The sequence below is a fragment of the Neolamprologus multifasciatus genome, chromosome 22, assembly GCF_963576455.1.
Source record: "Neolamprologus multifasciatus chromosome 22, fNeoMul1.2, whole genome shotgun sequence".
Lineage (NCBI taxonomy): Eukaryota > Metazoa > Chordata > Actinopteri > Cichliformes > Cichlidae > Neolamprologus > Neolamprologus multifasciatus.
In genome coordinates, this window is record NC_140459.1 from 18,113,561 (window position 1) to 18,185,649 (window position 72,089).

A 72,089-nucleotide genomic window follows, 5' to 3' on the forward strand; every position below is an offset into this window, starting at 1 on the left:
CCGCCTCTGCAGTGCGGTCACTTTGCAGACATTTGTACAGCTGAAACTCAATTTCATTTAACAAGTCTTCAATCACTGGTGAAATATTTCACCTCTCTGTAACAGATCCTGAGGGAAATCCTCTCATCTCCTTTCAAGAGTTATCCATACATTTCCGTGTACAGGCCACACACTGAAGCTGTTCATCAGGCAAATCCATCCTACCTAGTTTTCATTCTCAGCAGCAGTAGATGCTAATGCTTTCCATATCTATCAGAGTGACAGGCACAGCACGTTGGTTTGTTTCACTCAACGGGAGAAATTAATCACACACATTTAGAATAACAAGAGAACATTTGAGCTCTGCATTAACTGCACTCATGCTGCTTTTGATGGCCATATTAAGACAATAGTTTCAGGCTTCTTATTGAGGCTATTTGTTAACAGGTCTAACATTTTTGGCAAATATGCATGACTTTATGTATTTACAGCATATGGTCTGAAATCAAAGTACTTGCCTTAGATAGTTCACATAACTTCAGTTTTATTTTTAGAAAAGCATTTTCCATGAACATACATGGAAAATATCCTGTTTCCTCAGCAATATTTCTCCTCATAAAAAGAAAATACCATCACTGACAAATGCCACTCAAACGATTGTTTCTCAATCAAGGGGCAATGTTTAAGTGCTCCCTATGAATGGCAGCTTCATGTGAAGTAAAGCGTAATGCAGACACATTATAGACAGATTACATCTATTAGTTACTGCTGTGCTGCATGCAAATGGCATGCCCATGGGAGAGCAGAAAATAATTTTAAACTTCAATAAGTTACAAGCGGTGGCAAGTCTACCCATAATCTGCACTAAGCCCCAGGCAGCAATGAGGCTGAATGCAATTAGGGGGAAATAAAACTCTACACAGTAAACAAGGAAAAACTGTTAAAAACAAAGACTGATAAAAGAGAAATGAACATGGTGGAGTAAGATTGCCTCATCTTTGATGAGGTTGGCTGTTGCTTCCTTTAATTGTGACAGAACAGAGCTATTGTTTTCCACAATGATCACAATGGCATTGGTAATATTGTGCCAAGGCAAGAATAACTTAAGGACAACAAATTAAATGAACATGACTATTTAATTAACACAGCACATCTCTTTGTTACTTTAAATAACATTTAACTGTTTGGGAGAACCAAGGGTGAACACATCCTTGCATGTGATGTGCAGACAGGTCTGTGTGATCATCTTATTTTGCAGTGATGGAAGATTCTGAACCCTGGCTCCCATTTCTCAGTGTACGTCCTATCAAAACTGATTAGAGCACTATCAGTGACCTTTTTGGTTTGTGAAGTTGTCCACATTTCTTGTATGTAATAATCTGAGTATTTTACGCTCAGTGGCTCCATAGTGTAGTGGTTTACACACTTGTCTAACAGGCAAAAGCTCCCCAGTTCTGTCCCAGAAGGAGAGATAAATCTCTTTGGGAGTATCATAAAAATCTGCTCCTTCTTCATTTAATGTAAAGCATTAAAAGTTGTTTGTGGTTATATTTGTACATTATTACTCATGTTTTAATTAGCAAATAGTTCTCGTAGTTTTTTTACCTGATATTATTGACAGTCTAGTCCATAATAATGTAGCACTGTTATAAAGTCATATACTTGGAATATAAACCACTGGCAAATGCCTGATGGGCTATTTTTGTGTTTTATGCATAGCAGTAACATCTAAACCTGCATTTTTCTGAAACACTGAAGAAATAAATACCATTTTGTTGACCCTGGTTAAAAAGTTTTGAGGAAAAAAGGATACTTTTTTTTTTTGTTCTGTACATTTTTATTGTTTTGTGCACATCCACATCAACACCACCAACCCCCAGTCAGGACCCAGTCCCATATTTAAGATGGTGGGGCATGATTTTTTTTTTCAAACTTTATTGAAATTATAAAGCGAACAGTCAGTCATTCCAGTTCAGTTTGTACAGTAGACATACAAGGCAAATAAGAGTAACAATATACAGTACAATGAAATAAGAAGGGTAAATAAATAAAGGAAAAAAAAGGGGGAATGTGACAGACTTCATAACAACTTTGTACTTGAAAGTTGTGACAGCTCATTCGTTAAACATTTCTGAATGAATTTCAATCAATGATAAACCTTTTTTATTGGAAGTTAATTTAAGAGAGTTTAAGTAATAATAAGTAATTTCAATCAAAAACAAATTAAATGATGGGGTTGAGTTTTGAAATTTACATTTATGTATATGGATTTCCCTAATAAGATATAAAGATTGACAATGGCACATTTTTTTTTCTTTAGTTTCAAAATAAGTGATAATGTTCTTCCCTTCAATTTTGATTTCGTATGTTGTCTTGCACAGTATATAATTTTCAAGCTCTCTCCAAAATGTAGCACTATATGAACAACCATAAAACAAATAAGTAACACTTTCAAGTTCAGTTTTACAAAAGGTTCATTTTCTATCAGTGTCACAGAATCTTGAAATGTACCTGTTGGATGGATATATGTTATGTAATATTTTCAAATGTAATTCTCTAATTTTGTTTGTAATACAAAATCTAAAAGGAACAAGCCACGCTTTATCCCAGTTGATATTATCAAAAATAGAATTCCAAAAAAACGTCCCTCTTGGAGTTATTTTCTTCGCATTATACAAACATTCTCTAATATGTTTATTGGTGCATTTCTTGCTTAAGAAATCAATACCATTTATATAAAGAGTGTTAAGGGATGCATGTGGTGTGTTCTGTTTTTTGTAGCATTTCATGAACTCAGTCAGTCCGCTGGGAACGGACTTTATTACAGAGCTAAAATCTTTAAATTTGATAGGGAATGTTTTTTCTGTAATAAAGTCATTGTAACTAAGTAGCTGGCCTTCAGTCAAATAAGTCTTTTAAATTGATTATATTTTTTATCAATCCAATTCTGCAAATATAGTGATTTGTTCCTCTTAGTAATACATTCGTTATTCCAGATAATAGATCTATGTGGAGAAAAGTTATGTGAATAACATAGTTTCCAAGCCAACAATGCCTGTTGATAAAATGCAGACATTTTAACTGGTAACTTTGATATACTGTAATTACAAGACAATAGGAACTGTAAACCTCCAACATTTCTAAAAAATGTTATGTGGAATGAAATGCCATAATGATCCAGGAGATTTTAAGCATTCTTTTAGCCATTTCACCTTAAATGTATAGTTCAAAAACCACCTTTATCTTTAGGTCCACAAAGCAATGATTTTTTTAGATGATGGTGCTTATTCTTCCATACAAAGTTAGAGGAAAAAAGGATCCGCTTGGGAGTGTCCGACTATCAACCCGTCACATGCTACTCTAGTGTTTTTGTCTTAGCGTCCCACCCGGCGCCCCGCTATTGGTCAAAACGAAAGATACTCTTGTTTCATTGGATGAAAAGGCTGCCTGTCATCGACGTTGCCGAGCAAAACAGGAACTGTCCGCGGAAGAAGTGATGTGTTGGCATTTCGGAGAAATTTAGATCAAAGTCCAATAAATAAAAGGGGTGGAATCGGTCGTCCTGCGAGTTCAAGTAAAGCAGCCGTGCATATCGTAAACTTCTTCTCGTCGACGCGTTCACAGTGTAAGTATCGCCGTCAGTGCAATGAATGAACATTGCTTCTTGCACGTCTCTACTTACTGCGGTGTTTTGGAGCCTTTACACACACATTAAAGGGCTTTCAGAAACATTAAATGGGTGTTCTGTTAATAGTCAAGACTTACTTGTGATTTTGACGTTGTTGAGAAATAGAAGGATATAATAAATGTCAACAAGCATCAAGCATTGTTGCGCAAACTGCATATCATAAATCTGCATTTTTACATTTGACCTTATTTTTGTTTACGCTGTTGATGTCAGTGAGGGGAGAATAAACTGAAGAAACAAAGTTGACCTATCAGTTCCAGCAAACATAAAAACATTCAGACTAAATAACCATGGTTTTGCTTTGTTTGAATGGATATTGGTGGTAAAGCCTTTCAATGATTTCTTTCCAAACACATACAGCTTAGAAAATAGCTGCTAATCTGTGAAAATATTTAACTTAAGCTTAATATTTAAGCTGAATTTTATCAACATTTATTTATTTGTTTTTGTGAGGCACTGGGGCCCTACTTAGCATGACCCTTTGCTAACACTACTTGTGCATTCACGTGCATTTAGAATGGTCACATTTTCCAGATTGGGAAGTTGTTCTTCTGACTTTGCTTCGTTCATGTGCTTGGGAGTCAGACTGTGGCACCAGCATGAATGGTACAAAGAAAATATGTTATTTTGAAGTTTACCGAGAATACATAATTTTTCAGACTAATCTGGGTCACCTGGAGCAATTTGAGCTTAATATGCAATGCTATACTCAGGTATGCCTTGCTAGTATGAGGTTTTTCTTTTGCCTTCAGAGTTGCCTAAATCATCTGAAGCATAGATTCAACAAGTTATTGAAAACATTCCTCAGAGGTTTTGTTATCTTCCTGTTCCACCACATTGCAAAGGCACTTTTTGGAATTGAGATAATTGGAGCACAGTGAAGTCATTATCATATTCAAGGAACCAGTTTGAGATGATGTGAGCTTTGTGACATGGTGTGTTATTCTGCTGGAAGCAGCCATCAGAAGACTGGTGCACTGTAGTCATAAAGGAACGGACAGCAGCAACAACTTAGGAAAGTTTGTGGTGTTTAATTGAGGCTCAGTTGGTACTAAGGCACCCAAAGTGTGTCAAGAAAATATCCTCCACATCATTTCACCATCACTATCAAAGCCTGAGCAAATTGTAGCCTCACTTTCTTAGCTGACAGGAGGGGCACCTGGTGTGGTCCTCTGCGGACGATCTGATATCCTCGTGTTGGTGTTGTTGCAATGTTGAACCTGGAACAACATTTATTATGATGATGTGGGAACAACACCGACACGAGGATATCAGATCATCTGTCTTCTGCTGCTGTTGCCCTTCTGCTTTCACTACATGTTATGTGTCTGGAGACACTCTTCTGCATCTATTGCTTGCAATAAGTAGCTATTTGAATTACGTTGCCTTCCTATCAGCTCACTGGAGTCTAGCCATTCTCCTGTCACCAGAGAGCTGGATATTTCCTTTTTCAGACCTTTATCTGTAAACCCTAAAGAAACCCCTTTTCTTCACATTTGCTGTACCTTTGCACTTGGAAACAATTTCTCCAGATTGACATCACCATATAATTACTCAATGAATCCTACAGCACATTGACATTAATGATTTTCTGGCTCTTTCACAAATTCCTTCACCTGCTAAAGCCTACAGTTGTGAATCATCTTAAATTCTAAATTTACAGACAGGCTGGTATACTTATTTAAACATTATGAGGGCAATGTGAGCAAGATAAAGACAAATCTTTTGTACAGATACTTAATACAACCGTTTGTTTCTTTTGGTTCAGTTCATATGTACTCATTTGTAAGTATTTTCTTGAATGACACTCGCCTAACCTGTGCATGTAGTTTTTACTCTACTGGGGTTGAAGACTGTGTCTTTCAGGGAAATGGCTGTTGTAAAATGCTTTAGTTTTAAAAAAATAAATCAATTTTTAAAAATCCAGATTTACTTCAGGTTTCTAGTAAAGTGAGATTACAGTTAACACTGTTAATGACAGGAATGTATTATTCGCCTTGTCATCTATGACTATAAGGTGAAAAAATGGACAGGGATGTATTATAGTATCAACTCCAACAATGCACCTGTCACTAGCTGCAGCATGCTGCTTTACTATGTTCCACTGATGCAGATGCAAAATATACTCAAATGTATCTGTTCAAACGTTGATGACTCCAATTTAGGTATATTATTGTGATGCTAATGAATAATACTGCATAGCAGTAGCTCTGAGAGCCTCCAACTTTAACATTTTATTTTCATTTGGACAGGTTCCTCTCCTCCTTTTGTCTTTCTCTGACTTGCTTTTATTTGCTGACTCTGGTTTCCAGCTGCTGGAGAACAATAGGTGTACATACATCCTTGTTCTATGCTGCCACTAAGAGTGTTTGAAATGTAGCTGAAAACAGTGTTTTTAATGTAAGGTAAAATTCTGGTTTCCCAAGGCAGCTGCAGTCTCCCCTGAGAAGGTATCAGTCAGCACAGGCAGCCAGCCACGCTCCTTGAACATGCTAATTCAGTCTCTCTCCTCTATTCCCCATCTGCAGCTCTAGATTCTCCACCACTCTTGTTCCTCTTGGATACACATAGATACTTTTTCCTATTCACCTAACTCTTCCCCTTATGTGCACACCTGCATACAAATGTTTATTTTTACCACACTTGAACATTTTCTTTCTTTCTCTCTTTTTTTTTTTTTATTATAATCATTTATTGTTAGAGTAGCAGGATTTGGTAGCTGGTATTATGTGTCTAATGTGGGTAGTTGTAAATCTTTTCACCTCAAATCTTTTGCCCAGAGAACAGGACGGACATTTCTGTATCATCAGCAACCACACGTACGCGTCCCTAGATTCACTCTTACTTTTCCCACTATTTTAAACAAAGGGCTACAATATTGATTGATGCAGTGTGTTGTGAGAGAGTCTGTCTGGAATTTAGAGCAGGAGAAACAAGCGTTTTGGATTGATGCAACAAACAGGCAGTCCTAAGTTTTGTAAAGAAAAGCATTACGTGGGCTTAGATGCTGGCTTCATATTCATTTCTCTTATTTAGATTATCTTTTGGCCATAAGGCATTTTTTAAAAAATCAACAGTTATGGTAGATCAAAGACATTATAATGGTATTTTTTATATAGGATAAAACCCCAGTAACACATCTAATGGCATCTGTAATCTTCCAACTTTGTATTGTAATATTCCAACTTTATACAGCCAGTTAAATTAATTTGATTTGATTGTAGTGTAGTTCTTGTCACTTGAATGTATACCATTTAAAGTTATATGCCAGTGGTGTACTTTTTTTTTAATTGGCACACATTTATATTAATTTGATTCTTTATTTATTAGTTATTTGTGTTAAACATCATACAATCCTTCAAGTATTGTTTTATTGTTTTTATTATAGGTACACAGAAAAACAACCTTGCCATCTCCAAATACCATAACCAGTGAATGGAGGACTTAAAATACTTGATATACTTAAACTAACTTCTATAATCAACTAAATTGGGTTTAAAATTAATTAATCAAAATCAAGACTCAGTTTTTTTTAGGCTTAAACATTATGGGACAAGCAAACATAATTATAAAGAGAATCCTTTGCAGAAAGTGTGGTACCCATGAGGGTCACCTGTCTTGAGAAGCTTTGCGAGGCAAGCCTTTACCCCAGCCACCATTAGTTTCTGCTTCTTTGTGGGTCTTTCTGCCTTTAGTTTTGTCTTTATTAAGTACCTTAATCTGTTTCACAGACTAAGCCGACAAAATTCAAGTCAGGTAACTTACTCTGCCATTTAAAGCTCTGACTTCAAAGGCATCACAAAAGAAACATTCTCCAGCTGGAGTGGAAATCTCATATCATCGACTTTGAGTGTTTTCCTTTGCATGTCTGGCCTGTGGATCTCAGATATCATCACTTCCGTCAACGTTTCTTCATCCACAGTCATTTTTCTTTCCGTTTTCACGTTTATCTGAACTTTCTTCCTCCTGAGTTGTACCAGTGGTCTTGAGTTCATTTACATTCATGAATGAGTCCCTTGATTGCAGATGCTGACAATGATACACTTACCTCTATGAGAGTGCTCTTGACTTGGTTAGATGTTGTGAAGTGGTTCTTTTTCCACCAAAGAAAGGAATCTCATATCATCACATCATCATATCTGGCCCTTTAGTGTTGATTTGTTGTTGTTTCTAGTACCGCTGACACATCTGGTTTTCTAATCAATATTTTTGGACGTCATATTGAGACCTACAGCTACAGAATGCCAATTCAACACTTTCATTTGTCATGAAATAACATAACACACCTGACCATGAAACTGCTTATTGATTACATTTTTTCATTTCACTGCAAAATAAAAGGACTGTTAAAAATGGCTGATTATACCTAAATGGTTAATGGGGATTTTTCTTCATTAAACTTCTTGATTGGCAGCTATTCTTCACTCACATCTTGTTTGCTTTCTTTTAGTCCATTGAGGTGACGTACAGAACCAAAAGAGTCACACGATAGTTCAGGAATTCTCTAGTGATGGGAGTGATATTTAGCCTTTTGTTCAGCACGCCACTTCCTGTATGGACGCCTCTTTACACGGGTGAAACAGAAAACGACTTACTTATTATGACTTGATATGTTTATAGGGATGTCTTTTACTGTGTAATCTGCAAGTGCAATTTACTGACTACAACAGCCAACTGTCTATCTGGCATATTATTGTTACGAGTGCCCCTTGTTCTATTATATTTAAACTTGAAGAAGGTTCATTTATTGAAACACAAGCCAAATAGAAGAGAGAACCATATCAAATCAAACCCTGCAGCACGTTTGTTTTCTTATTCATAAGTCTTCTTCCTTTGACCAGTATGTCTTTGCTGTCCCTGCTGTGCAGTGCTTTTATGTTCATATTTATTCCATACCCCAAGTGTAGTCACTCACTTGTACAATTACATCCTAAGGATACTATTTATATTATTCATAGCTCTCTGTCTTTATATCTTACCTCTGAGCTGTCAGTGTAATCAAAGAGAACTCATGGTGTGAAGGAAAATGGTGCTAGGCTAAATGAGATGGGTAGGAAGTGCACATACCGAGAGTGTAACACACATGGTAGGTGGTGAGAATTAATTTAATTACGTGTAGCAGATGTATGTGAAAGATAAACCATCTGCCTGATCAAAATTGACTACTTTGTGCGGTATATGTGATTGTGTATTAACTTGAATCCTTCCTGCAGATTTCATAAATTATCCCCAGCTACAGAAGAAGGAGTGGAGCTGCACTATAGTTGCAAACAATCGTGAGTAATGTGGAGACTTAACTGTAAAATTGTCTCAATGTTTTTTATTCTCATTTTCTGTCAGGTTGAGGACGGAGGATGGGGAAGAAAGATGCCAGTGCAACCAAATTACCGGTTGATCAATACAGAAAGCAGATTGGTGAGTCATCTGTACTGCTGCTTGGCAACAGCAAATCAATCAAATGTAATTAAATGAAATAACGCACAAGGTGTATTTGGAAAAAAAAGAAATCCAAACTGGTCCATAAAAAGCTTTATGTTCGAAGTTCGTCTCATCTCTTATTTTAAGGTAGTGTTCTCAGGCATTCATTTTTTGTTTTTTCAACATTCATCTGATTGCGTGCTGTGAATTGGTCCCCTAGTGAGATAGTCAAAGCAGAGCTATATAGTAACAAAGAAATTTTAGAGGAACCAATCTTAAACAGCTTAAAGCCCATAAGTTTTAGGCTTGAACCCACTGGCATCAACACAACCTGCAACTTTGTCTGCTTCTTGAAAATTAAAATCTAGCCCGTTTGAGAAATGCATTCAACATTCCACTGATCACTGAAAACTATCTATAGTTGTACAAGAAGAGGAACTTGAGTGTTTTTGAATTTTGTGGACCTGTTCTGAAAACTTTTAGTTATTGCTAGTTGACCTGACATGTTTGAACTGTGTTGTAAATCCTACACAGTGCAAAACATAGATCTAGCATCTATGTCTAAAAAGAGAAGCAAAAGCAACAGTGCTTTATACATGCGCTCTTTCTAATGGGGGCCAAAAAGACTTCTAATCCAATAGAAATCTATTGGAAAACTGCTCTCAGACCTGATCTCATAAACATTTTACAGGTGATTTTATGCAGTTGTGATTGGCAAGTTGTTAACGAGTACAAGAGTGCTTTGTAGCCCAATCCACCCCTTGGTCATCACATTTGTTTTTAAAATGCCAAGACTATAGTAGCTAAAAAGCTCAGCCCTAAGCTTCATAATAAGACTTTATTAACCGATGGGTGATGTTATGATCGCTGTATCTATCTTCATACTGTCTATGGTGAAAACTCATCCAACAAACTGTTTTTCTCCATTGTCATAAATTCTCTATAGCAGCGTATATAACATATGGCTGATAGTTTCAGCAAAATTCTACTAATATATTAACTAATAATTAAACCAACAAGGCTACTGGTAATTATTTTGTGATGCTTTTTTGGTAGTTTGTATTTATCTACTTGTGGTCAAATTCCATTTGAGACATAATCCTCACTGATTGGTTGATTGTGCCAGTGTAGGAATGCACACGTAATTAATACCACATTATAAAAAATCAAGCTGACATTCCACATTTAAGAAATCACATATCACATAATATGTTACTGGGAAGTATTTGTTGGCCGTTCTCACATTTGTCAGTGTAGAATTATGCATCATCTCTTTGCACAGCGTTGGAAGTGTTTCTGGTTTGCACTAGAGTAAAAAGAAAATTCAACCAAATCCACAGCCATTATGCAAATAATTACACTTGGTCATGAAAAAGCAGCGTCTCAGGTGACAGTGAATACGTTGCTTAAAGACCATCTTGTCAGAAGCTGTTTTGTCAGGTTTATTGGCTTTCATGTAGTATTTACTTCCCCCTTCATTCCCCTTTCTTCACAAAGGGCCAACTAAGGCAATATGATTGGAATCAATCAAAGGCTCAGCCAACTTTAGCGTGCCAGCTGTGGTTTCTTAAAGATCAGTGCACCTATCATATCTTTTTGTTTTTGTTTTTTCTCGTGTAGAGCAAAGCCAAAAGGTCGCCAGTGGCAAAGCTGGATAATTGTGGGCAGCTGACAGACTCGGATACAAAGGGAAGCTCTGTTGGCTTTGCAGGCTTAAAGGTTTTACTTTAAATCCCGGGACTCCCATTTTGTTAACATGAAATGTGACACAGTAGTCTTATAAGACACAAAAGTCATGCAAATCCTTAGGGAAAGAAATTTTCTCAGCAAATGAACTTTTCATGAAAGATCTGGTTTTGGCCTTGATTAATTGACATCTAATGACTGATGATTTGTCCTTTTACAAGGTAGTAGAGTGATGGCACAGTGCAGTTACTAAACTAACACGATGTCTGAGATTTATTTGGATCTCCATGACTGTGGGAATCTAAAAATCTGATGCTACAGTACATTCACAGAAAGAATATTCAACTTGGTGACTTGAATCCCAGTCCAAGAGATGTGGCAACAACATCTGGCTACACAAATGTGCATGTCCTTTTCTTGCGTTCTTTTGTTTAGTTAGCAGTTAAATACGATTACTTCAATAGATACACATTGATAGTACCAGGTTGGACCCCTTTTGTCTTCAGATTTTGGCATGATTGTATTACACAATTACTGCGGATCTGTTACACAGTTGCTGTAGAGCTGCACATCCAAGATGGTATTCTGGGGTACACCCCCCCCCCCCCCTCCCCCCAAACTCAAAGGTGCTCTGTTGGCTTGAGATCTGGTGACGTGACTACGGAGGCTGTTTGAGTACCATTTTGTTATGTTCTGAGCTTTGTCACATTGAGTGTTATACTGCTGGATGTGGCCACCAAAAGAAAGGGGCACTGTGGTCACAAAGGGATACATGTGGTAACCAACAGTAGGTAGGCTGTGGTGTTTAAATTCTGCCAAATTGGTGCTAGAGTGACCAGAATGAGCCAGAAGTATTCCCACACCATTAAACCACCACCCTCAGCCTAGACCATTAATAGAAGCCAGGAAAAATCTCTTTTATGTTGTTTATACCAAATTTTGATCCTACCATTCAAAGTGGCAGCAGACTCATCAGACCAGGCAGTGTTTTTACAGTTTTTGTTGTTGTCCAATGTTTGTGAGCCTGTGTGAATAATCTCACTTTCCTGTTCTAAGCTGGGAGGATGCTGGATCCCATGCCAGCTGTCTTAAGGCGAGACACAGGTTACACCCTGGACAGATCGTCAGTCTGTCGCAGGGTTAACGCATAGACATAGACAACCATCCGCATTCACACTTATGGGCAATTTCGAGTTTCCAGTGGACCTATCCCCACTAATTGCATGTCTTTGGACTGTGGGAGGAAGTCGGAGTACATGGAGATGCTATATATTTATTTAAAAAGCTGTAAACTACGGTGACGTTACTGTGACAGTAATGGCATTGTTCTAAACACCTTCATTCCAGCTTTAAGTACATGTTTTTTTTTCTTTTGCCTGTGGTGATTCACATCCTCACATTTTTTCCAGGTTTTGTATTTTCTGGCGTTAATTTTGTGTTAACAGGACTCGTGGTGCTCTCGTGAGTTTTAAAGCAAAATGTTTGGTCGGTTCATATTTCCATTTCTAAAGTTATGTCACGTTCATCCTTCTTTCTTTTTGTTATTATTGTTAAAGAAAAAAGGATGGCACTGTAAGTCCAATTGTGTTTTTTATTTTATTTTATTTTCCTCAGGCATGTGAAAGCTTTTTACACCACCAGCTTATAAATGAGAGGGATTGCTGTTGTATATGTTTTCATACTGGGACAGAAGAATAGAATTATTTAGCCTGAAGATATCCCTTAACTGTCTGCCATTATGCAAAACCTGATAGGTTCAACAAATGAGAGACAGACATAACATAACAAGCTCATCTCCCGCCGTCACATCCTCTCCCACGAGTCCAGTTTTTTTTCCTTTCCCCCATTTAGTGTTTTCTTTCTGAGCACATCTTATCACTTCAGAAATGTGTAACACACTTTGGTCCCATCTCTCCCGCCGCCTTCCTCCAACCCCTCAATTTCTACCATTTTCCTTCTGTTTGAAAAGGACGGCCATCAGGCAATTTCACTGAACCACTGTTTAACAGCAAAGGTGAAAAACAGAGAGTGGGGGGAAAAGATGGAGAAAAATGAAGTCTTCAAATGGAGCATGGGGCTTGTTCTCCTCAGAGCTGGAATGGGCCACACATGGTAATTTGAAATCGTAATAGGTAGCTTATTCATGGCACATCGGCGGTAGTCCAGGCTGGTTGTTGAGCTGTACCATCATCTCTGCTGGAGTGCTTTTGTCATGGCAGATGGCCATCAAATGGCTACTGTTGACACTCTCTTTTTTTAATAACATTATTAAACCTGTTGTAATTGAATGCCCTTAGGATAGATAAAGCTGTAGCATTCTTACATGTAAGTACAATTGTTCAGTCACAATGATCCTTACTGCTTGTTGAAAACTAGGGAAAATTGTCCACATAGATAAAGACACCCACAATTTTAAATACAAAATGTCAAGCTGGAAGCCAATAGCTTTACAAGTTACCATTTTACATGCAAATAAAAGATAACACCCATGATATACTGCTTCTTACAGGTGAAATACTTCACTCCTATCTGTAGATAGGACAGCGCAGTAGATCGACAAGGTGTACCAGTTATCTCTTGGCGTTATATCATGGATAATCTCCCTTTATTATTTATTATTTCGCTTCCTTTCTCTTCCAGTAAGCGAAAAAGGGCTCAGTATATCCCAAGAGTCTGGCATCAGTTCTCAGGTTCTACCACTCATCCTGGCAGATGTCAGCGATCCGCACCATGTGGTCACTGACTATATGCCTGCAATTCCAGATAGACGCGGAAGCAAAGCATGAAAACTGTCAAACACGCTGTCGGTGTGTTTCCCGAATTGTCCCAGGGCACTCAGAAACTACTAGACAGGGCTGTCTGTCCAAATGACTCTGCCTGTGTTGGATGCAGTATGTGGGACGGTTAGTCCCCATAAACACAAACAGTCACCAACAGAAATCTTCAGGCATTTTAGTTTATTTATTTTTTCCTCTGAACATACTCATGTCCCTGTTTGTGGTCATTTTGGCTTAGCAACAGCTGTGTGCTGTAGGCAGTAAATGATTTTACATATATTGGCTTTAAAGCAACCTGGTTATATCATCTATCAGTTCAATAATGAATTGGTGGTTTCTTCAGAGCTACCCTTGTTTTGGGTCATATAGCTACATCCATTAAATTCATGCTCACATTCACACCAGTGGCCAGTTTCAGGATTGAAAGTTGGACTGTGAGATGAAGCTGGGATATGCTGAGACCTGAACACCCACACAACACAGGGAGAACATGCAAAATCCTCAGAAAATGAACCCAGCCAGTGCATTCAAACCCAGGACCTTCTTGTTGTGAAGCAGCAACACTAACAACTGTACCACTGTGCTCAGTTTCCTGTTCTCAGCTGACAAGAGTGCCTATTGCAGTCTGCTGCTATAGCCCATCTGCTTCAAGGTTTGGCATGTTGTCCGGTCAGAGATTCTCTTCTGCAAATCATTGTTTTAGTGAGTGGTAATTTAAATTAATATTGCCCTCCTATCAGCTTAAAGCACTCTTTCCATTCTCCTCTCACCTCTGGCATCTAAGGGCATTTTTACCCAGAGAGCTGCTGCTTAGTGCATATTTTCTCTTTTTTGGACCATTCTTTGTAATCCTTAGGGATGGTTGACTAGGAAAATCCCAGTAGATCAGCAGTTTCTGAAACACTCTGACCTGCCCATCTGGCACTAATGACCATGCCAAAGTCACTTACATCACCTTTCTTCCCCATTCTGATGCTCAGTTTGAACTTCAGCAGGTTATTTTGACCATGTCTACATGTCTAAACTTGTTGCCATGTTACTGACTGATGAGTAATTCCTGTTAACAAGCAGGTGAACAGGTGCACCTAGTCGTGCTTGCAATTAAACTGAATATTGCTTCAAGTTTTTCAGTAGTCATCCTCATGCCTGTCTACTAAATGAGTACAGTGGTACTGTAAGTCCATATGTGTGCTCTGAACCATATTCTTATACTTTAAGTCTATTTTTTTCCTTCGCGTTGGCTTTTTTGCTGTGCTCTGTCTGACACAGGCAGAAGTTTGGAGCTGCTGCCGCTTTGCTAATGTGCTTCTCGCTCATGGTTTATATGAAGACATGGCATTAGATGAACTGTGGGATTTTTGCAAAGTTTTGTATACTGGGTTCATAATGGAGCTCGTTGCAATGGTATAGTACTTGATTTTTAATACTTTCTGACACTGGAATAAATTTAGATATGACTGAGAATAATATATAATTTGTTTTTGTTTTTTGTTTTTTATATATAGGAGGATGCATGACTCGAATAAAAGCAGCCGAACTATACTAGTTCATGATAGGCTTTCATTTCTCAGTTGCTCAAAAGTGGGAAATAATTTATTCACAAAATGATCCCCATGTTTCTCATTCTAGTCCATTTTTAAATAACAAAGAAGGAGGAAAGGGGAAGTTGAACAGAGCAAGAGACTTTTTTATAAAGGTTACATAGATAGTTGGGGACCACCTATTGCAGTGTGCTCCAATAGTGGCTTAAGGTTTGCTTACATAGGCTTAGAATGTTCCCCATCTCCCCCAGCACCCTTAAACAATACTTAAATAAATGGAGTATGTACTTAGTTAATTATATGAAAGGCCTAAGGTGGTTTCACCAGTTGTGAACAATTCACTCTTGAACTTGCAACCAGAAATCTAAAAGTAGACATGGTTGTCTAAGGGTTTGTTGCATATAAAAGGAGATGAATTGAATCTACTCACTAGAGGCTTGACGTAAATGAACATCCTGCCGTTGCACACCTGTTACAAATGTGGCTGTGCAGTTTCGATTTGGTTACTACCTTCATTGTGATAGTGGGGAAAAATGATCTCCTTGCAAAGAGAAAGTGTCAGCAATCAAATTGCTATTCTAAGCAAAGAGGGGTATTATTAGCATCACATCATGACTGGAGTGAAGGTTTCAAATGGCTCTCAAATGCTTTGCGAAAACTCAGTCAGCCCTATTCCGAACATTACCAGGGAGACTGAAAGAAAAACCATATGATCACGAGGTTCAGGGCATCGAGCTTTGTTAGAAACGGCTGCATTTTCTAAATGAAGAACACGTTATTTCAGTCTGTAGCAGTAAGACTATCTCGTCAGAGGATAGGTAGTGTCTCCAAACCGCTTCACAGAAAGGAGGAAACAAGAGCAAACACTTGGCATGGCTTAAGACAGCGGTCCCCAACCCCTGGGCCTCGGACCGGTACCGGTCCGTGAGTCGTTTGGTACCGGGCCGCGAGAGTTGAGGCTCAGGTGTGAAATGTATGGTTTTCAGGGTTTTTATCGGTTTTCAGCGTTATTTTGTTATTGTTTTTATCGTTAACTCGGTTTTCCTGGGTCTTTTCACGTGTGTTATGAATAAATCTTCATTTTTTCGGTACCGGTACTAGTTTTATTTTGTTGTATTTATCCGCGACACCTTAATGGCCGGTCCGTGAAAATATTGAAAAAAGTTGGGGACCGCTGGCTTAAGACATCAAAATGTTTGTGTGGACAACTGAAGAATTTAACGATGACTTAAACTTTAAGATTCACAGCAGTAACAGAAAGGTGCGCGACGATAATCAGCCTAGAGAATGTCAGTGCAGCGTGTCAACACAGTGTAATGGCAGATAGCTTGAACTAAACACCTGCACCAAAACAAGTAGCAACCCACTGTTCACGAGACACGTAACATCCTTTGAGCTACATCCTTGCGATGATGCTCGAAGACCAAGGAGTGCTGAATATTGCAGTAAACTATTCGGGGCATTGTCTCCATTTTTGATAACATGTCTCATCTTTATGCAGACTTGTGGAGTCCAGCTTGAGCGCTGTCATTAATGCAAACGGGGATTACTGAATAAGATATTCATGAAATGAATTTACATTTTTATCACAACTAAAAATTTCACCAAAATTGTTAAGCTCATTTCTCCAGCTGTAATACAGGATGCTCGAATTGTATCTGTATTTGTTTTCTAAAATAGAAGCATTTAGGAGGCTCAGGCTGTTGGATTCCATTGTATGTAGGGATGGGTACCGGTATCCGGTGCCATGATGGCACCGGTTCTGACATAAACGGTAGTAACCAGACCGAAAAGCAGCGCACATTTCGGTGCTTTTTTTTCCTGAGCACTTTAGATTCTAGCCAATCATTTTACGTTTCCGAGGATAGTAGGCGGGTCCAGGTACGTATGTTCTTTTAGAGCAGAGCTACAGATTAAAAATGCCCGAGTCGAAGCGGTCAAAAGTCTGGCTGTACTTCACAGCAAAAGATGCAAACTCAGCAGCCTGCAACAAGTGCTTTAAGCTGATACTGTGATACTGTCAAAGGAGGTAACACCTCAAATCCGATGAAACACCTGGCGACGCATAGCGGTTTTTTTTAAAAGCCGAGAAATGCGCCGTATTTGATAGCTTGCTGCGAGACCTCACACCGAGCACATCTACTGCGGGTGTGGTGCCTGTTATCGGACCCGGAGTTTGCAACATCCCCCAAAAACCCTAAGAGGAGAGTCCTGGCCCCTAGCCCTGCCAGTGTAGCAGAAATGATGACGGATGATGATGGCAGCAGCAGCCGTTCTTCTCTGCGTGAGTAGCTTAATGTTGTTCATGTGTAATTTACGTTGAGTAGGCTAACCACGTTATTACATTAATGCATGTAAGGTGAACTAGCAAACACCGTCGTAGTTACATGCGGCTGTCTTCTTGTTTCATGGCAGATACTCCCTTCACCCTGGCCAAAAAAGCTAAAATGACCAAAGAAAAAGTGGAAAACAGTTAAACATGAGAGGTTTTTGGACAAAGTTTGTTTTTTCCATTGTTTAAGCACTGCTTCCAGCCAAGAATGATACCATATATGCCCTATAGCTGCAGAAAAGGCTAACATTGTTATCTTTTTACAAAAAAACCCAGCTGAACATGAGAGGTTTTTGGACCAATTTTTTGTTCTCCATTCTTTAAGCACCGGTTTGAGCAGCGTTTGAGCAGCGTTTAAGCACCGGCACCGTTTCAAAAGTACCGGTTTGGCACCGGTATCGGATAAAACCTAAACGATACCCATCCCTAATTGTATGCATTAGAAACTTAAAAAAAATAGTAAAGTTTCTTATCATTACTCACCACTCTTCTATCTTCATTTTAATGGCCAATTTGTATGACACAAATCACATACCTCCCCTCTCTTTCCCTTGAGTGCACAATCACATGTGACTAATTTTAGCTAATACCCCCTACCTGTCTCATTATGCTAAACAGAATAATGGCTCAAGATAAAAACTAATTTCACAGCCGTCTTCATCAGACTCCATTTATAGGTAACCTGATGACAAACAAGCAAGAAGAATCTGAACTTTGCTTTAAGCGGTGGGGGGAGAAGGCCACTTTCACTTTTCCTTTCTGTCTCTTCAGCGATGACTTCAGTGAAAGGCACGATCAGGGAAGCCATCCCAGCGGGTGCCCTAGACGGTTTTACAGGGGTTAATGTTCCTCTGAGACGTGTCATTGTTGTTGCTGTACAGGAGAACAGTGATGGCTTTTCAGGGTGGCAGGCTGAGGCAGGGAGGGATGGGATGATTGCTTGTAGCTCAATGCAGGTAGATAATTGGTGACAGAAAATGTCTCCGGCGCTGGTGAAGCAGTGGAAACGGTGATGACAAATAGGAGTACTCATAAGCCCAGTGCAATATCATCAGGCACGCGCGTGTAGATTGTGCAGGCTCCAAACCCACACAAACAAACCACAAGAGAAAGCTGCTGTGTAGCTACAGGAGGTACACCAGTGTAACACAGCAGCATTAGAATACCATATACACACACTGAGGTAATTCTCTACTCTACACATTACCTTGCTTGGTGTAAGTATTCTGATTTGGCCTCAGTTAAGTACTAATTGTTACCAGATGGTTATGTCTTCAACCAATGTATACATCTAGCATTGAAATTTAAACCCCATCCTTGCTCACATCACGCCATTTACAGTGTGAAAATCTTTGCAACAGTTATGTGAATTGTGAGCAACCTGAGGTGCCCTCCAATCAAATTTTCCCCTCTCCACTTTCTGACAAGTGGAGGAGACATTCAGTGGCCCCCGTAATGAATTCCCACTAGCTCGCTGTTTGCTTCTGGCAACACGCTCCCCATTTCTATTAGCCCTCCACAGAGTCAGTGGGAGGTGAACGAAGGGTTCAGGACCAGGAGGAATGGAGGAGGGGGGGGGGGATAAAAGAGAGCGCGGAGAGATGGGAAGTGAATATCAGATCTTGGAAAAAAGATGCAGGGGGAGCAAGATTATTGAAAAGCAGGTGAAATGCTTAACATAAGGCTAATGGTCATTTCCTGTTTTCCTCTGTGACCGGGCCGTAAGAGTGACACCTTATTGAGTGGAAATCAGCTCTACACACACACGCACACACCTACACCTGTTTTCCCACTAGCTCATTTCAGCTTTTCCCTCTCAAACCCTCTCCAAAATACATCTTCCAGTCTCTCTTCCTATTCGCCATTGTAAACAAGGATTAATTGGAAGAGGAAAAACCACCAGGCTGACTTGGTCTCAGTCTATACTATGTAACATCCCTGTTTTTCTAATGAAGTGCAATCAAGTTTAAATCATCAAAACTTCATAGTTAACTTCAAGCACCACACTCATCTTACCATTAATCAAATCTAGATTTAACCATAAGTTTGAAGAAAGAATAGTTAAAAAAAATGGAAATTGCACAACTTGAACACACACACACACACACACACACACTGTTCAGCAAGCTGTTGCCTTTCCACCCTATTGTTAGCAAAGTTCCTTTTCCTGCTGTGTGTTGTTTCTAATTAGACCAAGACAACCAGCTGTCACGCACACACACACACACACACTTTTTGCTGGGTGGCCAGTTTGCCCACAGGACTCACCCTTGAGAATTTAGCCTACGGGAAGTCAAGTAAGCACAGGTGAACCGTGTGTTTTGTAGACTGCGTGAGGCGTGTATAGGTTTATTTGAGAAATTTCAGTGGTGCACAATTTATTTCTCACTTTCTCACCACCCATTTTTGAGCACATAAATACATAGACAGAAACTCACATTTAACTGTTATATTTCCATTCAGCAACCTCCCTATTCGGTAGAATAAAGACCAGAGTACAACCAGCACTTATAAATTATATAAAAACCTGAAGCTCCGGGCAACCATTTGGTCACTACAAATACAAAATGGTGAGTGCAGTCACCTTAAGCCAGATTCCTCACAATGATCCAAGAGTGCTACACTTCTACACAAAAACTTTCTGGTCTCTTTGGTTGTTTGGCAACAGTAAATGAAACCTGTCACTCAATATCAGTCAATCTTGGTCATTTATTTGTGTACTTCATTTAATTTCTTTTTATCTATTTCATGTGTTTTAGGTAAGCAAGACTACAAAAAGACAAAGTCGGTTTTGAAAGCAACACGGCTGAAAGCTGAAGCGAAGAAGAATTCCTCTGGATTCAGGGTGAGACTTGGTTTCTGTTTAGGACTACTGCAGCCTTTATCTATATGTATTCTACGATTTGTATATATGTATATCCACACTTAAATGTCTGTCCTGGTACAATTGTGGTTCTGCTTATCTATGTACAAGATCTGCTAGCCAACTTTTCCCATGCTCCTTTTTGTATTAAGTTTTTATATTTATATTTTTTTTTATTCCAGACACACACTGTCTTATTGAAAGAAGTTACTCTAGGTCTTCAGGGAATATAATAATCCATAGTAGATCTTCACATAATTATGTGCTGTGGGCCACAGTCTATTCTTTTAAGATCCCTGCTGCCTTGCTAAAGAAGGTATGCTAGTGTCCTTCATAGATTGTGTGTAAAATAGTGCTTTTCTTTACCAAAAAGAGGAGATATAAAATACAAAGGTGGTCTTATCCTTTCAATGGCAAAGGAGGGGCAACGGGAAGGTGGGTGAAAAGAGGAAAATACAGTATGCAGATGAAAGAAGATGAAATGGATAGAGCAGGTAATGCTAAAGTAAAAGGAGGTTAAGAGATTTGGAGCCAATGACGGGCAAGGCTGAGACATGTAGAGAGGAGGGAACATGGATCTATTGGCCAAAGGATGCTGAAGATGGAACAAGAAGAAAAGAGGAAGACCAAAAAGAACATTTTGGGATATGAGTGGCCCTGCAGAGGGTTGGTCTGACAGAAGAGGATGCTAGCATCAGGGCGAGGTGGAGGCAGATGATCTGCTGTGGCGCCCCCTAAAGGGGAGCAGCCAAGAGAAGAAGACGATTGAAATCACAGATTCCATGAGAGGAACTTTTATAACTTTATTTTTTAGTGAAACTCAATTGAAAGACGTCATTACAGTAACATTCAGTATTAGTTCTTGAACACTTATTGTCCTTTGTTACACTGACAGGTTCTGCTTACAGGACATTAAAAGCCAAAATGTTTCACTTCCTGATTAAGCCTCAGTTGCTACGAAGTGAGCAGAGATGAACAAATCGCAATGAGGATTAAACACTGGGTGAAATGGTCAGGTTTTAAAATATGCATCTCTTAGACATGCAGGGCCTCATTAAACACGTCTTTAATCCAATTAGATTAGTCCATATCTTGAAATATTGATATCGGTCATGAATAATTCATGTTTTTCATGCCCAAGATGAGTGGAATTTTCAGAGGTTGGATTAAAAATACCTCTGGGACGAGGATATTAAACTGTCTTAGACCTCTTGGCCCCGAGTTCGATTGAAATTCAGCCCAAATGTAATGGATATTTGGTCACGCTTGCTTTCCCATCAGGTCCTTTTAGCGTGATATGAAGTTGAAGAAGTGATTTTTACACAGCTCTCTGATGACAGTAGAAAGCCTCCCTCACTCTCTCTCCCTCTCTGAACCTTTGGTTGACAGCAAAGATTTGGCTGGAATTTTTAGGGCTGGTTTGGATGTTGGGGCATGTTGTCCTCTTCTCTTCTCTTCTCTTCTCTTCTCTTCTCTTCTCTTCTCTTCTCTTCTCTTCTCTTCTCTTCTCTTCTCTTCTCTTCTCTATATTCCTGGTTGAGATGCTGCTCTCAGATGCAGCTGGCACCTCAGAAGGGCCAACAGACATGCGGGCACAGAGAATCTGACAGCTGCCAGGGCAGGCTGTCTCGGGGCTGTCCTGGTAACGGGGCAGTCTGGATGAGTTGGCAGAGAAAAAGGATGGAGACACTGTGGTGGAGAAAGTGAGAGAAGAAGAACTTCTGTTCCCACCGTAGTGCTGAGTTGTCTGGGTTGCTTTAAAAAAAAAAAGAAAGGAAAAACAACCCAAAAACCAGCCACCTGCTGTATCCATGCAGGTCCTTATACACAGGTTGAGTCACAGTGTGTTTACGGAAGTAACGACTTGTTGCCAGAACACAAGTCTTTGGCTCTTCCAAAGAGTGGATGGTATGTGGTAATGACAGCAGAGAGGGAGAAACTGGCAGGAAGTGCGGTCTGCAGCCTCTCCTCAGGTTGCCTAGAGAAGAAGCAGCGCCTTCAAAGTAGCTCCAGCACATTATCTTGCAGCAGAGGAAACGAGCCTGCTGCCTTGTCTAATTGGCACACTAGCCTTCTGTTCAGTTCTGCACTGTTTTCCCTCAGTCTTATTTAGCCACTGAGCCTAGGAAGTTGTGGTAGAGTGGGTGGGGTGGGGTTTCTTATGGAATTGGCAGAGTATGGAGACGACAGATAATGATGGGTATCTTCCATCTGTCATTTGTGAATGTGTGCTGTGTGGCGAGCGAGATCCTATAGATCCACAAGTATTAGTTTTTTGGACATTTTTTGCCTCTTTGTGACAGGAGCAGGTGGGTCAGGATGCAGGTGAGGATTTGAACCATGGATACAGCTTCATATCTAGAGTTGTTTTAGAGTGTTTTTGAAATTACATGCTATTTTTCTATACAGTATTTGGCATTTCTTATGTTCGTACAACTATAACTCACGTCAAGAAGCTCCAACTTTTGTTTTAACGGGGCAGATTCGAGTAACCGAAGCAGTAATTAGTGAAATGCCTGAATCAGTGCTGTTAGAGAAAAGCTCAAGGCTGTGTTGGGAGCTTTGTGGCCTTTTGTTCTATTTAATGGTGCTGCTGTTTATTTCTAACATGACAGTGGCACATTCGAGCTTTTAAACTTTAAACTTGTTTCCATTTCAGCATGGGGATGTAATAGCAGAGATGTTGTAATCAATTTACTCTTTGGCCAAATTAAAGTGAAATTCATTCATAGTTGTCATATCTGCCTTTTTTTTTTTTTTTAAAGCAAATAAGCACCAAGTATAAAAAGTCATTATTTTTCTGCATCGCTAAATTGAATGCATGTGATGTAGTCTGCTGCAACGTCACTGCACGGCTTAGTTCAGTCATGTTAGCAACTTGTGGCTCACCATTTTACACAAATAAAACATATTCCCTCTGCTGAACATCTGCATCACACTCAGAGCACATTGTCAGAAAAAGGATGGGTGAAAGTGTGATGCTTGCAGCCCTTTTTTAAACCACAGCTCTGAACTACATCCAGAGCAGCTTATGTGTGCAACACCATGAGTTACCATGGCAATCTGGAAGAGAGAGCTACCTTTGTGACCTTTAAAACTGGCTTTAGGCTCAGCAGCCTTCAGTAACCTTAACTCTGTAGCTTTCCACCCCTCTGGACCCTTGGATGCTGTGGTAAGCATTTTTTTTTTAAATTTGTTTTGTTTTTCCTCTAATAGACGACGTGATTAAATTCAGCAAAATTATCAATAGATTTGAAGCTTTGCAAAAGAGTGAATGTGGTCTGAAGGCAGGAGAATCTATTCTGTCGGTGATGGAGAATCGATTGCTCAACAAAGGAAACGAATATATCTACAAAAATTAACTAGAAATTTCAATTTAATCGGTCAGAAAAAGTAACACTTTAACGGTTGATTGTTTGTTGCTGTGGCTGGTATGGATGAGACCTGCTTACTAACTGTGCTCCAAATGCACCGACGGTTGTGTGGCTCTCACAAGCTGCCACCCACATACAGCCCCAGACACACCGACTCTAACCTGCTTAGCACATGGCAACATACAAATAGACGTACACACACGTGTACGTGCACAAACAAACCCAGGAGGAGAATAAAAGTCGAACCAGATGAGGGGATGTCTGCTGAGCTATGGCTTGTCGCCAGGGTGACGGGGACTAGGCTCCCAGCATGCCGAGTGTGCTGCAGCTGCCGCCAGTGCTGAGAGAACCACACGATGAAGATGATGATGTGTTTGGGCCCCATCCAGAGGTCTCCATCAAAATGTGGGCAGAGAGGCTGTGTGTTAGTGTCTGAGTGTGTGTTTGTGTGTGGAGGGGAGCACATAAATGTATTTGTGAGACAAGGCAAGAGTCAACGCAGTGGGCTACTCTTCTTGAAAACAATGATCTCAATCAAATGCAGGTGCTTTCTCCAACTCGAGTGTTTTCACTGAAACCCCTCCAGCTTGTTTTTATAGACAAGTCACTGTAACCAGCTGTTCTCTTTATCTCTGAAACCTGATGCAAAGAAGGGGGAGAAACCTGAATTGTAATTTTTTTTGTGTGTCTCCAGCAATTCAATAAAATGCTTACCTATGTCAGAAACACAATGTTTTCTTTGTGATATTCTCGACAGAATTACAAACGCTTCTCTTTGTTGTGCTTCTTTTTCTTTTTTTCAAAGCTGCCACAGAACACACGAAAAAGCAGAAAACAATCAAGCCTCAGTGATTTGATAACAGTTCTCTTTTCTCCGAGGCCTAAGCAAAATAGAAAAGTAAATCAAGCGGTGGAAGCCTGGCGGTTAATATATGAAACTAAAGTGCATGAAATTTAAAAGTTTTCCAATTAAGCTAGGACTTTAAGCTGTTTGGAGGCTGCTGGGATTCAGATAAATGTGGGCTGAGGCTAATGAAGACCAATGCTGCTGATGACTAGGCACTACAACATGTACACAGATAGCTGTGGATGCTGTGACGCCTTTTAATTGTCACCCCCATCGCCTTCGTCAGAGAGGAATTATTATTAGCCCCCCACCACCCCTCATTTGTGCCGAGCTTTATCTCTCACTTGTTTTCTATTTCATTTTCACTCCCTTTTTTTTTTTATTATTTATTTATTTTTCTATCATTTTCTCTCTGCAGTTTGGCCCATTGACTGATTTTTGTAGTCTGCCATGTGTGTACGTGCAGTATAAGGGAATCGTTGAACTGATGTTTTATCAGATTGTCATATAGTTTTGTTGTTCCAATTTTTTAAAAGTGTCTTTTAGGATGACTAAGCTTATCTTATTTTCTTTTTTAGTGCTTTTTGCCCGTCTCTAACCTTGTGTCAGCCTCTTTCATGAACACGTGGATTTTGTTCAATTTAGTTTTTCCCTGAAGTCTTTTTATAAATCTATAAATGGAAAACTGAATTTATTAACATTTGCAAAGATTTAAGATTTTTTTTTTTTTGTAACACTTGCCACGTCACCTTTGTTGTTGTGGCCCAGTTTGCAATTTAAAACTCATTTCCACGCTCAAATATTTCTTTTTGAATAACCTCCAATCAGACTGTACTCTGTGCTCTTTTAAAGCTCTCCAAGCTCTCCAGTGTTGATTAGAAAGTTTGCTGCTAATGAGTTCTCTTGATAAAGAATAACTGGCATTGTTCAATACTCTGAGTGCCCCTAATGAAACTCCAGCTGATGAAGATTGTAATCGTGTGAGCACCACATAATGAACAAGCGCTCCCAATTCCCATTTTCAAGTTGAATACCACTCCTTTGGAAAGCCTCAATTTGTTTGACAATTAACCGATAGAAAATCTAAAAAAAAAAAAAAAAAAATAGGCCATTTTGTAGAAGAAAGTTTAACTTATCAGTAAAAATGGAGGGAGGAAAAAAGTGAAAGTGGAGCCTGACTGCAAATAGATTTTTATTTATTTTTATTTTTTTTAAATACTGCAGCCACTTTCTACCCAGCTTCTGAAATGTGATGCTGCAATGTGGGGGTTTTTTTTTTCATAGATGTTGCTTCAATTTTGCCTACCAGCACCTAATTATTACATATTGTGCCGTGTGTGTGAGAGAGAGAGAGAGAGAGAGAGAGAGAGAGAGAGAGAGAGAGAGAGAGAGAGAGAGAGAGAGAGAGAGAGAGAGAGAGAGAGAGAGAGAGAGAGAGAGAGAGAGAGAGAGAGAGAGAGAGAGAGAGAGAGAGAGAGAGAGAGAGAGAGAGAGAGAGAGAGAGAGAGAGAGAGAGAGAGAGAGAGAGAGAGAGAGAGAGAGAGAGAATGGCTTTACCATTTCTTCTTGGTGGAAGAAATGGTAAATGGCCTGTATTTGTATAGCGATTTACTAGTCCCTAAGGACCCCAATGCGCTTTACACATTCAGTCACACAAACATTCACACACTGGTGATGGTAAGCTACATTGTAGCCACAGCTGCCCTGGGGCGCACTGACAGAGGCGAGGCTGCCGGACACTGGCGCCACCGGGCCCTCTGACCACCACCAGTAGGCAACGGGTGAAATGTGTTGCCCAAGGACACAACGGCCGAGACTGTTGGAGCCAAGGCTCAAACCGGCAACCTTCCGATTACAAGACGAACTGCCAACTCTTGATCCACGGTCGCCCCAGTAGGGCGATAAGTAATTTAGTTTGAGTTTGTTTAACAGAAAAAAATGTTGTACTTATGAGTGTATATCCCATTGGTATGTTATTGGGTCTTTCACCAATTGATGCACTCTCATAAACTTACAGTTGAAAATTCATAGGAGTGGGTTGCACTGTGTTGCCCAGTTATCTTGAATACAGTGGCTGAGATGGATGGACACCGCAGTTCTGCCTAATCGTGTTTTATGTATGTGGCTAGAAACTGGCCACAAGCATAGTACACTTTATATGGTACTTTAAAAATCACATATAGGCTTCTTTTTTTTTTTTTTTTTTTTTTTTTTAAATGTATATGACCATTCAACTCTTTCTCATTATCTCTTTCTCCTCCTCCATCAGTCCTTTCTCTCCTCCCTCATTTCTAACTCCTCTCCTAAATTGAAGTCAGGTCTTTGCAAAAGTGAATAAACATGCGTATTTAGTCCTGATATTGACAGTGACAGTTACTGTCAGCAGATTAGACATGAGACCCTCCCGTCACCGGACAGCTGACGAGCTGTCAACGACGACAACAACTGATTACAAGCTAATAGTTTGATTAGTTGAGGTAAACAGTGGCCTGACAGTCTGCGCTCACTACAGATGAACGGCAGCCAGAGTTTGTCCTAAAAATAAAAGAAGTGTTTTTTCCATATTGTCCAGCCCTAATCATCAGTCCCCTAAACCAAGTTTTGTTTTAAGTTGTGATCATATATAAAATAGTTACTTATTGTTTTACGAGTTATTATGTATTCTTAAGGTTTTCTAGCTCGATTACTTAAATACTGGAGTAAAATGTACGTTGTAATAAAAATACATAGTGGATTGGATTTTTTTTTTATAAAGTAAGTAGTGTTTCACATTAGTAGTATTACCTAATTATGAGAAGTGATTTCTATTGGTACAGTTCTTTTACAATTTCAAATGTTTTTATAGAAATATTTTGTTAGCATATTTTCTGAAGGGCTAGCGTGTACGCGCCGTGTATAACAACACAAAATTCAAATTAAAAAAATAAAAGAAGAAGCTGTTTGACACTGTCAATGTGAAGCTGTGGAGGATTTTCAACTGCTTCCAGTTTACGTTTCTGGTTTAAATATGAAAACAGATACAAATTCATATATTATTATGACATACACAGATGATGATGATAATAGCTTTGTTTGCTCCTCTGTAGCAATTTTTTTCCTGCCCAGTTTAATATCTGAAACTAAAATGTAATTGCTATAGTTAGATTTGCCCTTTTATGCACATCAGTACAACTGTGAGCAAGAGTTTAAATATTTATTTTGTGGTTTTCAAAACAAGCAAAGAAAACAACAAATCTTTATTCACATGCGGTGAATTTAGATGAAAAGAAAGGCATTAGAGACTTGGCAAATACAGACGTAACACAAATAAATAAGCACAACAATTATGAAACACTGCAATGACATTCAAACAAAGCAGACATTCATGAGTGTAAAGACAGACTCAGAAAAATAAAAAAATGCTCACAAGAACATTTTGAATATATTTTTAAACCTTTGCTCTCTCCTCAGGATGCGTTCCTGGTCATCGCGGCAATCCTGTTCTTTGTGCTCTGCATGTACGCCTTCTTCTACCTTAACCTGAGCACCGAGATTAACCTGGACGTGGATGTGGATTAATAGGAGGTGGACAGTGGACCAAATACTTGGCTTCTCTGTTTTATGCACATGGGCGAATTGGTTAACGCAAACTACCGTTTAGTTTTGTAGTTTTTTTGGGGCTTTTGTTCATGTTTTTTCCCCACATTTCTTTGGTGACGTGCAGACTGTGAACACACTATGAAAAGACACATTACTGCATATCACACAGTCAAGTTTCAGGGTTTTTTTTAAGATAAAGGTTTTGGAATTGATCAAACACAGAAATATTTTTCTTAATCTTTCTTTCTGCAATGAATTTTTTCAATCTAATGATTCCCCAATGTAAAACCTTTTTTTTATGTGGTGAATTTAAGCCAACTAGAGTAAAGCATTTAAACGACGGTGACCTCCTGCTTGACATCTACCTTCTGTAAAGAAAGTTATCATCCTTTTACGCAACTGATCCGAGCCACAGTGGAGACTAAGCTTCGTTAGTCATATTCAGCAGAGTCACGTCCCACTGTTTTCACCGCTAATAGAAAAATGTAAATCTCCCGCCGAAGCTCTCGTCACATCGAGACAAACACTCGCCTCACATTCCAGTGCACAAAACTCTCCTCCTGGATGTCTGGAGATCACAAAGTGTGAGATTAGAATCCACAAAGCCCTTGTCATGATTGAACATGTGTGCAGAATACAGAATAACACGTTGCCCGACTTACGTCGTGGAGGCAGACATACTCAGGGTAAGCACACAAATATTATTGGGTTCATCAGATTGAATGTAAATTGTGGAGATAATTGATGGCTGACGTGACACAAGCCTGCTTCTTTTTTCCTTGTAAAAAAACAACAACACTATTTTCATTCCATCTTGTGTGCATTGTATTCTGTAAAATGTGATATGTCTGTATAGAAAGGGATATGAAGGACTGTCAATGCTTCTTTTTTTCTACTGCTTCACTCTTTGTGCCTGAGGCCTGCACGCTGCAATCATTTCAATTCAAGTGCTTCCACTGTTTGAGAGATCATTTGTTAGCAGAAGCACAGAGTCAGTAGCTTTTTATTATCTTCATATAAGTTTAATGGATTTTTTTTGATTCAAAATTGTATTTTTCCTATTTTCCTTTTTTTTTTTTTTTTTTCCGCAGAAAGAGCAATACTGTCGTCTATAAGGTTTTTATAGAAAATTAAGTTTTGCATAATGCATACAAGACCAATACCAAATACATATCAGTGCTTTAAGTTTATTCCAGCATGGTTTTTTTTTTTTCAGAAACCCTCTGGGGAGGGACGAGTCATGTCTGCTGCTGATATGATTCCTGAAATGTGAGATAGATTTTGAGCTTTCAATTTTTGCCTTTTCTCCCCTTTTCTCCCATGACCTTCTGACCTCTAGTAAAAGACCACATGTCAAAGAAACCATTATGATGAGCATGCACCCGCGCACTCACTCGGAGGCTTTTATCTCGCCTTGATACGTCCGAGCTCCCTCCCCCAACACCACGAGCCTCCCACATGTGTAACAATAGATAGCCTGGTCTAATAGACCTTCATACATGACACCTGTTATCTGAAAGGTCACCATTACCAACTACAAGAGCCTTGACATCAGCACAATAGAAAGGATCTCGCTGCCCAACCTGTGTATTCAGACCTGTGTTTGGAAAGATCTTTTTTCATAACAGTATGGTGGTTTGTTCTGTTGTTGAGTACATCTGTTAAATAAACATCTTAAAGTGTGCTTTTTTTTTTTTATTAAATGAATCAATCGTGTGATTCTCTATGACATGAATTAACTTTCTGCTTTTGTGTAATATATGTTTATCGCCGATATCTGTGATCTTTAAAAAACAAATGATGATATCATTTGGAAATACAAGAGCTATTACCATACGATGAATGATCACTATCCTTTGTTATCTTATTGTATGCATTTGTACATTTACCGTTACAGACTATTTCATAAATAAAATTTCACATTTCTACCTACCATCAATGTCACCTCCCACCTACACAAGAAAAAACGGTGGTATATAAGGTTACAGACCACCCCAGAGGCTTTTATTTCTGTAAGAAGGTGATTGTAATTGCATTTATTAATTTAAATAAGAGAAAGGTTTCCATTTAAGCACAATCAAAATAACAGCTGATCAGACAGTGTGTACTTTAGATGAATCATATGCATTAGAACCAGTGATGTTTTATATTTCTTATCTCCAGAGGTTTATATTCAGCTGTTAAATGTATGTGTAGTCATTACTTTGAGTCTTAAAAGTTAATGAATAAAAACATCCTAGCGTCGATTTACTTTTATGGAGTAAAAGCTGCCATTATTTCTTTTTAGATTGGTTTAATTCCCAGCTATAAACAACAGTGTTCTCTCCATAATGGGTTATTAAATTGCATTGACTATGTGTGGAGTGCTCTTCTGGTCATGTCGAGGCTATTTGCATGCCACTGGATTGAACTGCAGAGGCAGTGAGAGATGCTACAGTATAATGGCGAGAGAACAGCGGCAAAAGGACGTGACTGTGACATCCGTGTCGTGTGACGTGTCGCTCCTAATCGAGGGTGTTCACTGAGTTGTGCTCGCACAGGAAATTAATCAGGCATTAGGGCTTTATGAGCATTTAACATGACCTTTCCAGCTTTCCATGGGAGTTGAAACCACTGAAATTTTTACCTACCATCCTGTGACAAATGAGCTCGACGCTTCGTGCCCAAACTCTGCTCATTAGTCATGTACGGTATGTCACCAAGAGTAATTATACTTAGCCTGAAACTCACATTTGCACCAACACACAGTCACACAGACACATGCATACTTGCACATGTAATTTGCTGTGCTTTCCCACACTTGAGGCAATACAAACCTTATCATACATGCATGGCTGTTTACTGAGACATGAATCATAATTATGACTACTGGTGAACCAGACACCCCGCATTCGCAGCACGCTAGATTTGGCGTGCACAGTATTTGCTTTTGACATAAACAAACACGTGCATTTTGTCACATTTTCTGACGTCATGTGAACATAAATGCACCTTGACCTCCATGCATTTTCTGTTTAGTCTCTAAAATACCTCTGTTTTAATGCGTTTTGTGTGTATGTGAATATGGTCATACAGAGAGCTTCTGCAGCTGCCTTTCCCCAGAGTTTGTGTATGCGTGTGTAACATTTTCAGTATTCAGCACCCTGCCTGTGGCCATGCTCCAGTGGAGCGCTCAGTTTCTCTGACAGACCAGTGAGAAGTGAGAAGGGTCAGTCCCACCAGAAGCTCATTTAGTCCCTATCTCTTTCACACACAGACACACGGTCTCTCTACAAGTCACTCTGACAGAGAGGCTCATCACTCTCACTCTCTCTCTCAAACATGCGTTTGCGCGCAAACACACACACACACACACACACACACTGCTGCGCTCCCATTAGGGAGATGTAGTGAGAAGACAGGACTGATGATGCATGTCACAAAGTACTACTGCTAATCTTTCCCTTCTTTCTCTCTTCCCACTTTTCCCCTTCCCTCCCCCGTCATTGTTTTGCTTTAATACTTCACATGTCCCTCTGCTTCTGCACTTCTGCTAAAAAGACAAATATTTGTAGGTCATGCAATGACAGAAACTTTACTGTGTGCATCCAAGGTCACTGTGACAGAATATATAAAAGTGTATGCAGTGAATCTTTTCATTTTTCACTCATTAAGTAGCTTTTCTGCATTAGTCCTTGAGAAATGGTATGATGCAATACATATTATATGTAAGTTTGTTATTCAGAGATATACATTGTTCTTCATGCAAGTATTTGTCCTATAAATCATCATCCTACATCGCTAACACCCAGCTGAAATGCAGGTGTCTGCCTCAGTTCAGACTTTAATGTAAAAACAAACAGGCCCATGCTGAACTTGACAGTAATACTTTTGGTGTTTAATTCTCAGTCGACCTCAATTGTCTGCGTGTCTGATATGAATGCATTAGCAGGATTGTGCTGTGCGGTGGATTAGAACCTCCCCCGCGCTTTGTGAGGTGTGTGGTAATGCCAGACTTAGTGGATTCTGCTGCAAATCACATCCTCCCATCGTCCTCTTAATCCCTGATTCGCTGCCTAATGACACAGAGACTGAAGAACTCAGCGGGAGATCAGAGAAAGGCAGGGATGGCAGGGAGAAAGTGAAAAGTTGCAAAGACTCAAAAGTAGTTTGATGTCTGAGTGAGGCTGTGCACAGAGCGCTGTGGTTGATTCTTACTGACTGATATGTGTGTGTACAAGTTTTGGCTTTTGGAGCACATGTGTTTACAACTGCTCCATCTATAATCAGTGTGTCATAAGCGGATAGGACAGGTGCTCAACAGGTGTGCTCTCTGATACCAATCCCTCTCCATTTGCTTGTCGGTCCCTCCATGTTTGCACGCACTCATTGTGTTGTTCGTAGAGGAACACCTGGGCTCTGCTGCACCTGGGCTTGTTGCCCAGTCCTCTATCTGACAGCACACACACACACACACACACACACACACACACTGGAACGCAGCCAGTTCCTGTTACTGGCTTAAGCAGGAAGCAGCAGCTGACATCCTATCCTTCAGTTCCTAAGAGACTCAACACCCTGAGTAAACCATCCAACTCGGACCCACTTGAGACTGATTTACCTGAGAATCAGGCCTCTTGTACACACCAGTTAAAATGGGAAAGGAGCACACTGAGGACTCTGTTAGCACATTAAGCTAATAACTAGTGGGTACTTCTACTGAATTCTCTACAGCTGATTGCTTTGGGCATCTATTTGTTTTGCATTTCAAGTGTCGTTTATCTTTCCAACAAAAGCTGCAGTATGCATCACAGCTGCCTGAGCTTTCAGTGAATAAAATTCACAGCCAAGTGCCACTTTTTGCTGTGATTTGTCTGTTCAGATCACATGCATATATATATTTTAAATGAGCAAAGAACATGAGCAACCTGTTTCTTAAAATCTGTTGTTTTCATTTTTATTTATTTATTTTTATCTTTTAGCCAGAGCAAAGTTACTATGTTTCTCACATTTGTGCTGTTGGCTATGCACTAGTGAGCATTGAATTACCCGAGGGAATAATATCTACATGTTGTCTTTTAGATCGCTGTGTTGTTTACTGGAATAAGTAAGGCGATCTCAGCTCCCTCCTCCGCTCTCTGCGAATCACTGTTCCAGAAAGTAGACAGCAGTGATGGGCGCGTTTAAGGAGTAAAGTGTCTAACGTGATCGTTTCTGCACTAAGAGGCTCTCCAGTCACTTCCTAGTTTACAAAACATTCAGCAATTTATTTGTTTTACTGATAGACTGATAGACAAAGATGAAGTCTAGATCACCTAAATGCACTAGAAAAATTCACAGAACTAAGACGAGCACACTTTAGCAGCATAACCAGCATGATTAGTATTTTAATAGGCAGAAGCATCATCACTATGTTTTGGCAGTTGAAACAAGTGAACATGATCGATGCGGCAATAAAAAAGTGGCTATCAATCTTTCTGTTAGCCTCCCAAGCAAATCTAAACAGATATCATATTACACAAGGGTAAAAGGTCAAATCACAGGATCAGGGACCATATGCCCATTAGCTGTGTGTACCAATTGTCTTGCTGTCTTTATGTAATGGTCTTTTCTGTTTTCTCAGTGCTTTGGAAAGTCCACCTGCTCAAAACATCCTTTTCATGTTATATCTGTAGTTTTGTGAGTTACTTAGGGAATATTTACACTTTTAAGCATTGAGCACTGCAGATAGAGCGGTTGCAAGGTAGTGAAAGGATCCTCATTCTCTTAAGAAGGTTATGGCTGTGCCTTGTCTTTGATTTAGAAGACACAGAGTCACAGGTCTCCTAACCCTGGGGCAAAAGGCAAGAAGGCACTCACACTCGTATTCCTTCTTTCCCGCTTTTCCCCTCTTTTCTCACTTTGTCCCACAAATACATACACTGCTTTCTCTATTTGCCCACCAGTGAGCAGTCTCTCTATTTCTTGTCCCCTTGAGCCAGGAGGTCGTAGGAGGTTAGGGGAGATATCATTCAGTCATAGAAAACTTAGAGGAACAAAGACCACCATTCAGCAAAAACTTTTATGTTGTTTCATTTTATTTTTTTTATCGCTGCATCTCAGCTCAGCTAGATGTTTTATACTAGAAAATTCTTTCACTAAGAGTAGCTGTGCAAAGGCCAGGGTTAAATATGTCATGAAAACCAAATGCTGTGTATAAAACAGTGTATAAAAAAGAACTGGGGTCTTTGTTCTCTCCATGAGCTGAATATTTATTCACTCCTATTTTCTTTTAAATAAGTTAGACTGATTATGTAGATGTTGGAGTTACATCATGTTTTTATCACAGTAGATCGTGGCTTTGGGGATTGACTATGTGCACGTTAGCATATGCTACTTCCGGTGCGGAAACTCCTGTGGGGAGCTTTGTTTCCGGTGTCCTATTCGCGCCCTGTTTACGGTCCAAAACAAGTTAAGCAAATGAATGAATCAAGCGGCGATTTACATTTCTATAGATGTCTCGGGCATTTACCCAATATATCTGTAAATTTTGTTCATCGACTTGTCCATATTTTTTCCCCGCGCCTCAGAGCAAAAGAGAAAAGGGATTCAAATGTTATATTTCTCAGCTGTCCCTCGTTTATCGCAGGTGTTATGTTCTAAAAATAACCAGCAATAGGTGAAATCAAGTAGCCAATTTTATTTTTTGATGGTGCAAAACGTTTCGTGGACATCGTGGACATACAGCACTTCAGAGACACACTGCTAGCAATGGATGCAGCGATTCTGTACTGTACAGGAGAGACGTCACGGAGGAGATCGTCTGCAGCGATCAGGACGCAGGACACAATGTGTGAAAAACAAAAGCATGCAAACTTGCACTAAAAAAGCTGCGAAACAGCGAGGTGAAAGGTGAACCGCGTTATAGCGAGGGACCGCTGTAATTTTGAAGGTAAGTCACAACATACCCTTCGTACATACTAATGTATAGAAACCCTTACCAGCAATCATTCATTTTTTGTGTGGCTTTTTTCACGGTTTGTTAACATGCTGTGTGGGTGTGTACTTGACTAGCTGATATTGACATAACGGGAAACATCTGGTTTGACTATTCTTCACCTGTAGTTTGAATGCTGAACATTTGCCTGTTTAAATCATGAGACCAGTCACTATGCAGAGATGTGCTTCTGAATGTGGACGATGTGTCTTCTGCTGCAGTAATGCAGTTCTGCTTGTGTTGAGTGATGTAAACAACTGATCGATCTAAACTCTTTGAACGTAAAAATTGATCATTAGATTTTTTATGACACAACAGTGGTGAGTGTTCCCACCTTCTGCTCTTTGTAACTTAAGTGATCTTTCCATTTTCGAGTTTTGGACATGATTTTGGAGTATATCTTCACAGTAGCGATTGACCGCAAAGTAAAGCTACCGGAAATGCACAACCCCACATCCGGTCTCAAACCAGGAAGTTAGCATTTTCTCGTGCACAGGGTCAATTAAAGCGGTTAGTTAATCCTAATTAAAACATATGCACTATTGGAGGATCACAAGATTTCCAAAGAAATTTTCTTTCCTTTTGGAATATCTTCTAATGACTTTAGTGGTCTTCACCTTCTCCCACTGACCTGAACATTTGTGGATTTAACTCAAATGACTCAATACCTACTAAAATTGATGGCTTCCCTGGCAATTTAATAGAAACATTAGAAATGATTTTCTTTACTTCACCTCTTTAAGCCGTCATCAGGTAAAACTTTGTGCTTTATCGTCATGTATTTCATGTGTAATGCTGATTAGTTCATGTTAGCACGCCATCACACTAAGCAGGTATAGACATGATAGAAATGACAGTGGATGTTACCAATGCAGAACTGCACAATGGCCAGCAGGACCTGAGTTATAGTGATTGATGAGAAAATGCCTAGAAATCTTGATTTATGAAATCAATAAACATTGGACAAATTCATGGTCTCAATTACTAGTTTCATGTGTTATTCAATAAAATATGATGTTCAGATTGCAAAATATGTTCCCCAAGATACAGCTTGCTAACCAGCGAGTGTTTGCTGATCATCTTCACCCTCTTTAAAGATTTCCAAAACTTACATGGGGTCAGACAAAACATGCAAAAGGATTCAATCTACAATGAAAACAAAAAAGGTTCCATGGACACGTTTTAAATTGACTTTTTAAAAAATGGCATGCCCTGCAGAGGAAAAGCCTATTGATGATAAACTCAGGCCCACAGTTTGGTTACATCATACAAAACTGCTTTTATCATGAAGATTTGTCTTGAAGTCCTTGTGTATAAAAAGCTTAAAGTTATCACAGAATCAGCATCACCTGACAGGTAGCTGTCTGGGCTGTCGGCACACTTAGTGGCAGGTTGAGTGACATGGCAGTTTACACAGGCGTCCATGCTACAAAGTGGGAAAAACTTTTATCTGATATTTGCATTTGACTTCTAAATATCCTCTTGTAAAACACACACACACTGTGGGTGAATGAGAGGGAATGAGAGGCTGCGAACTAACAGGCCTTGGGGCTAAAGTGGCATTTACACAGACACTCCTAATATCAATACTTTGCTGAAGGACAATTTTTACACCACAGAGGCATTCTGTCATAAGTTTAATACACATCAGAGGGACCTGTGAGGGTCTATGTGGATGACACCTATCTGTACCAGACATGTTTTTAATGATGAGATTAGAGAGTGCACACCTGTGGCCCTCTCATTTTTAACACAACACTATGGCAGGCTGTTGAGTTGATTGTGTGTTTGTCTCCACTCTGTCAGTCTTCTTGTTTCAAGAATGCACCCTGTACAGTACTGGCCAAAGCCTTGAGCAACCCCTCATTTCTTTATATTTTACTAGCAAAACGGGAAATAGGTACAGCATTTTATTGAAATATGTGCAAACATGAAAGTAGAGTATATGATGCAAAAATACAAATGAGCTTGAAATTCACCACGTTTATTCTTCAACAATGGCTGAACTCTCTTAGGCCACCTTTATTATCATTTCTTTCAGTAGTCTTCAGCAATAGTTCACGAGGCTTGTTGAAGGAAATTCAAAGATTGTTTTTCGGATGTTGTTGGCTGCCCATCTCTCTCAAGATCATCTGTCATTGCTTCACTGGCTCTGAGGAAGCCAATCCAGGACTGAGAGTGTAACTTTGTTTTTCTATCCTTGTATCCTCTCATTGCATCGGCAGTGCCTTTGCCATGATGAAAAGTGAAACTGTTGCCATTCTAATGCTTTCTAGAAGATATTGCATTGTGTGAAATCTGATGACACTTTCCTGTGTTAATAATTTCATGAATTTTGATTACCACAGATCCCCAACACCACTGGCTGCAGTGCATCTCTGGCCCTAGGGATGCACCGATACCGATACTGGTATTGGGTATCGGGGCCGATACTGTAAAATGTGTGTGTACTCATACTCGTAAAAGTTAACCGATACCAACTTATTTCATTAATCAGAAGGTGGCTTGTCATTTCTGTTGTAGTTTTTTAGATTGGCCACTAGGGGGACATCCCGCGCTAAACAGGCACAGGGTTAGGCGAGTGAGACTGGCAGCTCCAGATAAAAAAGAGAAACTGGAGGCTGCTGTAGCTAGGCTAAATAAAATGTCAGCAGTGTGGACCGGAACAGCCAACTTTAACTCAGGTTTTGGAAAAGCAAAGAAAAATGTCAAGAGAAAATCCGCGGGCAGTTAAAATAACAGAGGCTCTGACTCATTTTATCGCTCTGGATGACCAGCCAATGCCGGTAGACTTGTAGTCAAGACCGCCTAATCCGAGACCAAGACAAGACCAAGACCAGAGGGTATCGAGACCAAGACAAGACCAAGACCAGAGGGTATCGAGACCAAGACAAGACCAAGACCAAGTTGAGACGAGACCGAGACCAAGACCAAGACCAAGACCGAGACAAAAAAAGTCTTTAAACTGCAGCCAGATGCTGCTTCGTTTACGGGTCTCGGGCATATTTATGTGTTTTTGCTTTCGCACAGCCCTCCTCACCGCTGTCTACTGTCTCACTCACTCACTGAGAGGACAGACGCATGCTCCACTTGACTGTTGCGTCTCTCACCCTCTCTGTTTTTCACTTAATTATATTATCCTATATCCTCGCATGTGATTGGCCACAATATGGAGGGATTGGAGCGTAGCTGAGCCACTGTGTGAGAGCTGAGCAGCCAAAGGAAATTAAGTGAGGGTAGAAATGACTGAAAGATTATTAGGCTCTGTTTTGAGCTTTGTTCAAAAAAGAATGACTTCATATATATATATATATATATATATATATATATATATATATATATATATACACACACACACACACATATGCAGGACACCTTAAACAAGTTTTTTAATTAAGCAGCAAGGCAGAACAAAGTCGGGCCTGTATCAAGACACAGGGACTAAACCCCAATTCAACCAGAAAAGAAAAGAAAAGAAAAGAGTGAAGGGTGAGTTGAGTCTTTTGCACAGTAGTGTATCGATTCAGTTTTTCTCTCTCCATAGATTTGTTGATCAAAATTGTAATATCATATGCTCTATGTTTAGGTGTTTCCCTTTCATCAAGTACAATTTCACAATCTGCATGCCTTCTTACTCAGTTCAGTCTGCTCCCCGAAACTTTGTGTCATATTTGTATCAAGAATAAGGCAACTGGATTCCGTAACAAGCTGACAAAAGAAGAATGTTGCCAGTAAGAGGCAAAAAAACATAATGTGCTGTTCTTTCCAATAATTACTTGTTTCTTAAAGCCTCAGAGGAAAGTCTATACAGTTCACTGCAAATTATATTTGGCAGACATAACCCATAGTTTTGTGACAGCCAGTGATTTCTCGTATATGAAGATCCTCTGGGAGAAGACACTAAACTACCTTGAACAAAATAATAAATATAAAAAGTTTTTTTTTTTGTTCATGCCAAATCCCTAAACAAGAAAATCAATTCCAGATGGCAAACGATAAACACCGAATTTCAATAAGAGAAAAATGTGGTTTTGACAGCTCTCTAATAGAAAAAGAGATTTCTGTTTGACTATAATTGTTGGTTATTCTTATTATTGCATTAGGTGATACTGAACAAGATCAAGAAGAAGGGCAATCAAACAAAAGGGAAAACTCTTCAAATTTTAAAGAAATGAAAAGATGTACACAGTTTCTTGTCTCTTATGTGCAGGCCGTTTATTTCAAAAGAGAACCTGATAGTGCTTAACCTTCTCATGACATGCTTCTTTAAATCAAAGAGCATTTTGCAGTCATGAATATATATGCATTTTTTCCACTAATCTCTTGTTTTCACTTAAAAGTACAAAGTAAATTACTTATCCACAGACTGCAGCGAAATAACCGTGGATTGGCATTCTTTTTCAAATTAATGTGATAAAAGTTTTCATTGTGGGTTTGCAGGCTGGAGCTGAGAATTTGTGTTTCCCTTCAACCACCCAAAGGTTAGTTTCATTTTCAACTTTCCACTTTCCTTTTAAAAATAAACCAAGCTGCTCGGACTTTGATAAATAACTGTGCTCGAGGTAACACCGACCAGTGTTTTCTTAATCTTTAATGTGAAATGAAGCCCAAAATAATCTTGTACTAGCTATATTCTGTGACTCATCTTTCTTACCTTCACTTCATCAGTTTACCACCTTGACCCAAGAAAGAAAAACGAGGGAAGAGGTCGCTGCAAATCATTTACAGTTTTCAAATAGTTGTAGTACATGTAGCTACTCCTCTGTGTGTGCACATATATGTTTCTGCCTAATGTGACTTAATAATCAAGACTCTCGTGGTGCTTTTCTTTCTGGATGTCTGTTGCTATCCCTTTCCTGTCCCTTTAACCCTAATGTGCACAGAAAGCATAAACTAGAGTTTACTGCCTTTAAAGAAAATTCACTTTAACCTACCCCCACACTTTTTATGTCTGATACTAAAACTGCCCTAACATACACAAAGATATGCCATACCTCCAACCACACACACCTAACCCTGACCCAACCTCTCCTCCTTCAACAGCAGATAGTGTAACATGGGGGGTGAGCCAGACGGATCCCAGACCTCGACACAAGACAGTACCAGGGTGAATCAGGGAGCATCCTCGGCATACTTGCCCCCTGACTCACCCACAAGCCCATCTCCCACGCACCATGTCCCTCCTCACTCACTCATTCGCCTCACCTTTGAGAACCTCAAATTTTATTTGGCTTTCATTTCAACTCTTTTTGGCAGTTTGTCAGTTTATAACTACAATCTCTTTGTTTAACAGTTTTAATAAGCAGATTAGATACAACTTTTATTTGTTTTAGTGGCAATAAAATCTCTTCTTTTTTAAAATGTTGTCTATTAAACATATTTTGTTGTTGCAGTGTCATGATAATGACACAGGAAGCTCCAAACACCTACAAATACCTGAAAAAACTGAGGAATTGTGTACTGAGCATGCACTGCTGATTTGCAGGTTTTGCAGGCTTACTTAAACACAATGTAAGATATTTACAGTTATTCTGAACTGTGATTTTTAAATAATTAAAGGCACGAGTGCATTTAAAATGATTTTAAAAAAGACAAGCTGCACATAAAAAAGCTATTTTTGTTTTTCCCTTACAGACACAATGCTGTTAAAACATAGTTCTTATTTCTTTGCATATTTGTCACACTTCATGTTTCAGATCATCAAACAAATTCTAGTATTAGAAAAAGATAACCCGACTAAACACATTTATTAAAGGAAAAAGTTTTCTAAATGTACTGAGTGAAAAAGTATATCCCTGAACCTAATAACTGGTTGTGCCACCAGCAAGAACTGCAATCTAGTGTTTGTGATGACTGATAATTAGTCTTTCACATGGCTGTGAAGGAATCTTGGCCCTGGTTCAGTCGTCACTCTTCTAGTAATTTTGGTAGGCTGGACACTCATGGGAAGATTCACCACTGCTCCAAGTATTCTCCATTTGTGGATAATGGCTCATACTGTGGTTCACTGGAGTCCAAAAGTCTTAGAAATGGCTTTGTAACCCTTTCCAGACTGACAAATGTCAGTGACTTTGTTTCACAGCTGTTGGTGTCTTCACTTTACTTTGTCAGAGGGGTTCAATTTAGGGGATTTCTTGATTCAACAGATCCGATAGTAATCAGGCCCGGGTGTGGCTCGTGAAACTAAAGCCAGCTTTCCAAAAATTCAGAGTTTCATGATATTAAGGAGGACAATTACTTTTTCCACTGAGTCAGATAGATTTTAATATGAAATAATCAATTGAAAAAATGCATTCTGTATTCTCTAATATTACAATTTTAGAGAAAAATCATGTTCTCAAACATGAAAATGAGACAAATGTGCAAAAATAAATAAATCAGGAAAATACTTTTTCATGTACCCAGGCAATACAAATCTGATCAACACTGGATATCAATTAGCTTTACCCTTTTTTGGCTGAATAATGCAAACTGAGAAACATGGCAAGTGATAAAGGAAAATCAGGCAAATAGTTGGCTGGCTGGCTCAGGGAATTCAACCAATCATTACTGAAATCTGAACATTTTCATTGTTATTTATATCTCAGTCTAATACTCTCTATATAAGACAGTGCTGGTTATACAATTCATAATAGTTTCCATTTTAATCCATAAAGCACACTGTGGTAATGATGGCCACTTATACTTGCTTTTTTTTTTTTCCAGTGCTTGACCTGCTACAGAAATGTAGAAAGTGCAAGAAACAAATAAATTAAGCTGGCTTGTTCATGTTAACTCAGACTTTAGAGGAAGATGTTGCTATGATAACAAAATCTGAGAATCACTCACAGATAAATGGGTTTCCTGCGGTGCTCCAATAGTTTCTTGGCAGAGCTATGATCCAATTCATCCTCCACCCATAGGTATTGTGTCGTGAAAACATCAGCTGAATATGAAAGTATTCTCTGCATTTGTTGCCTCTACTATTTTACCTACCATGGTTTAACATTAACCATAGCGCCTTTGTTAAAAAAATACAAGTGCAAATGAAGGAAAGAAAGATATAAAGGGAGAATATAAAGTAGTTCTTCCCATGTGCAGTTGAGTACAATTTTCAGCTGGGGCTGTGTACGGCACTCTGTTACAAATGTTCTGAGGCGCAAGTGATGGCCTATTCATCTCATTTAACGTTGTTACTCTGAAAGGCTGAATTGCAGTTGTGAAAGTAATGGATTATGGCGTATTCACACATGTTGCACAGACACAAAAAGCACTTAAAAGGACCCCTGGAACTGCTGCTGGAGGAACAGGCAAAATGATTTCACCCACTGTTCCCATTTTGCCGTGACCCTCATTTAAGAATCTGACACCCAAAGTACTTCTTCTTACAAATCAGTTTAATCTGCAGCCGCAGTAACATGGATTCAGTGGGAACACACAGGCCCAGCCGTCAATAGCCACATTATTGGTTGTAATAACTGTACTTACTTATACATTGTTGCCACCCAAAAATGATCAACTCTTAGGCGTAGTATGGAAAGAGCATCTTGAAATTACTCCGAGTAAAACTTTCTTCCCTGTGCTGAAGTAGTGTTACACTGCACAACAGCTGCAACATGTGGGCTAGAGATACGATAGAAGTGGGCAGGAATTTACAGCTGACTGTGGACCAGGAGGCACGAGTGCAAGTCTTAACATGCTATTTATTTAGAGTTGCACTTGTTTGGGTTAACTAAGGCAAAATCATAGTGTGGGCTGGAATAATCATTTTTTATAAATTAAAACATGACACTTTGTTTTCCTGGATGCCAGTTACCAATTTCCCTTCCATGAAAAAGGAACAAATCCAATCTATAGTTTTTCATGCAGACACTAAATGTTGCCTATTTTAAAATGCAATCAGCAGCTTTATTAGGTACACCTTGCTGATGGTGGGTTGGACCCATTTTACTTTCAGAGCTTTTTTAATTCTTCATGCCACAGATTCAACAAGATCACGGACATATTCCTCCAATCATGCTCCACTGCCAAAAGAAGATCTATCTGGTGACTGTGAAGTTTATAGTGTACAGAGAACTCATTGTTAAGTTCAAGAAACCAGTTTGTGATTTTAACTTTGTGGCATGGCTTGCTATCCTGCTTGAAGAAGCCATTAGAAATTGTTACACTGTGGTCAAAAAGGGATGGACATGGTGAGCAACAATATTCTGACAGACTGATGTTAAAACAATGCTTTGCTGGTACTAAGTGACCCAAAGTGTCTGAAGAAAATATCCCTCACATCATTAGACTACCAGGAGCTTGAACCATCGATACAAGGCAAGATGGGTCCATTCTTTCATGTTGTTTGCACTAAATTCTGACTCTGACATCCAAATGTCTCAGCAGAAATTAAGACTAATGAGAACTGTAGCCACAGTTTCTTATTCTTAGCTGATAGAAGTGACAGTGCGTGTGGTCTTCTGCTGCTGTAGCCCATTTGCTCTAAAGATTGATATGTTGCATGCACAGAAATGCCCTTCTACATACCTTGATTGCAATAAATGGTTTCTGTTGCCATCCTATCAGCTTGTGGTAGGGCCACCTTTGACCCTTGGCATCAGCAAGGCATTTTCACCCAGCAAACTGTCTCTCGCTGGATATTTTCTCGGTTTTTGGACCATTCTCTGTAAACTCCAGGGATGATTATCTAGGAAAATCCCAATAGGTCAGCATTTTCTGAAATACTCAGAAAGCTACTGCATGTTCAGAATCACTTAAATCACCAATCTTCATCCATTCTGATGCTCAGGTTGAACTTCAGCAAATGACTAAAAGTGTCTGGTGAGTGTGGGTTTCAATAGCAGCTGGGACAAAAAACTTAGGGTTGTTCTGTGGGTAAGGTGACTTTAACTGAATGAAAGCCAAATTCATTGTACTTTGGTATGTAATTCATAATCACTGTTTCACATGTAACAAATGTAATCAAATATGTATTTCACTTAAATTTAACATTGACAAACTAACTCTCTGTAATTGCTTTTCTTGTGCTATGTGAAGCGTATTGGTTTATACAAAGGAAACAAGCCAAATCAGGCAATACATATGCAGTCATCATACACTATATGATCGTTCACTGTCCCCTCATGTCTGAGAGAGTCAGCCAAATGAGCCAGAGTACTTGTTAAACATATGTTTCAGGCAGAGAGGGAGGTGAGTTCAAGCGCCGCTCTAACTCTGCGGAGGTGTCTCAGGTCTTTTATGGATGCACATGCTGGCTTTTCTGTGAGGGCAGGAATGGCGCTGCGTTTGCTGTGTCCCATATGTGTTGATGTATATCTGTAGACAAGCACACACCACCTTGTTTTTTTGTGTTTTTTACAGGGATCTTTATATAAGCGTGAGCGATGACATTTAAACACTTTTCTGTCTTCTTAGTGTGTGTGTGTGTGTGTGTGTGTGTGTATGTGTGTGAGCGCGTGTGGTTCTGCACACTTTGCCAAATATAATTATGACTTCCCAGGGCTACTTCCCACTGTCTGGGCTGGCTCTCCCAGCAGGGGTAGATTGGGAGAAAATAAGGGCTTATTCACTGGACTATAAAAAGAGCTGTAAACAATCCCACATTGTAGCTACTGGGAAAAAAACAGACAGCTGGCAGCATGAAGGAGACGCTCGGCTGCACTGGCTGGCTGACTGGCTGGGGTCGGTTACTTAACTGACTATCTGGTTAGTAAGGTTGTTGACTTACATTTTGGCAATCCACAACTCTTTGCTTGTTTCTGGCTGTCTCCACCAGGAATAAGAGTGCGGTCTGATCGGGCCATCGTAACCTCAAACCCATCAGTTCACCGCAGTGACAGCTTTTCCCAGCATGCCAGTGCTCTGACATACTGAAGTGACTAATAATCTCAGAGCGAGGCTCATTTCTAGTTGTTTTTGTTCTTCGCAGACTTATAAGGTTGCTGCACAACATGTTTGCAGCATTTGTTCGAATAGTTATACTCAGTATACACAAGTTTACTCCTGTGATTAGTCCTTAAGGAGTTGTTATTGTTTGTTAATGAGTGTAAGACATTGTTAAAGAAATTCAAGTTCTATATTTGGATTTAATTCAAGTTCTTGTCTCTGACTCTATTTTAATGGCCATTTTGGCTAAGTACATACTGCTCCATTTACTGTATTTTGCAAAAACGGATTTTAAAAATAAGGCTTTGACTGTGAAGACATAAGAATTGGCATATTTCCATATTTTGATTTAATAATGATTTTGTAAAAGCAACCTTATCCAGTGACAGTTTTACAGAGTCCAGCTGATGTCAACAGCAAAAGCTAGATGGAGACCAAACTGAATGTTTATTTCCTTTAAAAGGGCCAAAGCACATTAATCAACATGAGAAGTTTTCATCTGTGGTGGTCCCTCACAGGTTGATGGCATTTATAGACAATAATGGAAAACCAAAGATGCAGAGACATCTACACTTAGGCAAGAAATAATAGCATTTAAGCAGTAAAACAAAAACATAAACCCTACAACATCAGCCCACATCAAACATCAAAAAGCACTTATGAAATCTCATACACAGAAAATAAAACACATTAGCACAATTACTAAAATGAAAATGTGACGCTCTCCTAGTTTGTCAAAGAGAAGATAAACCTGGTTGCTTACAGTCCTATTAACCATTCTCGATAATATTCATCTTGACATTATTTTAGTTCTTGTTTGTTTTGTGTTGTGTTGTTTTGTTTTGATTTGTTAGTTTGGAGATACTTTTTTAAATTTGCATTCCATACAACAGAAGGTGAGACCATTTTTTCCCAATCTAAAATCTACACAAAAAGCAAGTATAGGGCTTGTTTGGAATAAACTCAATCCATTTATCCATTTCTATTCACTGCTGACACTCACCAACACAACAAAAACACCAAAAACAACCAATTAATTAATTAAAAGTACTAATTCCTCAAATATACTTAAAAAAAAAGAGCTATACATGCATGTGCCTGTATTTAAGAGGCATAAACACGCACACACAAGGCACCCAAACAATAATAAGCAGCTCATTAAAACAACCTGGGTTTTTTATTTCGTTTTATTGTTTTTTTTTTTTCCAAGTCTTCTCAGCTTTGGGGACATTATTCTGAGATACACACCTCTATCTGGGAGCAGGGGGATATCATTTACCGCTGCACAGCTCTGAGGAGCCACTTATGCGTGAAAGGCAGATGTGTTTGTGCAGTAAACAAGAGAAGGGAGTCGGAGAGTGCTGAAGAGCCATGCCAAGAGATCTTCCCTGGCTGCCAGGGGGCTGTAATGCTAGACTTCATGAAAAAATATGTCCAGTAACAATACCCGGCATGAAATCACAACAATACATGCATTTTTGGGGGGGTTTTGCCCAGTATTTTCCAGCAGCGCAGGGGAGTTTGCAGTTAGAGACACTGAAACTGTAAGACATCGGCACGTTTCCTCTTGGAAAAAGCATGAAATCCTTATCTGAGTATGTTCCACACTTTGCCTAGTTGCAAATGATTTGAAAGAGGCAAACAGATGTTTTTATTTATTTTTTATTTATTTAATGTTGGATAAATGTCATTCAGTTTTCTGAAGGAACTCAACATCCACGCAAAGTATTCACACCCTTGCGTACAAAACAAATTATTTCAATCATAAATCATTTTAAAGGATCGATGTTCCTGTGAGATCACTGCAGAGATATTTCTGTCTGACACATGACCTTTGTCCTCTTCCTCATTGTATGGTTATTTTGGTGATATGCTGTTTATCAGACTCTCTAAATAGTGTAGACCTAGTTATTGCTTTCCTCACTTCAAAATGTAGTTAATCACTACGCTTCTGTAGCTATTTCCCTCTAGCTTGGCCTATATTATTCCAAGTATTTCCAGAGCCATCATTTTCTTTTTGGATAATTTGTTAAGCACTTTGCTTCTTCAGCATGCATCTGGTGAGTGAGTCTATCCCTTTTTTCCCCTGACATCTTTTTCTTTAGAAATGAGTATCAGCTACACTACCCAATAATTTTCTTTAATGCAGAATATCCCCGCAGTTACTTCTGTAGTTGCTACTTGAAAGAATTTCAGTATAAGCGTAGGCTCTGTAGTGTTTTTGCTGGACAGCGCTGAAGCACCTGATGGCTGCAAAGAGGAGACAAAGTGCTGCTTACAAAGTGGGCGAATCACCTGAGAGTAACTCCACAAGGAACATGAACCATAATTATTTCCTGCTCTTTGTTTCACACAGTCATAGAGAGAAAAGTCAGTCTCCGAAATATTTCAGATAAGGAGTGGACTCAATGGACCAATTATTCAGGAGCAAGAAAGCAGCTGTGCTTCATGAGATCTTCAGGCTCATTCTTAGAAAAAAATATACCAGAACCAAAGAATTTCCAAGTGAACTTAAGTTTGGAAGTCAATTTAGCAAAGTAGGAAGGAAGGAATCAGATGTTGTAGTTTTACTGTTATTGTCAGATTAAAAGTGAACCTCAAATAGTACTTTTAAATACCAATCATGAAGCTAAAACAATCAAAGAAGCTCAAGTGTATCTATAGTAAATTATCTGGTTGTTGTCATGACATAACCCAGGGATTTAATTTGAAATATGTGAGTGCCAAAACCTTTTTAGAATATATAGGTATGTGTATATGTATATGTGTGCATTTACACACACACACACACACACACACACACACACACACACACACACACACACACACACACACGCACACACACACAGTCGTGTTTTCACATCTTTGTGGGGACCTAATGCTTTCCCTAGCCGCTTCCCCTAACCCTAACCATCAAGAATGAATGCCTAACCCGAACCCTCAGTCTACCTCTTGTATCCCTGACACGAATAGCAAATTTTGAGTCTCAAACTCGTGGGGATGGGGATTTTGTCCCCACAAGGGCTGTTGGTCCCCACAAGTTTAGTAAACTTCCAATTTTTGGTCCCCACAACGATATGTAAACGTGGTACACACACACACACACACACACACACGCACTTGTTTCTCTGTCTAGACTGAAACTTAAATCTTCTGTGAACAGTCTTTATATTTTCTACATGTGTCAAGTCAGATAATTGATTTGTGCAACAGTCAGCACGGTTTTCATCTGCTTGTTCAAAGAGGGTGTGAGGGCGTTTAACTGCCAATGTGAAATATATGCCTTCCTCAAATGACAAATATTTGATCACATTTCATACCTGTGTTTAGATTTGCATCATATTTAAAATAATATCCATGCTCTGAAGAAAATTCTATGAATGGAAGTTGCTGCAGATTTGATTAGGCCTTTGAAATCATCATAAAATATTTGGATTAAGCAGGGTGCTTATGCATTAGGTCCAATGCCAATTTCTTGGCAGGGTTTCAATTTTGCTTTCTTTATTAATAAAGCAATCATTTCCCTTCTTGTAACGAAGTGTTTGAAATACCCATAAATTTTAATTAAAAAGTGCTGCTCAGTAGCCATGAACGTCACAGCGTGGTTCTGACAGGTAGTTGTTGTCATTATGGATAATTTGGTTTGATATCTGACCCCACAAATCTGCTCGGCAATATTGTGTGCTTGCATTTGTCCTAATTGCTCTTACTTGGCACAAAAGCCCCAGTAATTAATGAAAAGCTCAAATTTACTTTTTTAGAGTCTCTTTAATCCTTGTTGGATGTAACTCCATTGTTTTCTTCACTTTTCTAATTGAATACCCCACTGGTCTTTCTAAAGGAGGCTCGTATTCTATAATAGAGATGGATAACTTGGCTCAGTAGGTGCAAACTTAATTGATGGTATCATCATAATGTTCCGATGCGTTCTCTGTGATTCGGATACTGTTTGTTTACGTGTGTACGCTGTGTGTGTTTGTGTGTGTGCTTTTTTGTGGGGCACTGCATGATCATGAGGTGTGTGTTTGTGTGAGGGGGGAATGTATAAATGGCTGGCAACATGCATTAAGAGAGAAGCGTGGTGTGAATAGTGATTGTGTGTGTTTGTGTGTGTGTATGTACACAAGAATGTGTGTGTGGGAGTAAGCACAGTGCGTGCATGTAGTGTTAATGAGGCTGCATGCTTGCTTGTGTTTGTATGTGTGTGTCTGTATACGTGTATACGTGTGTGTACACACATCTCATCTGCATGGCGCCATGCCCCATCGCTTCCATTGGGGTGTGCGAGAACAAAGACTTTCCATTTCCAGCACTGCTGTGCCTGCAGGGAAAAGCCTGATCATAATTAGCTGAATGATGAGTCTCCGCCATGCACCACACAGCAGGCCTGTGGCTGCCTCTCTGCAGCACCCCTCTCTCTCTTTCTCACTCTTCGTTCCATTTTCTCTACTTCTTCCTCTTCTTCTATTTCTGGAAATTTTCTTTCTATTCATTATCTTTCACATGCGCCGCACGCTGCTTATCATCCATCTTCTGCTCCCTCCGTCCGACTCTGACTCCCCCTCTCTCACTTTGCCTTTATCATTCTTTCACTTCATTTAACTCAAAGGAATTAAATGAAGACATTCACTCTGTTTTTCTCTCTTTTCCACTCTCTGCGACTCTGGCACAATCACTTTTTAAATTTTTTTTTTATCTCCCGTTCCCTCTTTAGTTGTGAAAAGTGGGAATGGAACACAACTGAATTCAAATGGTTTCAGATTAAAACAAGTATCAGTCACCATATAATATTGGCTAACAATATGTGCTGCACGTAATAAAGAGAGTAGTATTGTGAAGAGGCATGTGTAAGTAATGTTAATGTCGAGAATTTGTAAAATCTAATCTCTAAGTTACATTTTATGTCATTTTATTTTACCCAGTAATATTTTAGATATTCATTTTGGTTATACTTTATAATAACTATATGCTTTCAGGCATTACTGAGGTATTAGGGAATACGTCATACATCATTTATAAAGCACTGTGCCTACATTAGTATACATTAGTATTTGACTTATAAACAGAGTTGTAAATGCTTTGTTCTCAATTAATAAGTTTTCATACTTAATAAATGAGACTTTAGCCATTTCTGAATAAAGTATTACATCATTATTTAGGAGCTGCTAATGGTTCAACTAGGTAAATTATTTCTAAAATATATAGATGCACATTTGTATGTAGTATAATGCACATTAGGTATGCACTAATTATCAGTTGTGTATTTTTGTAGTGATTACTGTTGGTTTTATAAATACTTGCTCCATCCATCCATTTTTTTCTGAGAATCCAGTTCAGGGTTGCAGGGCGTGGGATGGCAGAAAACTCACAATCACATCCACATCTATGGGTGATTTAGAATCACCAGTTAAACTAACCCCACTAACTGCATGTCTTTGGACTGTGGGAGGAAGCTGGAGTACCGGGAGGGAACTCAGGACTTGTTGTTAATTATTGTGACCACATCTAAAATGTGGACAAGTTGTGGCGTATGAAGCAATTATAATTGAAACTGGAAGCACCTCAAGACTCAAAAATTAAAGTCTCCTCTATCCTTACAGCAGAAAAAGGAAACACACAAAGAACAACGTGACACAAACATACAAATATTTATTGCAAGATGCAAACACAACCTATGTGAGGTTTACAGAATACAGGAATGTAAGTAGGACCAGAGTCTCGAGGCATTGATGAGAGAAAGAGACGCAGTGAGAACGCAATTTTAATATTCTGATATTTCGCTGTAATATCGAAATCAATTAAAATAACATCAATAAGGTTATCACAAAACAATAGCTATTATTTCACAGGGATTCACAAACAGTTGTTAACACCATAAACAGCATTTGCAATGTCTTTAGTTCATTCTTTAAGTTTAACTTTTCGCTGGTGTGTTTAAAAGTGCTCAAGTATTAAATGAATGACTTGCAAAGCTTTTTAACCCTTTAAGACCTACCATAGAACCAAGTCTGCCAGAGCTTATATTATATTTTTACATGCTGTAAAATTTATTTTGAGTGTCTTCATAGTTTTATTTTTGAAACATAGTAAAAACGAAAAACAATCCTATAATGCAAATCTGCAAAGAAAACAGCATGTGCATCAAAATAAACTATTTCCAGCAGTGCAATTTGGCTTCTAAGCATCCCAGAAACGACACAGAAAGTCATAAAGTCAAACATAATTTTTAAAAACACCAGTATAGGCTTATAAGGTCTTGATGGTTAAAAAAACTACATTTCCGAGAAAATGACGTCACTTTTGGTTTCAGGCAGGTCATAGGACATGCGATAGGTCGCACTGACGTCTATTCCAACGTAGGAAGTGTTACGAACAGCTGATCGGATCGGCAAAGCGTGTTTCTGGAATATTATTTTTTTGTTGCTGCAAGTGCTTTTTATGCAATTTTTGCAAAGCTATATGTGGAAGGAAACCGTGACCTAGGACAAGCTGATGGCATAAGATGTAAGTACAACTCCTCCGGTTTCATATGCAAAAACAATAATTGCGCTAGTTTACGTGGTTACAGTGCTAACTAAAAATAGTTAGTTTTTAAAGGGTTAATAGTGCTCCTCCAGCATAATGAAAACTCAGAGCTGCTCTTCGTGGTGATCAGGTTCAGGGTGCGCTCCTTCGTCATGGAGAGTCCCAAAACAAACAGCACTGCCATGGAATCTGAAGAACTTCTGCCTATATTAAACTCGAGTCTTTCAGACTGCTTGACAGAGTTCTTCATTTTCTATATTTTAATTTTCAGCATTTTAATACACGTTCTCTTTCAACCATAGGAAAAGCAACCCCCTATCATGTCATGTGAAAACGTAAAACAGCAAGTGAGACTTACCCCACCACTTAAGATAAAGACACGTTCAAACTGCTTCTCCAAACTTTCAAAAATCTTATCAGGTCACTCATTCTGGCAATAATTCCCAACATTGTAATTTGACTGTTCCTGGCATGTATGATCCGAGGGACGTAGTTCTTCTGCTCACCTCCTCAGTGACTGTCACCATGTTTGTTGACTGACTTACGGGTCAGCTGGGTTTCATTATGCTCAGGATTATCAATGACATCTGTTCTAAGTCACACAGCTCTGCCCTTCATGACAGAAAGCACTGAAAAGCAATATGTCTGTTAGCAAACAGATGAAAGAGGATACTGTAAATAATCAGAGTTGCCTTTGGATCAAGTAGAAATCGCTGCATCTGGTGAGCATCTGTGCAAGGTGTTGACGTTTGACAGAGCACCCCGCCAAGTCTTTATTAGGACGTAGTTTAAACTGTTCACATTTAGTTAGGAAACTGCTTTGTGTGTCAGCATGTGCGATCTTGATTAAACATAAGCATTAGTAAGCACTGAGTAAGGAGGATTTTATGAACGCACTCTAACTCTGGGATTTTATATATATGTGTATATATGTGTGTGGGTCTGCTGATGGACCACCAGAACAGTATCCTGTGAGGTGGCTCCTGGGCAGCTCAGTCATCCAGTATGCCACCGCAACTCTCATACAAACAGATACACTTCCACTCTCCCTCCTCCTCTCATTTCCTCTCACTCTCTCTCTCTCTCTTCACACCACAACAGGCCAGGCAGATGGCAGCCCCTCAGCCCACCGTGCCAGGAAAAGCATGTGAATTAAAGGTTATACCCAGCAGGTCTGAAGAGCTGCCAGCATCATCGCGGTGCGGCAGAGGGGGGGGGGGGCCCAGCCCACCTGCCTTCCAGGCTCTGGGACATCTGGCTGGGGTTTTGTGGAATGATGAGCGTGCTGCCGCCAACCCCTGCTACTGCCACCACGGCCGGCACCGTGCCGAAAGGAGAAGCCGGCGTCTGTTCAGTTTTTCTGCTCTCAAATGAAACAAATGAGCGGGTGTTCGTCTGTCTGGTGGACTGCGCGGCTTTGCCTGTGTGCATTTGTGTGCTATTTCGAAGCGAGAGGACTGGGTAGTGGTGATGCCTTGTATTTATATCACTGAATGTGGTGGTTGGTGTGAGCCACACTTGCTGTAGACAAAGTAAAAGTTAAGTCTCAAAATGTCGCTATGTAGTTTTATTTAAAATTTCAATAATTTCTCATTTTTTAAAAAAACTTCCTGTATTAGTTTTCTGGACAAAAGTTTCCATTTTTAATGTGCATAACCTTGCCAATCCATGCTTCACAAATTTTGGCTGAGACATAAGTTCATAAAGCCGTTGCCAGGTCAGGCAGTCTGTAGACATTGACCGAAACAGACATGTCACTGTTGAAGGCTTAACAATACAGCCTGTCTCAAATCTGTCCCTAATTCCTTCCCAATATGTTTCCCTTTGTTTGCTTTAGCTGGGAGCAGAGTGAAACACTAGGACCTCGAGTAGCTTCACAGATGTTGCGGAGTATTTCTAGACGTGCCAGCGTACAGAAGCTTTATCAGCCAGTGAGACACATTACATTCACCTCAGGGAGTCTCTGACAATGATGATTAGAGGTAGTTTGATTGGAATAGGCTTTAATTTTTGAGGTTACAGAACATTCTCCTTAGTTTTTCTCTTTTTAATAAAGTCAGTGTTAATTGGACCAGCTGTTCTCTGCAAATTGGTTTACAATGAAAATAGTTGTGCAATACAGTTTTATCCCATTTTTAAAGTATTTACAACAATTCTCATTTCAGCGACACAGCCACTCTATACTGTATGGTAAAGAAACCACGATATTATAGCTAGAAACTCCGTGATCCAACAATCCCCTGAGACTAAGCACTTGGCAATAGTAAGGAGAGAAAAAACACAGTCTCCCTTTTAACAGGAAGAAACCTCAAGCCAAATCAGGCTCTGAGAGGGTGGCTGTTTGCCACGACCGGTTGGAGCTGTGGTTTGCTTTCACAGCTTTGACAAACTGTTTCTTACTAAGCGTCGGGTCCTTAATGGGATAGTTAAATTCCAAGTTGTTCCAGCTTGTATTCACAACTTGTATTCACAGTGTTAGCCGTTACTCTTATCTGTAATGATAATATTTTACTAATCAAAATCTTTGCAGAGACCTGGAAACATCTGTACGAACAGACTTGAACAAGAAAAACACAAGCAGTGAGAAAATGGGTCTTTATTTGAAACCTTTTTTTTTTAAAGGCAGATAAGAAAAATAAACTACCAAAGTTTACCCACATTTCTAACCAAACTTGGAAATACTTTTAACAGTTTTCCTGGTTCCTGCGTGCCTTTTCACTAGCATTTCTGGCTACGCAGTTGAATTGAAGTGCTCAGACACTCGTCTTGTGTGTAAATGTCTGCTAACATGGAAGCTTATGACTGGTTGATCATCACTGCATCACTGATTTGCTGAACATGGCACAGATTTTCAGAAATGTCAGATATGACTCTATTTTGGTGCACGTTCTTTCAGTTATAACAATAAATTCTTTATTTTTGGTGCTTCTGTGACTGTTCATTTTACCATAGCCAAAAACTACACGAATGTAATCACAGCACACACTAAACCTATATTATCCCTTAAATAATCTAAATCGGTGAGCATCACATCAGAATCGCTTAGACTGATATTCCTCTGTGAGTTGCGGTGATGTTTTTTGGTGCCTGGAAGCAACGCACGCGACTTTGTGTGACCTCTCCACTCCAGAGGTCAAAACCATCAGCGGTGTCAGAGGAAAACCAGACACCCAGCGAAGGTGTTAATGACTCCCTTAGCCACAAACTCAGCACAGTGTGTGCATGCTGGGTGTCTGTACTGACTCTGGAGGACAACCCTCAACAGAGAGGGTTTCTTATGAGGTGGCAGTGTGTGTGTGTGTGTGTGTGTGTGTGTGTGTGTGTTTTCCTCGGTGTTAATGTGTTAACGCGCTTATCTGATTTAATAAACACTTGCACCGCCACAACCCCGCTCATTTTCATGCTAAAACTTTTTTCTGACACACATGTACACACACACACACACACACAACTCTGAGCAGTGCGTAGTGCAGCTCCTAATGTCTGGGCCTCTAGGCACAGCACCGGACTCCCTTCCTCCCTGCCAGCTGCCAGCGCATGACCCCCTGATACATCCTCCTCCACATGGTCCACACAGCTGGTGCAGAGCCTACACAATGTAGGCTGCTCCCTTGCTTTCCCACATACACACAAGCATGCGCGTGGGCAGAAACAAACACATATGTTGGTATATTCAGATAGACACAAACACACTTTCAAACACACAAAAATGCACTCACAGATTGAAAGAAACAACATTTAAACATGAATTTTACTTTCTCTCCCACCCACCCACACACACACACAAAGATATATACTCTTTTTACGATTTACCAGGCACATCTTAAACCACTTACTGTCTCCCTCTCTATTTTGCGTTTGCCAAGTAAAGGTGTAGAGGGTAGAGAGTAGTGCGCTGGACGCCACGCTATTGTTCCATCGGCTCTGTTTAAATACTCACACAACTCTCCTGTGTATGTCCCCCTGTCTTCTACTCAGTTCTGTCTGTCGTGTTATAAGGTGTAGGGTTTTCCATGAGAGAATGACAAATAGTTGGCCACGAAGTTGATGGGAAAAACATTGGAGGGTGATTTGAGGCAGATGATTGATTTTAAAGAGAAGCTGGGTTTTGGAAAGTGCTTTGAGTGTATTATGCTGTCAGTGGCTTTTTGAGGTTTGTTCATCACTACTGCAGAATTCAAGTAGAGTGACAACATAAAGGAGAACAAAAAGATGTGGGAAAATTCAACAATATACGCTATATGGACAAAACACATTCTGCCTACAGGACCATTGAAACCCAGGCTGTGAAGCTCCTGCCACACAGTTTTTGTGTTGATGTTAATGCCAGAGGAGCTTTGGAGCTCTGCAGTTATTGAGCCAGCAGAGCGATGACATCTCCTCAGCACTTGGAGACTGTAACTTTACGTGGCCTGAAAATTCATGGTTGAGTTGCTGTGGTTCCTAAATGCTTCCACTTTGCAATAATCCCATAAACAGCTGATTGTGGACTATCGCGGAGGGAAGAAATTTCACAAGCTGACTTCTTACAACTGTGCCATCCTGTTACAATAAGATGCTTGAATACAGTGAGCTTATTAGAACAATCTATTATTTCCAAAATGTCTCTAAAGGGTGGACTGCATGCCTAGTTGTATGATTTTAAACTTCTGTGGCAATGAGACTGAAAACACCCAAATTCAAAGATTAAATGGTGTGTCCCAATACTTTTGTCCATATAGTGTTCTTTATTTAAAGGCACACATTTTACTGTTGTCATTTTGTTAGTTGCAGCATCAGTCCTCAGTCTGTGGCCAGTTTAAAGCAAATGCCTGAATTTCTTTCTCAGAAGGGCTATTTTTCTTCGTGCAAACACACACACACACACACACACACACACACACACACACACACACACACACACACACACGCAATCAATCCCTGCCTCTTCTCTTGACACTATACAGAGTGGAAATTGGACGATCTGTTGGCATCATCAGCGGTACTTGTCTCTTTGTCTCACTTGGTCTCCAGGCTGAGCACTGAGCAGGTACAATTTTGGATGAAACTTGAATGATAACAGCTAAAAAAGAAACTTATTCCAGTGAGAAACTGCTGTAGTGCCACTTCACTGAGCCTTTTTTATCATACTGTGTCCTTGCCTCAAACCAGCTGTGGCACAGTACCTTCTCTATTATAGAGCAGGTAGGATTCAGATTTCTAAACAAAGGACATTTGCTGGTCTTGACCTCATTTTGTTTGAGTTAAGGGCAATGCTGCTACTCTTTCTCACTTAAAGCATAAAACGAAATATGTGTCTGTGTTTCAAAGCAATTTTTATGTTTCTTTTTTTTCATTCAGAGAAATGTTATTTGTGCACTGCAGCGCAGTCTAGTCTGTTCTTTTCAGTCGGGGCTAAAAAGTAAGGGATGTTTGCTTATGGAACAGGGCGGCCTCAGGGCAGGTTATCACAGTCCTGACTTGCAGCACGCCTGGTGGGCGTCAAAATGGTACCAGCAGGCTGAGCTGATGAAAACCAGACAGTCTGGAGCTGAAAAGTACAGCGCTAGTGGAATGAAGGGATGGAGAGAAAAGATATACAATGCAGTGCATCACAGAAAGGAGTGTTGGAATAGATAAGACCAATGGGTTTGGTAAAAGGAAATATGAGAAGCTGTGTGATAAGCATGTGGTGACTCGGAGTGAGGTAGACGAGTTGAATGGTGTTGGGAAGCAAGGCACAGTAGATCTAACAGGAAAAGTGTGTATATTTCACGGATTACCTCCAAGCTTTTAAAACGTCATAACAATTTACACACAAATTAAACAGAAAGAGTCATCAAACTTTTTATAATTTCTTACTTATTTGAACTCCAAATGAAGAAAAGCAGCTTGAGCTTTACGGAAAAAAAAATCATTTTCCTGTTTCCCTCATCACAATCAAGTATCAGCAAGAAGAGCGAAACATGCAGCTATGCTTAATTGTCCAATTTGTTGCTGCAGTATGCTGCTATTTGCGCAAACACTCTTAGCTAATGACTGGCTATGTTTACATCTCAATTCATTTGACTGAAGCAATGTTTTCTGGGGAAAAAAATAAATCTTGCGATTAGACTTTGGAGCCACAGCATCCTTCTCTACTAGTTTCAGTGAATAGATTTCATGCACAATGAGCTGTAATGTTTATAAAGTTTAGAAAATTCTGACAGGTAAATTAAATACAGCAGAACTCCTCCCTAAGAAGTCTTTCAGCAGTGTATGCAAATATGAACAAAAATGCACATGGTTATCGCTGGTCCTGAAACAAGGGTGTGCTTCATCTGTGAGCAAAGGGGGAAGCAGCTGCAGTGTGATAAAATGCAGGTGTATTTAGGCGGCTGCTGGTTATCGGGCAGAGAGGTGGTGCAGACACACAGCACTGACAGGAAGGCAGGGACGACAAAGTGCTGTTGATAAGGAATGGAGACAGAGGATCATATGAGGGGTGTCTGGATTCAAGCCTGCTTGACTCTGTAAATACACACATGCAGATATACTGTATATACACATGGAGGTGTTTCCATCACTTCAAAGGATGTTGAACTGATTTACTTTCATATCCTGGAGACCAAATACTTACCTAAATTTAACTTTAAACCAACCATGAACTTAGACTGCACCACAAAATTCAATCATTTCTTCTCTATGGGCTTGCTTTTTGTATAAAACACTCATGAAAATATGTTTTGTCCCCACAACATAACATTGTTTTTTTTTTTAAAATGCATGTCTTCTTTTCTTACAGACACGGTGCATTCAGAAAGCTCCACTTGTTCCACAATTTGTCAGCCAGTTACAGCCATCCAAAATGTGTTTAATCCTTTTTTCCCCTTGGAATTCTCCACATAATTCCTTATAATAACAAAATGAAAAAAGTTTGCTTGAAATTCTTTTACATTTATTATAAAATATATATATATATATATGTATCACATACATAAGTCTTCACAGCCTTTGTTGAATACTTGGTTGAAGCAGCTTTTGCAGCCTCAAGTATTTTTTGAGTTTGACACTACACGCGACCTTTGCCCCAGTCCAGAGCACAATGCAGCAGGTTATCATCAAGGATGTCTCTGTACAGAGATACATTCATCTTTTCCTAAATCCTGGCTAGTCTCCCAGTTCCTGCTACTGAAAAACATTCCCACAGCCTGATGCCATCACCACCATGCTTCACTGTAGGAACGACACTGTCCAGGTGCATTCCTTCAGAAATGACGCTTGGCATTTAGGCGGATGTCTTCAGTCATTGTTTCATTAGAGTATTTTGTTTCTTCAGGTCTAAGAGTCCGTCAGATGCCTTTTGGCAAACTCCATGTGGGCTGTCATTTGACTTTAACTTTGACTTTGACTGAGGAGTGTTTTCCATCTGGCCACTCTACCATACAGGCCTGATTGGCAGAGAGCTGCAGAACATTTTGTCCTTCTGAAAGGTTCAGGTTCTTGGTCACCTCTCTTACTAAAGCCCTTATGAATGATGGAGCCCACTGTTCTCACACCTTGGCACCTTCAATGCTGCAGAAATTTTTCTATACCTTTCCCCAACTCGGTGTGTTGACTATCCTTTCTTGGAATACTACAAACAATTCCGTGGACTTCATGGCTTGGTTTGTGCTCTGATATGCACTGTCAGCTATGAAAACCTTTATAAACAGGTGTGTGCCTTTCTAAATCATGCCCAATCAACCAAATTTACCACAGGTGGACTCCAATCCAGTTGTAGAAACATCTGACAGATGATCAGCGGAAGCAGGATGCACCTGAGCTCAATTTTGAGTGCCTTGAATTTGAATTTGTGGACTTATGTACATCCTACATATTTTTGCTTTTTTATTAAATAAATTTGCAAGAATTTCAAGCAAACTTTTTTCACTCTGTCATTATGGAGTGTGTAGAATATTTAGGTGAAAACTCTATTTAATCTATTTTGGAATAAGGCTGTAACATGGAACAAGTGAAGCACTGTGAATACTTTCCGGATGCACTGTAAATGGTCATCCACACAAAAAAAGGGCCATGCTAAAAAAAAACATAGTGGCAACATACCAAAGTCTTCAGTCTGGGTGTTTTAGATCTTTACCAGATGAATTATGTCTTGTAATGTGACACAAAATGAACTAATAACTCAGGTGTCTTTCTACTTAATACATAATATGGTATGTCCATCAGAGTGTGAAAGAAGTACAAGAAAATAAAAGTAACCTGAGAGTGGAGGTACTACCAGGAAAAATGGTTTTCAGTGGGTGGTCAGACTGTCATGGCTAGAATGTAAAATCAAATATACTGGAAGTAGCAGAGCTTTTGTGTCTGTACATATAGCATCTAAATACTGTTTATTCTTTAACTCTCAGATTAGGTGTGTGCAACAGTCAGTATTACCCTCATAGCTGCTAAGGTGGGGAACTCAAGCTTTCAGCTGCAGTTTGTTACAAATCACAGAGAGATGTGTGATGTCGAGTTGAACTTGAAATCCACACAACGCAGCAGAATATGAGTTTGTTTAAACTGTTAATAATATTTGCAAACATATTACTGTGAAGTACAATTACAATTAACAAAATTACTTTTGTTCAAATCAGCAAGCTCCCACAGAACGTGTGAGCAGTTATCTATAATAAATACATTGAATTTCCTGGCTGAAAAGCAAAGGTTTCCTTATTCAGTGCATAACAGTGGCACTGAATACGACTGGCAGGAAATATTTTTCCCACTTAAATTACTTTCACAAACCACTAAAGTGCATATCACATATTTTTTTCTTTCTTTTCTTCTTTCTTCTCTTTTCTTTTTTTTTTTTTTACATTTTGTATCGCTTGCCAGGCCATAATGCAAACTGATGCAACAGATGGCTGTTAAATGAGTTTCCTACATTAATGAAGCATCCTATTGTTAAAGTTGTGTACATGCACAGAATTTCTCTGATGTGAAGCAAACACACCCACATGAGCTTTCATTCCCTTACTACTTATTCTGGCTATACATGGGGAGCATTCCAGTCGTATCGTGGCCCATGCAAGCTGTGAAGCAGCCCAGCTCGCCTGCTCTCCATCACGTCTCTGTCTCAAGTGCAGTCGGCAGCTCCCAGCTCCTAATTTGCTGCCTGGAGCTGGCGAGTTGAGGTCTGGCTAGTGTTAAACCACTGAATGATAAGATCCAGGTCGTCTCCTCTTTAAGTCCTTGTTTTTCCATATGAACCAATGCTCCCACGTTTGAAACATGGGGATGACTGTTTGCAGACATATAAAGACATCTATTTACATACACATTAAGCAGGGAAAGTGTGTCTGAGCAAGCATACATGCACATACAAACACAGACACAGGAGCACACACCCTCTTCATCGCCCCAATGCTCCCTCAAAGCAAAACAGAAGACGTTTGACTTGTCTGGAGCTTAACGCCTGCTGTTGCCTCATTTGACAATTCCTCATTGTGCAACAGATGATCTATATATTGTGACAGAGAACACACTTGGTATGGCTCACGGCTGTGGGTTGCTAGGGGTTGCCTAGATCAGACAGACCCTAACCCTCCAAAAAAGATCAAGTTGGTTTGCATTGTAACTACTTTTCAGCCAACCTGTGACAGCAATGCAGCATCCAAGGCCATATCTGCATCTCTAGATTTACGTGTTCTGCTCTAGCATTGCATTAAAATCTTTTCAGCGTGGACCTTTCACAGTTCCGCTGTGTTTTGATTTGTGTAAATTAAATTCAATTTGATCAGACAAATCAAAGATTCATCTTAAAGTCTGAAGATTTGCACATCCCCTAAGACTGTTGCAACCTTTCTGGCCTCTGCTGAGATACTGTAACCTTATACAATCATTTTAAATTGCACTAACATATTGATTTACAGCTCACAAGGGGAAAAAGCTCAGGCTAAAGCCAATCAGCTGTGTATTTGCTAATCAGAACCCAGAGGGGGAAAAAAAATTCATGTTAGAAAAGTGAGATGGAGACGTGGAGAAAGTTGCCTGCGGCAGCACCGCCACTCGCTCACCATCTACTGACTGCATAATGCTAGACTATAGATCTGTTTTTGCTGGCTCTGACTGACAGCTTACCAACGTTGTCAGCAACCTTGCAGGAGCTCACCACTCCTACATCTTTCACAGACCTATCAATGACCTTCAATTTCACACGCCAGACAAAAATATCAACTGAAAACTTCCTTTTATCAGGTGTCAGTCTCAGAGTGTTTCCCCTTGGAAAAGGATAATGCAGAAAGCATAACAGGTCAGGCTAGTCACTCGCTCCCATGACTCATTCTCTGCAGAGAGGACCATCTTTCAACCCTTGTGATGTTTCTGATGAAGTAGTCAAATCCTGTTAAGTGTGGGATCTTGCCTAGCTTGGCCGAGTCTCCCTGACCTCGAGAATTCATGACTGCCACATGTAAAACTTTTTCGTATACTCCAAATCCACACATAGTCATCATTTGTGCCACATTCTCTTCACACTACAACATAGAAGAGAATTAATATTACACATATAGTGTTTTGCTCTTGATTTTGTTTTTGGATTTTGAATGATGAAGAAACATCTGCATAAAAATAAATCTTAGTTAAAAGGATTAAAGTCTATCTTACCCCTGAATGAGAAGTCCAGATCCTCAGAGGAGTTTCTTCACTCTCCGATGGACATCAAAGTAGATGAATGAAGGTCATCATTGTGCGCCTAGAAAATATAGAGCTCAGAAAGTCTGTCTCAAAATGCATACAGATAACTCCATCACTGTCCACCTGCATGTTGTTTTGCCCACATACTTTGTTGAATCATATCTGTCACTCCCGGCCCTTTTCCTCATCAGTGTTCAAATCCACCTATTGTGCTTTTTATAAACTGGATATCGCTTTCACTCTCTTTGTCTGCCCTCTACCTGACTTTTCTCCCATCTTCTTCTTCTGTCCTCTCTTCTCTTCCCAATCCAAATATGTCCGTCCTCCTCAATAAGTGTCCAGAGGTCTCCAATGAGGGAACACTCCCATTGTCTGTTTCATCTCCAAGCATGTCTCAGCTTGCTTGAAATCACATGAATGGCCTTAAAATTGCTCCAAAATAAAGGCAGCTACAAAAGTACAGATTGTAGTAATATCAACGATTCAAACAGGGCTCACACATCCAAGGCTGCCAGGAATTTATTTTAGTAATGAGATGGAGAGATGCCCTGCGCATATCACAGCTTGGGCTTTGATTTATGCCGCTGAATGAGGTGATGCTGTAATTTGTGCACGAGGGGAAAACACACACAGCCATTTAGTGATGGGATCCAGCACTGTTCAGTGGCACTCTCCCAGCCCATCTGGCTTCATTTACAATCCAGTTGGAGTCACACACGAACATTATACTTGGCTGTCTTCGTTTTTATTGGTCAGCCTTGATTTATGACCATCAAAGTCCAACATAATTGGCTGACACTAGATGTCTTTTATAAGTCATGTTCAAGGGGCAAAGCATTGGCGGCAAAAAAAAAATGCTGGAAAATGAGTGAAAACAGAAGGAATGCATGACGTGATGCCTTGAGAAGGAGCAGCAGAGTCTCTGCAGCCGAGGTTCCACTTGTGTATTTTTACAACAGGCGCCTCCTTGCCCAGCTATGTATAGCTGTGCCAAGCACTTGTGTACACAGCAATGGCCAAGTCATGTAACATGTAAGACGAAAAACATCTTTGTAGGATAGGTTCAGTAAGTAGGGAAAACACAGAATATATGTACAGGAAATATGAACACTGGTAAAAAACATATTACCTAATGTCTAATTTATTAGTTTAACAGCAATTTGAAATCACCTTATAACCTCATGTTTATGTAAGGCGACATAAGTTATGACACCCCAGATAATATTAATATTATAGATAGATAGAGATTGATTGATTGGTAAATGGCCTGAAGTGTCTTGCCCAAGGACACAACGACCGAGACTGTCGGAGCCGGGGCTCGAACCGGCAACCTGCCAATTACAAGACGAACTTGAGCCACGATCACCCCATTGTTTATGTAAGGCAACATAAGTTATGACACCCCAGATAATATTAATGTTATAGATAGATAGATAGATAGATAGATAGATAGATAGATTGATAGATTGACTTCAAACTGTGAAGAAATGCCCCAAATGGGTTATTTGCTAGGCAATATGATGACGTCAAATCATGTGATATATTAACGAACCTTCAGAGGCCAAAGATGTACCTGTGTGATAGGTTTGGCTGATCAGCTCATGATAGTCTAGGAGGAGTTCAAAGAAAGAAACACAGACAGAAATTTTGTGTATTATGATAAGAATGTAAGAAGTATTTAATTTCTGGTGGATATTTGATTTCATGGCACAAATTACCACTAAACTTTAGTCTCAGTCATGGTACTTTACCACAGGACCATCGCAGGTCTGTCGCAGATTGTTCAAAGAATGGAGGAAGCAACTATTAGCTGTGTTTCACCTATGATCCCGTAGCACTGATGGCAAATGCTCAAAACTGAAAGATAGCGCTCCAGCTACAGCACTTCTGAGGAAATTAATAGAATCGTACAGTATAACATACCTACTACCACTGAAAATACAAAGTGTTTACCATTGCATGCAGTATCTGTATGTCTGTGTTACTAATCTTAGGTCTCTAAACTAAAAACAAAATAATACTTAGTCTATTAATATGTGGCTGTTCAGGATTTTGCCCCACATTTTTACTTGCAGTTTTACTCTTACTTGTTTACTTCATCGTTGTTGAGACATGACTGTGCATGGATACTACAATGCAGTCCACAGTTAAAGCCAAATCATCTACAACACAACTCAAAGGTTCTTACAGAGACCCACAAGGATTCATCACAGAGACTGATTGCTTGTAGCATAAATCAGCTGTGAAGTGAACCTGCAATAATTGACGGTTGTATTGAGTGTGACCAATGCCCGTCACATTCGAAAGAATTAAAGGTGGCTTTCAGAGTGCGTGTTTAACTTGTGATTGCAGTTTTATGGGATGTCACATTCTTCAGGTAAACTCACCGAGGGAGGAAGTGAGATTTTGTGTTTCTGAACTTGTTTTTCAAAGTCTTTCTGTTTTTCTAGTGACATGACGCAAAGTCAAGACTATCCACATGGGTGTTCCTTCTGCAAATCACAACTAAATGGAAAGCTGCATTATGTCTCTTTCAGGAATAGAGAAGAGATTAAATGACAGAAGGAAAAAAAATATACAAAAAAATGTAATAAGACAGCAGAATGAGAGCAGGCGAGTTCAGCCAAGCAGAGATTTTTTTTCCTTCTTTTGCCTCCGTCTTTTTTTAGTTTTTGGAAGGCAGCCTAAAAATGTGCCTGTCGCAGATGTTTGGACAGAAGGTGTTTGCATGCTGTTCGTTTATACGCTGCCATACGGGACACAGTATGACCACCACAATAACCAGTAAGTAACACTCTCCATGTGCACAATTCCTCGCCAACTTCTACCTTCTGTTTTTGGAGGAATCACATACCCCCATGGATTGAGATGTACCTTGAAGCTCCTGACTTGCCCCATAACCACAGTTAATGATGCTGCACCCAGTAAATGATTTTTTGTGTTAGCTTGGCTTCGGGAAGGAAAACAAACTGTTTCATTGAGATTTCACTGAATCGCTTCTTGTGAATATGAGCACAGGTGTAAACTTCAGTGCGAGCACAGATTGCTGTAGATCGGGGCTTGTCAGAACTCCCACTCATGTAAACTTCTTCTTCATGACGTGGTAGCTTTGCTCAGCTATGCTCTACTGCAGAAAGCTACCCGGGCCATCTGTCATTCTGCCCGTGAAGGTGAACAGACTGTGTTCCTGAACCAGTTCCAAGTTTCTCATGCTACCACTCCCACTACATATTGCAGGGGTACAGTATCACTGTCACCAGCTTTGTGCTGCATATTCATCAGTTTCAGCACTTTGTCAAAGTTCTAGCGTCAACATCGCTGATGTTGACTTCCTCTCAAAAAGACACTCCAAAATACAATCCTGTTATAAAAGGAAGAAAACTGAAGGATCCCGATATGCTTTGTGAAAATGTGCTGATTAATGGTGCAGACAAGTATCAGAAATTTGCAATGTGGGGAAACTACTTAATGAGAGTAGCAGCGTGTAAAGTGACAACTGTGCCGTACAAATCAGCTCGTATGTGTCCAGCTATCAGAACCATTTGTCTTGTGTTTGTATAAATCATCTCCACCATCACATGCGAGGAGAAAAAAAAAACTTCACTTCATTAATGCAGCTCACTGGTACGATGGAGATGAGGCAGACTGATGCAGCTCCAACCATATGCTGTTCATTTTTTATCCTTGAGCCACAGCTTCCTGCTTTTTTTTTTTCTTTTAGCAGAGAGGGGAAGAGAGCTGGTTTAGTCATAAATGTGTTATTAAATCTATACAGTCGCCAACAAATTCTGCATGTGGGTCCCACAATTCCCTGGACACATAGCCTCATTTTGAGGCTGAGAAAACACACGAGTCTGCTAGCAAACATTTAAAAAGTAATTTTTCTTTGCTTGCCACCAGTTATTTGGTCTTACTGCTCTGCCCGACTGCTTTCAACGAGCTGAAACGTTAGCGATTTGCACAACTCTCAAGTCTTACCCTGGCATTACTGAGTTGTGGATTCCTGGCTCAGTTGTTACTTTAACAGTTAGAAATAAGAAGACGTGAGATGGTTAAAGCAGCTGCTTCTGCTAGCACAAAAGTTCAGAGTCCTGCTCCATTGCACGTGTCCTACTTCATCTATTCATCGTACATTGTACAAACATAGAGAGTGGATACAAGCTACAGTAACAAACAGCTGGCTGGAGTTTCATATTCGCAGAAAAACCTAAGATCATAGCACAGAACACCTCATCTTACTATCTAAAAATTGCATTGAAATATTATTGTTCTTTAAAAAAAAAAAGTTCCTTTAACTTGTTGAATTTAAGTAATGGGAGATTAAATTTACTGGGAGTCTTTGGACATTTGCCAAGAGATACAAATTTGCTGTACAGTACACGGCACAATATGCACTACTTCCTGAAAATGAAAAATCTACTGTATAATTCATATTACCATTTTTTTTATCATCTACAAATACTGTTAGGACATATCCCCATTGAATGAAAAGGGAAATTAAAGAAGAGGGGACAACTTTTTTCTCTCGTCTTAATCAGATGGGTAATTTTTCTCATTTGTTGGTTGGCTTTCAAAGCACTCAAGGCCAACTTGCAACATAAAATTTGGAACAACATTAAAAGAGATTTAAAACCCAGGAATAACATGAATATTAGCTGGTTGAAACAAATGAGTTTTGATTTGTTTCAAAGAGCCTATGAAGGTGAAGTGGTAATAAGTTCTAAAGACGAGGCTCTGGCCTCCGTCGTGTTACGTCTGAAGAGAGGGGCTGTGAGGAGAGAGCAGCTGAAGCTGAGCAGGGAATGTGGGAAGGGATGTTAGGACGAAGGAGGTCTGAAAGATAGATATGGGGGTACCAAATCATTGAGGGCTTTGAACGTGAGAAGTAAAATCTTGATTTAGCTTTAAGGTGACTTTACTGGATGATTTAATATCACTGCAGTTTTTCTTTCTTCGCAGTCTTACTGAGCTCAGCATTTAAAGAGAAAAACCTACTATATGTAACTGAATAGACTCTGCCCTTGAACAACCACTGTGTCAGGATAGCATAATTCATAATACCGTAGGTCTCTGAATATGCATGGCTCTGTTTTTGAAAGGAGCAAATAGGAGAGACAGTGACTAACATCCTTTGTCGAAAGAGCGAAAACCTCTCACAAAAACTTGTTTTCTGAATTGAATGAAAGACTTTGACTAGAAGAGTTAGCAAGTCAACATTTGCTAAGAGGTGATTTTTCAGCCTTTTAAGCAATGGAGAAAAGAGTTCATTTCAATATGCATCTATTTTATTAAGTATTCTGGGATTAAACATAAAAGCAGCATAAAGTAACATTTAGGTTTGAGCTCTGTGAATAAAACAGATGTATATGACCGCTGGGCTATTTTTTGTCAACAACACCAGTGTCATCATTTACCCGCTTTTCCATAGGAGGAGAAGAAAAACAGCCATCAGGACTGGACACATTGCTTATTTGTTTACCATCACATATTTCATTGACATGCAAATGTGTTTCTCTACCCCCACTCTTCACAAAAAAAAAAGAAAAGAGAGAGGAAAATCAGTTATTAAAATTCAGGTAATGTATTCCTGTTTCTGAATTCTATTTGAGAAACGTTATTAATTTCATATATCAAGTTTGGAGCGGCCATCTGTTCGCTGCGCACCGCTGCACCTCCTTCCATCTGCCCCTGAGTTCCCCACACGCCGTTCTGCCGCCGCCAGCTCCAAGTTTTTATGCACTCTGGCTTTTTGATTTGTCACTTATCGCCACCAAGGCCCATGTGACCACCTGAGCGCGCTCGCTCCAGGATGGCAGCGGCCTGGCGGGGGCATTCAAAAGGATCAGCGATGGTGACTGCTGAGGTTTAATAAGTGACTTTGCTGAGCCACAGCCATGGCTGCTACCTCTTGATGCTGCTAAAGCCAACTATGGCTTTTCTGTTCTCCTTCTGTTCACTTCTCCATTATTCTCTGGACCCACAGCCCCATACCCTCCTCGCTGCCTGCTATGTTTTTGGGTTTTTTAATCACGCTTCTTCTCCTTTTCTTCTCTTCTTTGTTTAACTCTCTTTCTCCTCCTCAGTGTTCTCTCCTCCAGCTACAACACCCCTTTCCTCCCTCCCTCCTTTCTGTAAGTGGAGGAAGCAGATTGTGCAGTCGGCACAGTGCGACGTGTCCCTGCCACAGTTAATTTAGCATCTGTGCCTTCATGAATATGAATACATTTACACGTCCAGGATATAATTAGGTGGTGGAGTGTGGAGAGGGTTCATGACACTCCAGGTGGGGAGAGAGAGAGCAAGGGAGAGAGAGGGAAAGAAACAGAAACGAGAAGTTAAAAAAAATAAATAAAGAGGAGCAGGTAAGGCTACAACAATCTCCCAGGCAGTGTGACCTCTGTTGCCCAGCTAAGCACTCACATCAATCACACAGAAATGGCTACAACTGCATGACTGAGGCGGTTTACATGCCAGGCACAGAAAGGTAGATGCAGATGCAGGCTGTGGGGCCAGTAGTGATATAAGCTGATGATTACCATCAGTCTCCACGTCTTTGTGTCGCCACACTCGTATGTTTATGTGTATCTTCAGAAGCCTAATGACATATTTTAGGCTTTAGGTGCAGCAATCAGACTTTATTTTAGCACTACTGTGACATGTAAATACCCATGAGGACTCAGGGATGCTCCTTAGTTTTTTGAAGATGATATAGTCCTTTCTTTGTCCGACTGTGGCAGTCGGAGTGCACTGGCATGGGCTGCATTGTTAAATGGTTGTAATGAAGTCTGAAGCCAAAGGCAATTTGTTCTCACTGGACTGAAAAAGAAATTATTAGAGTGTAAAATAGCTCCATCAAGTGCATGCTGGTGGGGTTATATTGTTGTTTTCCTAGGCTGTTATGGTAAAGAAAATGCTGAGGTTGAATGTATAAAACTTTCGATTTTGCAGTGCTCAAAGGTGTTCACGCGTTTTGAGCAATGACCAAGAGGAAGAAAGAAAGCATTTGCAGGGGGACAAGTCAGGGCTTGGACGAGGGCTCTGGCTACCGCTTGATAAAGCAGAGTACAAAGAGAAGAAAATAGTAGAGATGGAAAGTTTCTGAAATTGTCAAATAATTTTATGATTCATTTCTAAACATTGGCAAATAACTGCAGACTGCATAGGTGCTTACTCTTGAATCTCAGAAACAACCAATGAAAGCGCAGGATAATGGTAACTGACATATAATTGGATGGGAAATAACATTGCTTGTTACTTTTGTTAAAGTAATTTGGAAAATGACTTAATTATTTGCTGGAGAAAGCAATTTGTTAAACTACTCGTTACATTACTTTTGCATTACTTTGCAAAATAGACTGAAACCCACCATTTGTCACTCAGGGTTCTTCGCTAGCTTTGTGTTAGCATGCTACCTGAGGAGATGCTCGCAAAGAGCAGATGTCGTGTTAGCAGCATGATGCAGCAGTTTCTGTCCTGCAGGGACTTTAACTTTAACATTGTGCTCGTGTCATTTAGTGCAATAAAAATAAAATACTCACTGAAGGTGCAAAATGATCAAGAGTCAATGTCAGAATTCGACACTGAGCCAGCTTAATTCAAGTTGAAAAACCACTGAACTGCTGTTGATCATCGGTCGTGGTTTCGATGTTTGCTGACGGTGCAAAACTGAGTAAAAATCCATTTCAGACTTCAACACTGATTCAGTGAAATTTCATAATTGAAATTCCATTGAAGTTCAGTTCATTTTTTATTCATCATTCCAACATTATTTCAATAAACATCACGGGTACAAAACCGATGAGGCTGACAGTACAACTTCAATTTAACAGTTTGAAACATTTTTTAATTAATCTGGAAAATCAGCTAGCTGTAGCGCGAGTGTGCAGGAAGAAAAAAGTGTGTTTGATGTTGTTTTCCACTTCCGATCGACCTGTCGTGCATAAGTGAAGATCCTGAAGAATGCAAGTAAAGTTATGATTGTAATTGTAATGCGATTACTGAGTTTACACGAGTAGCACGTTACTTCGGAACATATTATACCAACACTGCAAGGGGGTTACCTAGACAACCAAAGCCTAGAATGGAAATTAGCAATATACTGTAAGCTACAACGCAATAAGGGGAACTCTTTCTATATGGAAGAGTCTTAAGGAGACAACTGAGCTTTATTCTGAAGAATTTCTCTAAAAACAAAAGCGAAGCGATAATAAATTTTGGATGATTCACACACATGCATTCATAAATACAGCATTTATAAATCTGAACATGTGCATTTGCTGTAATTATATATTGTCGAAATATTTTTATATTAGGTTTACTCTCATGTGGCATGTGTGTACATTTGCATGAGTTTATAATGCAGATTGCTCTCATTTTATGTGTCGCTTTGTTTGTCTCAGTAAAATGAAGCTCAGCTTGGCATGTGAGTCCATAAGTCATTCACACTGCGTAATGGTTTATTTGCCAAAGCGCTGTGCTATTTAGGCACCAGGGAGGCACAGTCTCCAAAATGTTTAATGTTGTGTAGTTTAGCCATATGCCACTGTTTTACAGCAAGCATCGCCTGTGTCATTACACTCCGGTGCATTGGGCGCTTTCCATAATGGATCCATAACGAGAAGTTGCTGCAAATGAATAGCCAAACATCTTTGGGGATGTTTGTTTAACACAGGTGTTACCCTCATGCACTTAGAAATGATTTTGAGATTCTGCTAGCCTGTCAGGCAGCGGCTGGCGTTGGCGTGTGTGGAAAAGAGACTGCTTTTTTTCACCCTGCAGTTCTTTTGTGGAGTCAGTAAGCAAGGGTAGCAACTTGTGGCTTTAGAAGTCAAATTTTGCATTCATCTGTTGTCTCTGTTCCAAGCTGAATGACATGACAATCAGTTCTTCTAACCAGCTTTCAAATGAGGGGATGTTTGAATTGATAAAAGAGTCTCCTCATCCATAAAACACTACATCATTCCATTATCAGAGATGTCCTTCAAAGCAAGAAAACAACATTGTCTTTAAGGTTAGAAGTTTGTGATAGAGGCTGCACACTGTGCCACTCTGTTCCTCGCCAAATGCTCGCTAGGAGACCATGCAAGGTAATTGATTTTGGATGCAGTCATGCAGTGGTAGTCCCACCAACTGTAGATAAGAAAGAATTTCAAATCAAAATTATGTCTGCACTATGCATATGAATCAGATCAGACCTAATAAAATAAAGGTATTAGCAGCGAGGGAGGTAGAGAAGTAATTAAAGCAGCTCACCAGGCACGTCTTTCGTTTCGCTCTGGAGGTCTCGGTACCTTGGGGTAAGTTAGAGAACTTGCAGCTTTTAACAGGAGGCACAGAGGTCATCTGACTTTGACTTCATGCCAACTTTTCAACAAGGGTTCATACTGTGGTTCACTGGTGTGCAACCTATATTATGCTTTATTAAATATGTTATTCCCCCTTCACATCAAATGCTGTGGTACAAAATGTATAAAAAGACTTTCAACTCAAGAGTAAATAGAATAAGTATAAAACAGTTATGCCAAAAAATTGCTGCCTGTCATTTCTCTATATTTCACTTCCAAGCAGTCAGTCTTTTTTTTAAAGCGGTCTTGAGCAATAGTTTTCCATTCTTTCAGAGGGTCTGTCAAATCTATTTTTGGACATTGGCTGCTTTTTCCTTCATTTTCAGCCCAGTCCTTGTACCTGACCACTTTCAGAGGAATGCTTTTTGTTTTGTGTGTTTGTTAAGGCTCCTAATAAACACACTTAGTGTCTAGACATAAGAGATAACTTAATAAGGAACCATGTGGCACATTATTACTAGAAGTCTGTCACAAAAACACAGACTTTGTCCCCATTTCTTTAGTTACATGTGCAGTATGTCCTTAAAAATGTTGAGGAAACTGGAAACATGGATGATGCAAGAAGACATGACAAGCTTAAAAAACATCTATAGTAGCATTTGATAGTCATGTCCTTAAGAAAACAAAAAAACAAAAAAAGAGATCCAGCAAACCTTACACCATCTGATTTTGATCC

At 39.6% G+C, this 72,089-nt stretch overlaps 1 protein-coding gene across 1 annotated transcript; it reads left to right on the forward strand.

Annotated features, from left to right (window-relative positions):
• The first annotated feature begins 3,427 nt into the window (after window positions 1–3,427).
• On the forward strand, window positions 3,428–37,982 carry triqk (triple QxxK/R motif containing). Its single transcript, XM_085148734.1, has 5 exons — window positions 3,428–3,604; window positions 9,008–9,082; window positions 20,181–20,266; window positions 27,956–33,367; window positions 33,404–37,982. The coding sequence occupies exons 2-4, from the start codon at window positions 9,022–9,024 to the stop codon at window positions 28,061–28,063; spliced, it is 255 nt and encodes an 84-aa protein (XP_085004860.1). The 5' UTR covers window positions 3,428–3,604; window positions 9,008–9,021; the 3' UTR covers window positions 28,064–33,367; window positions 33,404–37,982.
• Window positions 37,983–72,089: the final 34,107 nt, after the last annotated feature.

Coding starts and splice junctions, on each gene's coding strand:
- triqk (XM_085148734.1), top strand. CDS start 9,022: ATGGGGAAGAAAGATGCCAGTGCAACCAAATTACCGGTTGATCAATAC. Junction 9,083..20,180: donor TCAATACAGAAAGCAGATTG/GTGAGTCATCTG, acceptor CATGTGTTTTAG/GTAAGCAAGACTACAAAAAG. Junction 20,267..27,955: donor AGAATTCCTCTGGATTCAGG/GTGAGACTTGGT, acceptor CTCTCTCCTCAG/GATGCGTTCCTGGTCATCGC.